Source organism: Eptatretus burgeri, chromosome 18 (assembly GCF_056783735.1).
Source record: "Eptatretus burgeri isolate ZD-2024b chromosome 18, Ebu_testis_v1, whole genome shotgun sequence".
Taxonomy (NCBI): domain Eukaryota; kingdom Metazoa; phylum Chordata; class Myxini; order Myxiniformes; family Myxinidae; genus Eptatretus; species Eptatretus burgeri.
In genome coordinates this window covers 25,031,400-25,092,347 of record NC_140978.1, presented here as the reverse complement: position 1 = coordinate 25,092,347, position 60,948 = coordinate 25,031,400, and the positions used below count along the sequence as shown (strand labels likewise).

The following is a 60,948-nucleotide window of genomic DNA, read 5'->3' as shown; positions in this document are numbered from 1 at the left end:
GCAGGAATCCCAGGTTCAAATGCCATATCCTCTGTTCATTTGCCTTTTATCAACTGGTGTTCTTGGAATTCTTGCGTTTTGTACTCACTGAAGTCGGGTTGACATATTCGTGTTCCCATTTGAACCTCTGTCTGGCTCATGTCATGAACTCAAGTTAAAAAAACATACACCACATGTGTTTGTCCATTGTCTACTAACAGTATTATAATTCATGTAAAAGTACACTGATGTCTCCTCATGTCTTTGTCCGTGACTCTCAGAATAGTCCAGAAGCGAGAAGTAGGCGAACGCGCCACTGTGCTGTCTAACTTCGATTCGAATCTCTTGGATCAGCTGTAAACTGTCACCCTGGTGTTTGGAATTCAGGGTGAGGAGGAATCAATGTGTATACATGCGCCGTCCATCAAAGGGACATGAACTGGACAAGCCGTTTGCTCGCACTACTTTGCTCGAAAAGTGTGGTTAAACAATTGGTCGTGCACGTGGTACAGAGAACGTATTGTTGCGGAAATGGGCCCTGAGTGGGTTACTAAATATAGGATTAGCCCAGATCCCAACTTAAATGCATGCTTAGCGAGGTTGTTTGGTAATCGGATGTCACATGTGTGTCGGGAGGTGTAGCAGGCTGTCCAGTGTTCATGCAGTGGTGGTGTACCAAGAGGCACCGTTCTTCTTCTTCCTTCCCCCCTCCGAACCAGCACCCGTCCAGCGCTCTGACAGAATCAGTCGACGAGACGTGTCAGCAACCCATTGGCGGAGAGCGGCTGCGGGCTCAAGGGATGGACCAATCGCGTGTCCCCGGAGGCGGTCCAGAGGAGCGAGCCCCAAGAAGGCAGGGGAGAAACTGCTAGTGTCGAGTCTGCGATTTGCTGTAAAAGGAACTGGCTGCTTTGTCGGTCTGGGAACGGCTTGTGTGAGTCGGTGATCGGCTTTGTGAAGAGTGGTTTGGCCAGCTGTTCCTCCTCGGTTATGGATCCAGCCTGAGGTCATCCACAGGTTGATCCTGAGTCCAGTCACGGAGCCTCTGAATCTCCTTACTCACTGCACGGCTCGACACGTCTTGTGATCCCATCGATCTGCCTGCGGAGCCCAACACCCTGATTTTGCCTAGTCTGGTGAGCAGGCCAGGCCTGGATTTGTATACTGGACCTTGTGAGAAACCAGCTGGAGCAAACCATAGATCTTTCTCTCTTGAGCCGTCGACCTTACAGGGGCTGGACGCGCCGCGGCATGCGCGAGCGGTGCCGGGAAAAGGAGTACGAGCGCCATCTTGCCACGCGGCATGCTCGAGCTTGGGAGCTTGAATCCGTTGACATCGGCTTCTCATGAGCCGCATTCATGCCTTCGACACTGTTCCTCTCGCCCATGAGGCACTACCAAGTACTCCGTATCTTGTCTGCATGTTGTCTAAGGTTTATCTCGCTAGGGTTCCCTTCGAAACCCGTATCTGTAGCTCCCTAGTTAAGAGCGGGTTATTGGTGAATGATAACGTTCATCAATGCTTTGCTTGTGTTGTGTTTCCCTGATGTGTCCCCAATAAATCTGGCTGATTCATATGAAAGTTGCCACCTTGAGTTTATCCATGCCGTGCTGAGGTACAATCCGCTCGATTTGTATTTAAAACCAAATGGGCTACGGACTGGCAGACTTCGCTTGGTCTCTGACAAACCCAGTCTGTAGCCAGGATCTATTTCCCCAACTGGTACGGCCCAGGTGTACATTGGTATCGTGATCCGAGGCACGTGACCCAAGGCCTGTGCCGAACGAGCCGGCGTTATAACCCCGGAGACGACGGTGCTGTTAAGTGACGCCGAATCTTCAACATTTGGCTGTCAAGAGTAGGGTGCGAATCCCGCCACCGTCGAATCCTCAACAGTATTACGTACGTGTCTGCATTTTGTCAAGAGTGTACATCAAAAACTGTTCACCAGAGGAAATTGAAACTTTACCACGTTACATGACCACTTGATATGTCGCATATTGAGCGTACATCGAAATTTTCATCGATGTATTATTTATACAAAATTTTCATCGATGTATAATTTGTACACATTTGCCTCAGGAAGTGTCAGTAGATGCGATTAAAAAATCCCCGCCAGAAGAGTTGGCTCACACCAAGGACCGCCGAAAGCCAGAATGGGCCTGGGGCAATACGTACTGCAGGGCTCCCTTCCTCTGTGCTGTGGTGTTCTGTGAAACTGAATATGGAAGATAGCCAATCAGCTTTGAGCTGCTTCGACGAACGGGAGAGGGTGTTCCTGGTGACAAAGGCTGGAGACGTGGCCGTGACCTGAGCACATGAATAAAGTGATTTCCATTCAATAAAATAACCTGCCGGGTTTTTCTTTGAGCACACCACCAGCTGTGTGAGCGTTCGTAAAACTCACACCACTACATCTAGCGACGACGGTTCCCATCTTCGAATCGAGCAAAAGAATCTATCTATGTGACGAGTAGTAGACCGCATCTGTGAGCTGACGATGGGATGGTGATTTCACTACCCCACTTCGACAAGTTTCACGTCAGGTCAGGTCAGGTATGGGAGCATGTGCCAGAACAGCACGTCGCTGCGTCCACTTTCCGCCGGTACTCCAGGGGCCTCCGTTTAGCCATCCCCCAGGCAGATGCCAGGCCCATCCCCATCTCCTTGAGATGATGGTTAACCTGTTGCAACCATGAGGCACGTGGTCGACCCACTGGCCTCCTCCACTCATGAGACTCCCTCGCTGAGAGAATCTGGTGAGCAGGATCAGAGTCAGCAAAACGAGCCACATGTCCATACAGCCGCAACTGACGCTCACGGACTATGCAGGTAACAAATCTCATCCGAGTCTCTCTCAGCAACCGCTCGTTGGACACAAAATCCGACCAGCGATAGCCAAGGATTCTCCGAAGAGACCTGGTACCAAAGGAATTAAGACTCCGTCTCAGATCCTTGGTCAGAGTCCAAGTCTCGCACCCATAGAGCAAGACTGGAAGTACCAAGGACCTGAAGACTCGGACTTTCGTCCTCCCGCACAGGTACCGGCAGCGCCACACCCCATGATCCAGTGAATCCATGACTCCCCAGGCCCGACCCAGACGTCTATTGACCTCTGACTCGCAGCCAGCAGAGACATGAATATCACTGCCAAGGTAAGTGAATCTCTCCACGACCTCAACATCCTCACCACAAACAGACACAGACAGGACAGCAGCATCCAAGATGTCACCGAAAGCCTGGATCTTAGTTTTGACCCAAGAAACCCGTAATCCCAACGGCTCCGACTCCTCATTCAGCACCTCGAGGGCCCCCAAGAGGATGTCTAAAGTCTCCGCAAAGATGACTGCATCATCTGCAAAGTCAAGGTCCGAGATCTTGACATTCCCAAATAACGCACCGCAACTTGATCTCTCCGACATCCTCCCTAGAATCCAGTCCATACAAGTGCTGAAAAGTGTGGGGGCAAGTACACATCCCTGACGAACTCCAGTAACAACTGGAAATAAGTCAGAGATGGTACCACCACACTTCACAGCACTCTCAGTACCAGAGTAGAGTTCAGACATCAGATCGATCAGTTTTGGTGGCACCCCACGAAGACCAAGAATCCTCCAGAGGACATCCCGATTCACTGAATCGAACGCTTTACAGAGATCAACATAGGCTGCAAGCAGCCCCTGCCGAAACTCTCGTCTGCGTTCGGTGAGGACACGAAGTGCAAGGATACGGTCAATCGTTGACCTCTTTGGTGTAAAGCCTGACTGCTCTGGACGTTGGTGCTCAAGCAGATGGTGGCGAACCCTATCGAGAATTATCCAAGCAAAGACCTTGCCCGGCACTGAGAGCAGCGTCACCCCTCGGTAGTTGTTGCAGTCTTGGCGATCACCCTTCCCTTTCCAGAGAGGGACAACAAGGCCCCTCTTCCAGTCAGTTGGGATGATGCCTGTGTTCCAGGCAGAGCACAAAACTGCATGCAACGACACGAGTGCAGCATTTCCACCAGCCTTGAGAAGTTCGGTATGGATGCCACAGATCCCTGGAGCTTTGCCCCGTTTCAACTGGTTCACCGCAGCCCGTGTTTCCACAAGCGTAGGTGGACCACAGTTGATTCGAGGGTCAGCAACAGGGATTGTAACACCCTTGACGTCCAACTCGACAGTTGGGGGATCAGCCTGGTACAACCGCTCAAAGTAACCGGCCCAGCAGGCCTTCACTTCAGACTCCTCTGTCAAGAGCCTACCACTCTCTGCTCGAACTGTAGTGCTCCGAGGGATGGGCTTGGATGAACGTAATGCGCGAATTCCCCTGTAAGCGGGACGAGAATCACCTGTCCACAGGTGATGCTCTACCCCCTCACAGATTCCTCACACATAGGCCTCCTTGTCCACCCTCAGTGCACGTACAGTTTTACGCCTCAGCTCCCTAAACAGCTCAGCTCTGCCATTCAGCCTGGCCCTGCGACTCTGGTCAATGGTATCCAGTGTCCCTTGAGAGACAAAATTCTTCTTTGCCCTGCGGTGAGCTCCAAGGCATCCACCGGCAACATCAAGGACGGTGGTCTTGAAGGCGCTCCACAACTCTTCAGGACCCCCCAAGGCACCCAGACCCCCCAAGTGTCCACTCAGCCTGTTCGCAAACTCCTCAGCTACTCTCTCATCCCTGAGCTTGCCAACATCCAGCCTCGGCTGGGATGGTACCATTCTCCAGGATTTAAGGTGCAGCTTTAGAGTTGCTACAACAAGCCTGTGGTCAGTATTGAGGAACTGAGCACTCCGGTAGACCCTGCAGTTCTGGATCATCCTCCAACGACCGTCAATGAGGACATGGTCAATCTCCTTTGCCACACCGCCAGCGTTGGAATACCAAGTCCAGCGATGAGCTTGTGGGTGCTGAAACCATGAACCAGCCACCCTAAGTCCATGACTTCTTGCAAAGTCAAGGAACTTAGTGCCATTCTGGTTCATAGTTCCTGACCCATGGGGACCAACACACACCTCATAACCGTCCCTATCAGTTCCAGTCGATGCATTGAAATCCCCCAAGACTAGAAGTGTATCTCGTCTGGGGCACTGATCAACCACAGACTCGAGTGTGGCATAGAATGCATCCTTCACGGTGAGATCACTCGCCTCAGTCGGAGCATAAACAGAGACCAGGGAAATGACACCTAAGGAGTGACGAATCCTTAATCTCATAATACGCTCGTTGACCGGTGTTACCTCAATTATCATTGGGGTCAGCTTATTGGACACAGCTACAGCAACTCCTTGGGTATGGTAACCATCAGAGCGACCAGACCAATAGTAGGTGTAACCACCCACCATTATCTCGCCGCAATCCGGTCTCCGAACCTCAGAGAGAGCTGCAATCCCGATGTCCAAACGCTTGAGCTCAGATGATAACAGAGACAGGTGATCATCCTCTCTTAGGGATAGGACATTCCAGGCACCCACCCGAAGGGACCACCTCAGGTTAACCCAAGGAGACCGCCGTCTGGTGGACGACACCTCAGCACCACTCTGACACACTCTCCCGCAATCTGTCCCAGGGATGTTTCACGTCTACAACGACGAAAGTGGAAGACGTGGCATGCCAGGTTTGAAAATCTGATGGCTGGACTGAACAATACTTGTAAGAAAACTCCGTTTCTGCACTATGCAGGTGAAGAGGTATATGGTAATTGATATGTACGACTCCTTACCAGCAGGTAAGCAAGGTGATGCAGCAGCATACCACAAGGTTTGTCGTAGCTCTCACAAACCACTTGAGGCCTGGCGTTAGCTTAGGCCTAAGTCACATTTGCTCTACAGCAAGGATACGGCAGCCGTACGCCCTCTGAATTGACAGAAACGTGCGGCAGAGTTTCTGTGGTGGCCTCAGGGTGGCCCTACGCCGTTTGGCTATATTTTACAAGCCATAGGGGTCGCCGTGGAATTATAGCGCGGAGTTATAACTTTTTTCATTTTTACATTCGCCGTAACAATTCGACAAGCCAAAACAAAAGAACTGGTTAAAAAAAAAGAACCCACTCGTTAGTCCGTCTGGCCGCACGTTCGCCTTAGGGCCCCCCTGCGGTCACCTTGCGTCTGCCTTGAAAATTCTATGGCCGCCGCAGGAACGCCCTAAGGTCACCGTGCGACATCAAATCAAAGACCGTATGGCACCCCCACATTTTCGGTCTCTACAATTTATAAATACGCCGTGCGGCTCCCCGAAAAATAAAAACATATGTGAATGCTACATTGTGTGACCGTGGAAATACTGCAGCCACCCTATAATTGCTAGTGGCCGTAGATTTTGTAGACCCCACGGCCGCCGTGGCAAATGTGACTTAGGCCTTAGCGGTTGGGGTGGTGGCTTGGGATCCTGGGGTCCTGAGATTGAGCCCCATTGGCCGTTAAATTAACAGGAGTTTGAAACTAAATTAACAGTTTGATGGGTTGACTCGGCCTGCCATCTTTCTGAGGTCGGTGAATGAGCAGCAGAGTACAGGTAAGAGGGGTACTGCATCAACGGCATAGCTGTGCCCCTCACCAATGATGCAACCATCCATTCATTGGGACCATACTCTGTGCAGAGCGTTGGTGCTGTCTAAGCAGTCTCCTTGGCTATTGGGGGACCATACTCTGTGCAGAGCGTTGGTGCTGCCAAAGCAGTCTCCTTGGCTAGTGGGCACAATCCTGGACGGGTCGCCACTCTGATACAGGATACCAGCAAGCTGGCACTCATTTTGTCGACCTCAGAAGGATGACAGGCAGAGTCAACCCCACCTGGTATTCATTCAACGGTAGACGGGCTTGTACTCGAGGCCGTAAGATCTTAAGCCAGCCACGTTAACCGTTAAGCCAACACCAGGCTTTCATTACTTGGTGAAAGTTAAGTATTCCATAGTACGCGTTGAGTTATCACCGGCATCCTGAATAAATTACAAAATCTTGCCTGAATCGCTGTAAGTCAAATATCCTGTTATCGATTGGTGACCTGTCTAGGTTGAGTTCTAACCCCGAAGCGTTTCTCGACTCCATTCGTTATATCAACCATAGCTCTGTCAACAGGATGGGCCTGAATTGTTTTCATAAATTATGATCAATGCATATGTCCTGTATGTGATATGTGTACAAGCACTTCCATTTGCCTTGATCACACTAAGTGTGTGTGTGTGTGTGTGTGTGTGTGTGTGTGTGTGTGTGTGTGTGTGTGTGTGTGTGTGTGTGTGTGTGTGTGTGTGTGTGTGTGTGTGTGTCGATTGTTATCTCCATAATTTGGGTTTCAGAAGGTGGAACAGAGCCCTCCCAGGATGTGAAGTATCCACCTTCGTTTTGGTGAACGATCGTGTTTCACGGAATAAGTTGTATTGTTCTCAGAGTTTTGTTCCGAGGGTTCTTTTCAGAATCGTCACTGAGCCCCAGACAACCTCAGCTTAGTTTGTTTGCGGTAATGTTTTCAGGGAAAGTTTGTAGGATCTTTATGAGGTTTGTCTTTATCATTCTTGTTGCTCCAATTATCACTGGTAGAATTTCAACACTCTTCAGCTTCCAGGATATTTTCACCTCATTCTTGAGCTCTTGATATTTGGTCATTTTCTTGATTTCTGTGTTATTTAAACCAAAATCCTGGTACTGAAACTTCAATTAACAATACCTTCGTTTCCTTTTTGTATCTGAGTACGATGTCTGGTTGCAGTGCTTTTGTTTATATGTTCACACTCGATGGGATCAGCAGGTCATACGTGAGCATTATGTCCTTGTTGTCAATAACTGTTTTTGGTTTGTGTTTCCATGAGTTTTGTGGAACTGGGATATTAAAATTTTGACAGATGTGCCAGTGGATTACTCTACATACCTTGTTGTGCCTTGGTGTGTACAGCTGTTCTGACATGAGTTATTTACAACCCAATAGGAGGTGGCTCATGCTTCATGTTTCTACCGAGCAGAACTTACACTTGTCCGATTGGCTTTGTCCTTCCATCTTCTTCAAGCCATTCATGCAGTGTCCTTGGGCTTGGGCATTTATAATGATTTGCTCTCCATCCCAATTGAGCTGACCTCTTCTTCACCATTCCAGTGATCCTTCTTTGTCTATCCCAATCAGTCCAACCATATATACTGTATATATGTGTGTATATATATATATATATATATATATATATATATATATATATATATTATATATGCATATGTTTTTTCCTGCTCTTTTGTCTTTCTCCCAGTTGTCATGAGATCATCTGTTGGTACCTTTTTTGACTTGTGTTCATGCTTGTATACAAGTTGTAATCGGTAGTCTGTTGAAATTTTCACATACTCTGCTAATCCTACAGTCATCACTATGTGCACTTGAATGAGTTTCATTAGGCTGCCACCACCTCCTTTCCTAAGCAGGTACATTCTTGGGATGCATTAATTTTTGTAGAACATTTTGTGGATGGTGAGTTTCCTTGTTTTGATATCTAGTTTTCTTATTTCTGCTCGTGGCCAGTTTACTATTCCACAGCTGCATTGGGACACTGGTACTGCTAGTCTCCATTCGATCTTCTGGGCTCGACAGTGAAATGTGCAGTAGTTATCAAAGATAAATTCCCTGATCTAGTTTCATTTATTCAAACTGCCAAATAAATCATGAGAAAGGCCAATGAGTTCTCCTTAACAAAGTCACAGTTTCATCATCTTAGGAAATTCATTAGGAGAGCCGGTCTTAAGATTTCACAACACCCAACCAAACCCTTTGAATGAAGAAAATCACCTTTTCTACCTTTAATATTAATGGTGGAGGTGCAAACCACAACCGCCAAGCTCAAGTGAAAAGTTTATTGAGATGGAAGAACATCGACATACTTCTATTACAGGAAATACATGTCACTCAGAACGTAGAGTATGATTGGTGTCGTCTTTTTGGGGGACAGTGCTTTTGTAGTAATCTGTCCTCTCTTTCGGCGGGTGTTTCTTTCATACTGAGACCTGGGTTTACACCTGAGTCATGTCTCTTCCGGGAGATTGTTAAAGGCTGGTTTATCTCTTTGGAACTAGTCATTAACAATTTCCATTTCATTTTATTCAATGTGGATGCACCTAGTGACAGTGCAGAACGGAGAGCTTTCTTTGTTTCTGTGATCAAGCACTTACAGGCGGTTGATTTAAGTCGCTGTGTTTTCATTGGGGGTGGTTTTAACTGTACCTTTGAACCCGGAATGGACAGGAATATGCCAGAACATCATCCCGAATCTTGCAGTGATTTATCGCTTTTTTTCCTCGGGTTGGTTTGTGAGATGTATGGAGGGTACTTTACCCCAATTAATCCCAGTTTACATGGAGCCATCTTTCTAGAGGGAGGTTTTCCTTTGCCAGACTCGACCGATGGTATATAAACTCACGATTTAGGAACATTGTGGTCTCTCCAGATTTTTCTCCATCTATATTCTCAGATCATCACTTAGTAACCATGGGGCTTTTATCCCTCAGTCAATACGTCGAAGTACATATTGGAAATTTAATAACAGTCTTCTAGAAGATGGTCTATTTAAAGAAGCTTTCCAAGTCTTCTGGGCTAACCAAATCCTAAGAAAACCCTCTTTTTCTTTGAACAGTGAATTTATGGTGGGATAATACAAAAACCCAGATTAGGGTGTTTTGTTAGCAGTTCAGAGCAAACGTTACAAATGTTAAGAATGTAACAATGGCTTGTTTAGAAGCTGACATTGTACAGCTGGAAGGTAAACTGGCTAGAAGTAATAATGCAGGCGGTTATCAATTATTAACTAGAAAAGAAGACAGTTTAGAGAGTTAATCCAAGAGAAAGCAACTGGGTTGTTACTCAGACTAAGGGTTGAAAACTTAAAGGTATTAGAAACCCCTAGTCAATCATTTTTTAGTTTAGACTCCTCCAGTAAATCACCAAATATTATATTTCTGTTTATGACCCTAACGAAGTTGTTGTCGTTAATCCCAGAGACATAAGGTTGTGTGTAAAGGATTTCTTCTCCAATCGATTTATAAAACAAACTGTTTGTGATGAAATTATGAATCAATTATCCTCACCTCTCCTCTTGAACTGAGCCTCAGCATCATGACTTGGACTCAACAATTATGCTGGAGGAGTTAACCCAAGCCTTAGCTGGAATGGACTCGAGAAGTGCTCTGGGAATTGATGGCCTACCGGCTGAATTTTATGTGGAATTTTGGGACCTGTTCGGCCCAGAACTGATGCATGTCTTGGAATCATCTTTGTTGCATGGAGAACTGCCTCTAAGCTTGAGAAGAGCGGTAATGTCCCTTCCTCCAAAGGCTGGTGACTTGTGACACATGAAGAATATTGGAGACCTGTTTCTTTGTTCCGCACTGATTATGAAAATTTTTTCCAAAGCCTTGGCTAATCGACTAAAAAATGTAATTGGTGAACTGGTTCATCCTGATCAGAGGTATTGTATCCCAGGCAGATCTATATATGATAAGATTTTTTGCATAAGAGATTTGATAGATGGTAACTGTGTACAGAATGACTTTGATATATTTTTTCTTGATTTAGAAATGGCTTTTGACAGCATAGATCATTCTGTATCATGTGTTGGAAGCTTATGGATTTGGGGTTAATTTCAGGACTTGCATTGCTTTATTATATAACAATATATTCAGTCGAGTTAAGGTAAACAATGAGATTGTTTCCCCCATGCAGGTACAGAGGGGGGTAAGGCAAGGCTGCCTGGTCTCTGGCTTATTAATATTATTCACCCTTGTGTTAGAACCACTTCTAATGTTGCTGAGGAAGAACGTTTCTGGAGTGGCTATATCCCCTGAGTACCCTTCAGTTATCTTATCAGCACATGCTGATGATGTCTGGGTGGTTGTTAAAGATAATAATGATATTGCTGCTCTTGTGAAGTGCTTAGATTTGTTTTGTTTAGCTTCATCTCTGAAGTGTAACTGGGGGAAAAAGCAAAGTTTTATGGGTTCCCTGTGTGAGAAGCAATTCACCTGGAATGGCACGAGTCCCACCAGTACATCTGGTTTAATTTTGTGTCACAAATAATGAATGTGTTCTCGTTTGTTTCCTTTATTTTTAGTTTCCATGCCAAGCCTAATAAGGTAAACATGCTTATGAGGTTTCTTGTAGCGATAGCCAAACTGGCAATATATCTCTCAAGAAAAGAGAAATTAAATGGAAAACCCATCGGGCAATGTAATGTCATGTTCTTTTTGAACGCTCTTGTGTTAGCGAGAACGAAACATGAATTTTGCTTCTCCCACGACATGAAAAAGCTTGATGAGTTCACCAATACTTGGTGTCATGAAGGAATGTGTGAGGTTCGTGAGAGCCAACTGGTAATACTCTTGTAGTGTGCTGTAGGCATTGTATAAAGTTAATGATTTCTTCTTTTCTTTATTTATTTTATTCTTTTTTTTCCTGTTTGTTGAATTGTATTTTAGTGTTTTTCTGCAGCTTGTTTTGCTTCATTGCATTTATGTACCAATGGTTGGTGTAATTATATAATTCTTTTTTAGTATCTTGTGATAATAAAAGGACTTCAAAAAGTCTCGCTCTCTCGTTCTGTCTCTCTCTCCATTCGTTAATTGTAGGCTACCAGCTCTTCCATAACCCTTCACTCTGTACACAATTTTTTTTTTTAAAGGGTGTGAGATCAGTAATCCTTTTTTGTCCCCCCCCCCAACCCCCTCTATGACCCTGGGGCAGGATCAAAAGGTCAAATACCAAAAAACAAAAGTATTCAAGGGAAAATTTAAAAATGAAACTGGATATGCAATCAACAATGGGGGGCACATTAAATATGTAATTTTGGGGGGGATTTGCCCCCCCATGTTCATGCCCCAGGGGGCAGGGATAGGGGCACAGGGGGGAAAACAAGATTTTTTTAACTCAACATTTGATATTGGATAATTCCTGGTGGAACTTTTTGTCATCATTCAACTCTATTTAAGGTGGGGATTTGGGATGACGTGCCATCGACCTCACTCTAGTCGTACGTATTTAATATGGGATTATCAAGGATACTCGTGTTGAAATCCATGAAAAAGCAGCAATTGCTTTTTACAAACATCTCAGGCTCATGGAGGAGTTTGTACATTCAATTGGAAACGCCAGTAGACTTGAACACTAATTAGAAGTACATTTGTAGACAGACAAACCAACAGCTGGGATATCATTTGGGATGCCACCATCCTCAACCGTGGTCCACGGGTTCACGTGGAAACGCGAAAAAGGTAAGCTTTCGTACCTGGTTTCCCCTGCCTTTTTATATTTCAGGATCTGGATCTATAGGTGAGCAAGAACGACACCTGGAGACAGCATTCATGTTTCCAAATACTGTAAAAGAGAAGCGAACGTTCGCAAACATGACACTAATGTTGAGGATGCTTCTTTGGGACCATGATTGCTTCTGAATTTTTTGTTTGTTTGTTTGAGTTCCAGTCAAATCAGATTGGAGAATAAAGATCAGCAGGGGTGCGTTCCGTTAGAAAGCAGCTTGCTATCCACTTTTCAAGTCAATCGTTCCATATCAACTGCTTTGCAAGTCGTTGAGCAAGTGATTGAGAGGTGCTTCGCTATGTTAGCAAAAATGGCCACTGTAGTCGGATTCAAAACGATACTACAACCAATGAAATATTCATGCTCATAATATTATTTAAATGTGAATTTCATACTTTAATTTTGCTCGACTTTTCATCCTCATTCTTCAAACCCCTCCCCAAAATTCAAAATGGTAGGGTGCATAGATACGCTTGGCAGGGGGACCTCCTACTGACTTCTCATTGAGTACCCTCGGCTAAGGAGTGGGTATTGCATTTGGGTCCGTTTGTTACTTGGTGAAATCTTCGATTTTGTCAAGTATGTTGGTCTGTTCCGTTTGTTGGTTTGTTTGTTTGTCCGGTCGTCTACAGCCCAAACGGCTGGACCAGTCGTTCTTAATTTTTTACACCTGATAGGCAATCCACCTGAGACGGTCCCCGTCCAAGCCCCGTCTTAATCGGACTAAACGTCGCGATGTGACGTCACACAACGTGAAAACCCATTTTTGGACATAACTCAGTGACTGGAAGTCGTAGCGACTTCCTGTTGACGCCAAAACAAACTTCAATGGAATATCTAAATGTTTTAAAATGCATGTTAGTACAAATTATGCACAGTTTTCGCAAGCGTATGACGTCAAAGTTTTTAGCTATTGGCGTGTTTTAAAAAAAATTCTATTCGTTCTACAGGTCACAATTCTTAACCGATTTGGATGAAATTTTAACAGCTGATAGAAATCCACAGTGCAAAAAGATATGTGACTTTTGGTGATGTTCAAGATCAGGATCTAGATTCTGCATCACTTTATATTATCACCCATTATAAACCAATGGGGAATTTTGTGAATTACACATGGCTATTTCTCAAACAGTTTTGCACTTATTATATTTAAACTTATACTGTCTATTTATGCATGTAATATTAACATGTGTACAAAGTTTGATCGAAATTGACCCAAGGTCAAGGTCAGGGTCACCCAAAACATGAAAAACACACATATAAAATACATAATTTTGTTTTACAACATATTTCAAACCTGATAACAGGATCGTAAAGCTGGTTGAAAAGCAATGTTCCTAGGTATTTTCAAATATTTTCTACGATCAGAATGAAGGCAACAAGCACCGATGATAAGTTGTTGAATGTCACATGGTGGCTTTAAATGAGTTGTGAAAATTTTCAATCTGTTGCCGTTACCATGACAACGCGCGCCTGATAATTGTTATTTGTGACGCCGCGTCATTTTATTAATGTATGAACAAATAAACACCACACATTCCATGACATTACAGCTTGGACCACCACACGGAAAATTCGCCAAGTGTCGTGCTAAGCACGATTTTTCATTATCTTGCCAAAACGAAGTTTTTGCAAGATATGTTAGTCAGCTTGTATGTTTTTTTTGTTTTGTTTTGTTTTTTTGTTTGTCTGTAATCACGTATAAAAAATTCTGCAGAGCACAGTTATCATCGGAAATTTTTGTAACTTCGCATATCAGAGGCCTATAGAGGTCCCTTTCAGTGCACAACATTTTGAAGGTCAAGGTCAAAGGACAAGGTCACTTTGGCGCAAATCAGGGGAGTCGACGAAACCCTTATTTTTTGAGTAATTTTGATCGGATCGTCTTCAAACTTCATGGAAATATAGTTCATGGTCTGGCGCTCAGCTGATTAATTTTTGTTGACGATCGGCATTGACCTTCATGGTTAGCGCTGGAGGTCGAAAGTTTTGACCCCAAGGTCAAATTTTCAAATCTTAGGTACCATATCGTGTAATACCTCAAATTGAACACCTTGATGAGTGCTTTCTAGATATGTCAAGCTTGAGACATTATGACGTCATTTGGTGATGTTATGAGGCAAACACATATTTTTCATGGTTACTCTGTAGAACGATTCTCATCGGAATCTCTTGTAGGCAGATATTCCTCAAGGAGTTGCTCCTGATGGATAGCAGCATCGTTCACCTCAGTGTGACCTTAAAGAAGTCACACGTGGTCACCTTTTGGCAAGATACGGGTCACCCTGCGGGTGGCTGGTTTATTTGTTTGTTTGTTTGTTTGTGAACAGTATTACGGAAAAACTCCTCAACGGATTTCGACGAAACTTGGTGGGGGGGGGGGGTTAGGTATGGTCCAAGGATCATGCCATTACATTTTGGACTTGGTCCCCCCCCCCCCCAAAAAAAAATTGTTACAGAATTTTTTTTTTTTTTTGCATTTCTGCATGTTTTAAGTGATTTCCAACCCCCCCCCCCCCAAAAAAAATCAGTCAGGTCAGGTTCGATCATCAGTCAGGTTCAATCAGTCAGGTCAGGTTCATGTCAGGTCAGGTTCGATCTGTGACCTGCTACAGGTACCATGTAAACCTGTACTAACTTGTTCCATGGTCGGGTTGTCGGCGACTAAACCGTCTCCCCCACCAGGTTTTCTGGTGAGGGGGGTGTTTGGATATGGACACCCAGCAGGATTAAAAACAAAACCTGTCAAAGGGCGGAGGAGCTCCTTGTTAGCCAACGGCCATCCATATCTAGTGCCCAACTGTGTCTGCGGACGTCCTCCTGCAGTTGGGTTACTTCTTATTAGGAGGTTGGTGGCAGGATTTGCACTCCGGCCACCGTAAAACCCTTCATTCCGCAAAACACAAAAACGCCAAAAAATCTGAAAACCCACTCCGTGGGAGTACCTCCTGTGCAGCTTCCCTTCGCAGGGCAGCTCAGCGGATGACGGGATTGGGGCAAAGCCTTCGGGACCCCCAATCTTTGATAGGAGGGAAACCACGGGGTAACATCCCTGGGTCAGATTGCGGGAGAGTGTGTCGGAGTGGTGCTGAGGTGTCGTCCACCAGACGGCGGTCTCCTTGGGTTAACCTGAGGCGGTCCCTTCGGGTGGGTGCCTGGAATGTCCTATCCCTAAGAGAGGATGATCACCTGTCTCTGTTATCATCTGAGCTCAAGCGTTTGGACATCGGGATTGCAGCTCTCTCTGAGGTTCGGAGACCGGATTGCGGTGAGATAATGGTGGGTGGTTACACCTACTATTGGTCTGGTCGCTCTGATGGTTACCATACCCAAGGAGTTGCTGTAGCTGTGTCCAATAAGCTGACCCCAATGATAATTGAGGTAACACCGGTCAACGAGCGTATTATGAGATTAAGGATTCGTCACTCCTTAGGTGTCATTTCCCTGGTCTCTGTTTATGCTCCGACTGAGGCGAGTGATCTCACCGTGAAGGATGCATTCTACGCCACACTTGAGTCTGTGGTTGATCAGTGCCCCAGACGAGATACACTTCTAGTCTTGGGGCATTTCAATGCATCGACTGGAACTGATAGGGATCGTTATGAGGTGTGTGTTGGTCCCCATGGGTCAGGAACTATGAACCAGAATAGCATTAAGTTCCTTGACTTTGCAAGAAGTCATGGACTTAGGGTGGCTGGTTCATTGTTTCAGCGCCCACAAGCTCATCGCTGGACTTGGTATTCCAATGCTGGCGGTGTGGCAAAGGAGATTGACCATGTCCTCATTGACAGTCGTTGGAGGATGATCCAGAACTGCAGGGTCTACTGGAGTGCTCAGTTCCTCAATACTGACCACAGGCTTGTTGTAGCAACTCTAAAGCTGCACCTTAAATCCTGGAGAATGGTACCATCCCAGCCTAGGCTGGATGTTGCCAAGCTCAGGGATGAGAGAGTAGCTGAGGAGTTTGCGAACAGGCTGAGTGGACACTTGGGGGGTCTGGGTGCTTTGGGGGGTCCTGAAGAGTTGTGGAGCGCCTTCAAGACCACCGTCCTTGATGTTGCCGGTGGATGTCTTGGAACTCACCGCAGGGCAAAGAAGAATTTTGTCTCTCAAGGGACACTGGATACCATTGATCAGAGTCGCAGGGCCAGGCTGAATGGCAGAGCTGAGCTGTTCAGGGAGCTGAGGCGTCAAACTGTATGTGCACTGAGGGTGGACAAGGAGGCCTATGTGCGAGGAATCTGTGAGGGGGTAGAGCATCACCTGTGGACAGGTGATTCCCGTCCCGCTTATAGGGGAATTCGCGCATTACGTTCATCCAAGCCCATCCCTCGGAGCACTGCAGTTCGAGCAGAGAGTGGTAGGCTCTTGACAGAGGAGTCTGAAGTGAAGGCCCGCTGGGCCGGTCACTTTGAGCGGTTGTACCAGGCTGATCCCCCAGCTGTCGAATTGGACGTCAAGGGTGTTACAATCCCTGTTGCTGACCCTCGAATCAACTGTGGTCCACCTTCGCTTGTGGAAACACGGGCTGCGGTGAACCAGTTGAAACGGGGCAAAGCTCCAGGGATCTGTGGCATCCATGCCGAACTTCTCAAGGCTGGTGGAAGTGCTGCACTCGTGTCGTTGCATGCAGTTTTGTGCTCTGCCTGGAACACAGGCATCATCCCAACTGATTGGAAGAGGGGCCTTGTTGTCCCTCTCTGGAAAGGGAAGGGTGATCGCCAAGACTGTAACAACTACCGAGGGGTGACGCTGCTCTCAGTGCCGGGCAAGGTCTTTGCTCGGATAATTCTTGATAGGGTTCGCCACCATCTGCTTGAGCACCAGCGTCCAGAGCAGTCAGGCTTTACACCAAAGAGGTCAACGATTGACCGTATCCTTGCCCTTCGTGTCCTCACCGAACGCAGACGAGAGTTTCGGCAGGGGCTGCTTGCAGCCTATGTTGATCTCTGTAAAGCGTTCGATTCAGTGAATCGGGATGTCCTCTGGAGGATTCTAGGTCTTCGTGGGGTGCCACCAAAACTGATCGATCTGATGTCTGAACTCTACTCTGGTACTGAGAGTGCTGTGAAGTGTGGTGGTACCACCTCTGACTTATTTCCAGTTGTTACTGGAGTTCGTCAGGGATGTGTACTTGCCCCCACACTTTTCAGCACTTGTATGGACTGGATTTTAGGGAGGATGTCGGAGAGATCAAGTTGCGGTGCATCGTTTGGGAATGTCAAGATCTCGGACCTTGATTTCGCAGACGATGCAGTCATCTTTGCGGAGACTTTAGACATCCTTTTGGGGGCCCTCGAGGTGCTGAATGAGGAGTCGGAGCCGCTGGGATTACGGGTTTCTTGGGTCAAAACTAAGATCCAGGCTTTCGGTGACATCTTGGATGCTGCTGTCCTGTCTGTGTCTGTTTGTGGTGAGGATGTTGAGGTCGTGGAGAGATTCACTTACCTTGGCAGTGATATTCATGTCTCTGCTGGCTGCGAGTCAGAGGTCAATAGATGTCTGGGTCGGGCCTGGGGAGTCATGGATTCACTGGATCATGGGGTGTGGTGCTGCCGGTACCTGTGCGGGAGGACGAAAGTCCGAGTCTTCAGGTCCTTGGTACTTCCAGTCTTGCTCTATGGGTGCGAGACTTGGACTCTGACCAAGGATCTGAGACGGAGACTTAATTCCTTCGCTACCAGGTGTCTTCGGAGAATCCTTGGCTATCGCTGGTCGGATTTTGTGTCCAACGAGCGGTTGCTGAGAGAGACTCGGATGAGATTTGTTACCTGCATAGTCCGTGAGCGTCAGTTGCGGCTGTATGGACATGTGGCTCGTTTTCCTGACTCTGATCCTGCTCACCAGATTCTCTCAGCGAGGGAGTCTCATGAGTGGAGGAGGCCAGTGGGCCGACCACGTGCCTCATGGTTGCAGCAGGTTGACCATCATCTCAAGGAGATGGGGATGGGCCTGGCATCTGTCTGGGGGATGGCCAGACGGAGGCCCCTGGAGTACCGGCGGAAAGTGGACGCAGCGACGCGCTGTTCTGGCACATGCTCCCATACCTGACCTGACCTGACCCCAAATAATTTAGAGGAAAAAAATATTTTTTTTGCATTTCTACATGTTTTAAGTGATTTCCAACCCCCCCCAAAAAAATTGTTAGAAATTTTTTTTTTTTTGCATTTCTATGTTTTAAGTGATTTCCAACCCCCTCCCCCAAAAAATTGTTGGAGAAAAAAAAATGTTTTTTTGCATTTCTACATGTTTTAAGTGATTTCCAACCCCCACCAAAAAAAATTGTTCGAGAAAAATTTTTTTTTTGCATTTATACATGTTTTAAGTGATTTCCACCCCCCCCCCCAAAAAAAAATTGTTAGAGAAAAAAAATTTTTGCAACTTTTTTTTCAACAAAATTTCGATTTCTTTTTTTTGCATTTCTTCATGTTTTAAGTGATTTCCAACCCCCCCCCCCCAAAAAAAAATGTTGGAGAAAAGAACTATAACTGTCAGCACTGTCGACATCATATTTAATGAATAAGATATAAGGTTCACTTGAGTGACCCAGCAGTATTGGCGGCGGAGGTTTTGCACTCTCCCGAGTGCTTCCCCTCTAGTTTCCTTTCTGTAAGGCTCACTTGGCTGTGCCTGGATGGGTTTGTGGGTAGGGGAGTCGCAGCTGAAATGTGAATCCTATCCAGGTTCCTCCTGATGACTTCATCTTTGCTTTTTGCTTGTGATGCAGTACTGTACCTATTTGGTCTTCCATTTGATCTGAAATGAATTTATTTAAATCCCATTCTAAATTCAATTGAATAATAATAATAAGTTCCATGTGTCAGGGTCAGGTGTCCAATCAAAGGGGGACGTCTTGGTACCCGGGTGGTCATCACTGCCAGCATTTATAAAGTGGCAGTTCTAATTATGTCTCATGAATTACGTAAAACACCACACAACCCACCAAGCAAAACAAGTCCTGGCGAGGGTCTGTGATCTCTGATTGCTCTTTTTCTTGTTTATCTTTGTTTCCCTCTTCCTTATATACTGAAGCCCCTATTAACACAATATATTTGTTTGGGGAAGTTATCATAATAGGAATGAGTAAAACTGAAAACGATGGCCCAGACAGCATTTTTTTTTACCCTTTGGGGTCCTCCACCCCACAAGGTTTAAGCGCCGCTCGCGTTCTCTCAGTTCTTGTGTCCAGTTCATTTGAACATCTATTTCTCCATTATTCGTGAACAGAATTCGATGAAAATTGACAGGCATATACTAGACACATATGTGCAGGCATTAACTGAGCCCAACATGCGATTGCGGCCCTTCGGGCCGAGGAACGGCCCAATTTGGCCCATTTCTTAAAATTGTTATTTCTCGGTTGTTAGTGGATGGAACCAAACCAAACTTGACAGGTATATTCCAGAGACCATTCCCCAGGCATTAACTGAGCCGGAAGCGCGATTCCGGCGCTTTGGGCAGAGAAACGGCCCGTTCAGCCCATTTTCTTAAAATTGTTATTAAAAATTGTGTTTTTAATGCGCTGGGCGATGCCCAACGCAAAATTAAGTCACACTTGATGATATGAAACTAGCCTCAATCTTGTGAGGTGTTCGAGTTTCTTTCTCTGATGCGATGAAAATCTTACCAGATTTCAAAACTATCTGTCGCTCGTGCTATCGCTCACCTGAGAGTTGTACGAATGAACTCCCACGGGGTATGTTCGCAATTCGAACTTCTTTTTGTTGTAAATACTGTCGAGGCTCGTATGAGAGCTAACACACAGAACGCACAACAAGGGGAGCAGGAGACAAGAGGGGCAGGAGAGGGAAGGAAAGTAGTGTGGAACAGAGACTTGGAGGGAAGAATGGAATTGAAGAGAGTGTGGGAGTTTGTTCCAAAGGCGGCAAAAAAAAGAGAGAAATGAAATAGTGAAGGTGAGCAGTGATTCGTGATTTTGGTATTTGCTCACAATTTGATTTTGGTATAAACACACAAACGTTTGCTCGAGTACCACGACCGCATTGTTTCCATGGAAACCGTCATGTTGTTAAGCTGTGCTGAGCGCTCCGTTCTGTTGGATTGCTTGCTTGAGTCTTCTTCTTCTTCTTCTTTCGGCTGCTCCCGTTAGGGGTCACCACAGCGGATCATCAATATCATCCGCATAGTGATTTGGCACATGTTTTACACCGGATGCCCTTCCTGACGCAACCCTGGTCACCTCCTGCGACACAGAGATCTGGTACACCTATTTTAACCGGGGTATACACCGGCCCAGTACACTGGTACTCATTTCGCCGACCTCGGAAGGATGACAGGCTGAGTCAACCCCCTGGTGTATTAATTCAGTGGCCCAACGGGGCTTGAACTCAGGACCTTTTGGATCCCAAGCCGCTGCCCTAACCACTGCGCCAACACCAGGCGTGGATTGCTGGCTTGAGTGATTTGAATTAAGCAAGCAGCTTGGCAAGCAATAGCGAGCCGCTTGCTGGTGGAACACACCCTTGGTGCAGTGCGAGGATGGTCCTCCACATGCATACTTAAATGAGAGTACGAGGTAGAATTGACACTTCATTAATGGTCACAATTATTCCCACCCTTTCTGGGTTGGCTGGAGGAAACTTGGCCCAAGTCTTTCACGAACCAACTGATGGGGTCTCACGTTTGACTGGAGTTAGTTTGGGCAGGAATTTTTGTTCAGGATGCTGGCGATGGGGTCCACCAGCTCGTCGTGAAAGAGTTGATTCATCGAGAGAGATGGGGGAGTTAGGGTTAGATACAGTAAGAGGGTTAGTTTTCTTCCCACAACCCACCCCCTATTATTTATACATACCCGCCCTATCGGTGCTTGCTCCAAGCATGCAACATGTTCTTCTGACACGTACCTTTATTTGGGCAGTGTATAGGCAATTTACAGCTGCCTCAATCGCTGACGTATCTCCTATATGGTCTCGTGGACCGCTGACGTATCTCGGATGTCCGTCATTTGGGGCTACCACGGACTCTCTGCGGGACGCCACTGGTTGCTCAAGTAGGTCCCGGGATCGTATTCGTCACTCGTCCACCACGCTGCCAAATCCTCCATGGGGGCACTGGAGGGCGCTACAGCAATTCACGGGATCATATTCTGTACTCCTGAATGACGTGGCGAGGAAGAGGGTGGACAAGCGTGCACGGACTCGGATGATATTTTGTGGACAGGTTGGGTGTGTGACAAGGCCGAACTGATTAGATTTTGAAGATCCGGATGAGAGAGAGAGAGAGAGAGAGAGAGAGAGAGAGAGAGAGAGAGAGAGAGAGAGAGAGAGAGAGAGAGAGAGAGAGAGAGAGAGAGAGAGAGAGAGAGAGAGAGAGAGAGAGAGAGAGAGAGAGAGAGAGAGAGAGAGAGAGAGAGAGAGAGAGAGAGAGAGAGAGAGAGAGAGAGAGAGAGAGAGAGAGAGAGAGAGAGAGAGAGAGAGAGAGAGAGAGAGAGAGAGAGAGAGAGAGAGAGAGAGAGAGAGAGAGAGAGAGAGAGAGAGAGAGAGAGAGAGAGAGAGAGAGAGAGAGAGAGAGAGAGAGAGAGAGAGAGAGAGAGAGAGAGAGAGAGAGAGAGAGAGAGAGAGAGAGAGAGAGAGAGAGAGAGAGAGAGAGAGAGAGAGAGAGAGAGAGAGAGAGAGAGAGAGAGAGAGAGAGAGAGAGAGAGAGAGAGAGAGAGAGAGAGAGAGAGAGAGAGAGAGAGAGAGAGAGAGAGAGAGAGAGAGAGAGAGAGAGAGAGAGAGAGAGAGAATGAATTTATAGCGCGATATCTCAAAAATATATTGGGCCTGATATGTTCTCGTGGATCAGGCATTGCATGGCGGAGGTGTGCGCTCTCCCGAGTGCCCTTCTAGTTCGAACTATGTTGCACCAACAGAATTGAAGGAATGATCATGGGAAATGGCATCACATTGAGCGATTGCTGCGACAGCATTTTGTCAACGTCACGTGTAATCCATCTCGCTCTCTCTCTGATGATGATTTACGTGATGACGTCTCCCGATAACTTTGGTAACTCGCTCTGCCTTGACTGTCATCTTGGTAAGTTTCTCCTTATTCGATATTTTTCTTGATCACTTCACTCCGACAACTCAAACACACATGCTGCACCAACGAGTCCTCAAAGGGGTTTCGCCGTTTCGGGTTTATTATCCCCAACTTGTGCTGGTATAAAGTGGAGAGATTTGAGGGGGAGGGACCTTTGAGATGGGGGTAAAAGTTGGGGGGTCCAAAGAGGAAAACGAGTTCTTACGACGCTATTTGTTATTTTTGTTGATAACTTCAGCTCCGTTCTCGAACTTGACATAAAATGAATATTAGCTTCGATCACGCACAGTCAGAGCTCGAGTGACTCGAGAACACCACCACCAACATCAACAATATCAAGCAGGTACCCACGGACATTGCACATAATGTAAAATGTGATATCAATTCCTCAACCCACCCACCCCTTTCAACTCCGGGTCCTTAGCCCTCTCCCAACCCCAAGGCTTTAACTCACCCCAATTCCTTTCCTCAACCTACACCCACCTGTCTCCTTTCAACCCCCCCCCAACTCTGTCCTCTCTCTGCCTCCCGCCCCAACTCTGTTTTCACCCCCCCCCCACCCTTCATCTCGTTCTTCAAAGCAAGAGGGCATTCTTGCATCATCGATTACTGGTCCAATGCAGGACGTTCAAAATGATGTAATAATAAGGGCATAACCGTCCCATAAGGTAAGTGCGCATGCACAGAAACCTCTAGCATTGAGGTTAATTGGGGTGGCCGAACGTATATCACGCATGCCAGATAAGGATTTTAACATCAAATGGCTCACAAAGCTTCTAAAATAAGCTAAAAACACTTGAAAGTGTACCTGCGAGAAAGGGGTGTGTGTGTCTGCACAACAAAAGATTTGGAAAACTTACTGATCAACTCACGCAAAAGTTGATATCTTGTATCACGTACTACAAAACTCCCGACAATGTGGGCTCGTGCAAGGCCTGTGGATGGCGCGTTCTACTCGACCTCACCGATCATCCCAGACTGTGAGTGGACTTTGAACCTTGCGGAATTACCTCGTGTGAACATGACAGGCTTGGTGATTTATTTAATGGACGTCTCCAATCAGAAAGATTGTGCCGTCATTACCAACATTCAGCTTGACTTCCCAGAGGGAGACACCACATCTGCTTTGGGTGCCTCTTAATACCAATGAAAAGGTCATATCTGGGAGTTGTGAATACACGGTAAGTTTTAAATTGTGATATTTACTATTAATCATGTTTGGGAAGGGGAGGGAGAATGGGAGCTATATGAGCTGTGATTCAATGATGTGTTTTTCCGCAGTATGGTTCGAGCCAACGGACGAGGATAAGGCCACCAGTCCACTACTTCTGCCCAGTCCTTGTCCCATAGATGTGAGCTTTGCCTCTTCAAACATGGCAGAACTCCAGGTTGAGTAATCACCACCCAATAAAGTTTTCATAATACAACTACCACCATTTATTTTTACTGTGAAATTGAGGCTCATGGAAGACAGAGAGGGCACAGAGGAAAAAGGAAATGCACTGACATGGGGGCAGCTCAGGAGGCACAAGGAGGGGAATATACGAACATGAAAAGAGGAAGAGGAGGAAACACAGCAACATGCTCGAACGAGGTCAACACGACAAGGACACATGAACCCAACACAACAGAAACACACATGAGGGTACTCCACAATCCACGAGATGTACAAATAAATCATGACATCAACAAACTAACACAAACTGTTGAACAAGAAAAAGAGCAATCAGATTACAGACCCTCCCCATGACTTGTTTTGTGTGGTGTATTTTGTGTGGTGTTTGTGTACTGATGTGTTACATAATTAATTTATCTATAATTCCAGCAATCTCTGTGTGTGTGTGTGTGTGTGTGTGTGTGTGTGTGTGTGTGTGTGTGTGTGTGTGTGTGTGTGTGTGTGTGTGTGTGTGTGTGTGTGTGTGTGTGTGTGTGTGTCTGTTTGTCTGTTTGTCTGCGACCGCCGTTTCTCGACGACCACCGGTCCGATCTGATTGAAACTTGCCAGGAATATTGCTGGGGACCCGCGGATGTGCCGTTTTGAGGTTTGATATTAATCGGACGAGCGGTTCCCAAGTTATGGCCATTTATCTGTCAACCAATATCTGCGAGAGAGGGGGACGGGAGAGGGGGATGAGAGTGGGGGCGAGAGAGGAGGGGGAGAGAGGAAGGGTGAGACTAGGGGGCAAGAGAGGGGGGCAAGAGAGGGGGAGATAGAGGGGGGCGAGAGAGGGGGCGAGAGAGTGGGGGCGAGAGGGGGGGATGAGAGTGGGGGGGCGAGAGAGGGGGGCGAGAGAGGGCTGCACATACTGGCACTCACCTACGGGCACGCACCTACGGGCTCGCACCTACGGACCCGCACCTATGGGCACGTACTAGTAATAAACAAAACTAGAACTGTCACTGTATAACTGCTGGCAATGATGACCGGGTACCAAGACATCCCACTTTGAATGGACACTTGACCCTGATCCATGACTTTTATTATTAGTCAATTTAATTCAGAAAGGGATGAAAATAAATTAAATTAAAATCAAATGGAAGACCAAATAGGAACAGTCCTGCATTGGAGTCATCAGAAGGAACCCAAACAAGAAAAAGCAAAGATGAAGTCATTAGGAGGAACCTGGATAGGATTCACATTTCAGCTGCAACTCCTCTACCATCAAACCCATCCAGGCACAACCAAGTGAGCCTTACAGAAAAAATAACCAGAGTTGGTGTCAAAGCCACCCAATGCTCGCCTGTTTATACATTTATCATTTTTAAAAGACTCGTCTAATAATTAATATTTTTTATAAAGCATTGCAGTGAAGTCTGATCCAAATAATTTTAAAGCAATATATGTATTTGTATATTGTACTCAGTAATAAGAGCGCAAGTGAGCACAATATACGCCCGAACAAGAATGTATATACAGAATTGTGCTACTACGTGGAAAACAGCATCCTGGTTGCCATGGCAACGACTTTAGATGACGAACGTATGTCAGGACCCACCGTCTCCAGTCTGTACCAATGTACCAAATATGAAACGTGAAAGTTTAAAACTTTGGGAGTTAGAGTGTGGACAGGAACGGATGGACGGACAGACAGACGGACGGACGGATGACACATAATACGCCCCGATATATATATATATATATATATATATATATATATATATATATATATATATATATATATATATATATTTATATATATATCGGGCGTATAAAAAATAGTGTGGTAGATAAAAACATTAGAAAGGAAAAAATAACTTGCACCAAAAATTTTAACATTTTCACGCTCACGCTGACGCTCACGCTCACGCCGGGGGTATCGCTGGAGCTCTCTGTTCTTCGAACAGACAAGCTGAAAATGAAAAAACCTAGATAAAAAAATTAAATAATTCTGGCTGCCATACCATACATCCGATCAGGTTAAAATTTTAAACATCTATTCCCTATCATTCCAAGATCATAATGGTGAAGTTTCATGTCGATCGATGAAGTGGTTCAAGATTAAAAAAAATTTTTTAAAAGATATCCGCTCAATCCAATATGACTGCCAGACCATGTGACATCAATTATTCGTGAATACTCTGGTATCCCCAAGGCTTGGGGAACATTTATGTGAAGTTTCCCAAATCGATCTGTCCAGCTGTTCTGGAGATGATTTTTTTTCATAGGTTTTTGGGTAAATCCAATATGGCTACCAAACCATGTGACCTATGATGTCATAATTATTCGAACATTCTCCATGAGTAGTTGCTCCCATGGTGAAAATTTTGTCTCGATCCAACAAGCAGTTGCAGAGACATTCGCGGACACGGCCCGGAGATATAAAAACGAGCAAAAGATACATTCTGAAGAGGAAAACGTCAGGAGAAAAGCGTGAGGAGAGAAAAGCGTGAGGAGAGAAAAGCGTGAGGAGAGAAAAGCGTGAGGAGAGAAAAGCGTGAGGAGAGAAAAGCGTGAGGAGAGAAAAGCGTGAGGAGAAAAAAGCGTGAGGAGAGAAAAGCGTGAGGAGAGAAAAGCGTGAGGAGAAAAAAGCGTGAGGAGAGAAAAGCGTGAGGAGAGAAAAGCGTGAGGAGAGAAAAGCGTGAGGAGAAAAAAGCGTGAGGAGAGAAAAGCGAAAGAGGAAAAAGAAAAAGCAAAAGGAGAGAGAGGAAAAAGCAAAGGGCGAGAGAAGCGAGCAAGAAGCGGGTGTCTGACCAGTGCCGACGAGACACTTCGTCCTTCCCAATGCTTTGGCAAGCGAGTGTGTGGGTGTGAGCAGCGCCGCCAACAAGTGAGGCACGGGTCGGTCAACAACAACACCAGGGTCGAAACCCGCGACGGACGATCTCGGTGACACGCACGCATTTCAGGACGTTTTCACTTCACGGACGACTTTCTGGTGGGCGAGACGATTCTCCCCCCCCCCTGAATTACACTGAACAACAAATTTCAAAATTTTTTTTTTACTGGAGATGTGTAAAGTGTTTAAGACTAATTTGGGTACGCTGATTTCAAAAATCATAACCGTTTTGCTGTATCACGTCAGGATTTTCAGGAACAGAAATATTCCCATTGCCTAGAAGTCAGGATTTCAATGAAATTTACATATGTCTTTAACATGTCTATTTCGTACAATTGTTGTTAACTTGTGTTATATTTCTTTCTTTCAGATAAAGATGAGTAGGCGTTCCTGTACCAATCATCCTGACAACTTCTGTTATGTCTGTGGTCGGTATACCAAAAAAGATCAACAGCGAAGTATATCTACAGCAGTGAAAATGAAGGCCGCCTACTTTCACTACTTCGGGTGTAAGGTGGGGGACCAAGAACAGAGCTGGGCACCACACATCTGCTGCACAAGCTGTCACACAACCTTGACTCAGTGGTTGGTGGGCAAGCGCGCGAGCATGCCATTTGCGGTGCCCATGATATGGCGTGAGCCGCAGAATCATCATGATGATTGTTATTTCTGCTGCACAAGCATCGCCGGCTTCAACAAGAAGACTAAAGGTCACATCAAGTACGCTGACTGCGTCTCTGCTGGTAAACCTGTGCCTCATGATGACGAGAACCCCGTTCCAACACCTCCAGCTGATCAGAACATAGCTGTAAGCAGTGGTGATGAAGGATGGTGATGATGAACCTTTTGAACCCGACACTCAAGAATCACACCTTATGAACCAGGGAGACTTAAATGATCTTGTAAGAGATCTCTCGCTGTCAAAGGCGAAGGCAGAGCTGCTTGGATCAAGGCTGCAGCAGTGGAATCTACTTGAACCTAACACCAAGATATCCTTGTTCAGAGCACGTCACAGAGACATGGCTGAGTTCTTTGAGATGGAAGACACGATGACATTCTGCAGTGACATCAACGGTCTGTTGAAAGAACTTGGGTGTGATCACGATCCTGCAGACTGGCGCCTCTTCATCGACTCGGGGAAGAACAGCTTGAAGGCTGTTTTGCTCCACAATGGCAACGAGAAACCATCAGTCCCACTGGCTCATGCGTTCGGCATGACAGAGACCTATGAGACTATGCGGCAGCTGCTTGATTCCATCAAGTACAATGACTTCAACTGGCACATCTGCGGAGACTTGAAAGTGGTGGCGCTTTTGTTAGGGCTGCAGTCAGGCTACACGAAATACATGTGCTTCCTTTGTCTCTGGGATAGCAGAGACGACAAGAATCACTGGACGAAGAAAGATTGGGAAGAGCGAAAAGAGCATGTACCTGGTCGACACAACGTGAAGCATGTCGCCCTTGTCGACCCAGCCAAGGTTTTCCTTCCACCACTCCACATAAAGCTCGGCTTGATGAAAAGTTTTGTACGGGCAATGGATCTGAATGGGCGTGGGTTTTTATACCTCAAGGAAAAGTTTGGCAACACCTTGTCGGAGGCCAAGATCAAGGCTGGTGTCTTTGTTGGACCGCAAATCCGACAGATTATGAAGGACGAAACTTTTCCGACAACTCTAAACCCCAAAGAGCTGGCAGCGTGGAGGAGCTTCAAAGCTGTGACGGACAACTTCTTGGGAACGAGCGCGCGGACAACTATGAAGAAATAGTGCAGCAGCTGCTGGAGTCCTTCAGGAAACTTGGCTCCAGGATGTCCCTGAAAATCCATTTCCTGCACCAGCACCTGAACTTCTTCCCTGACAACTTGGGAGCAGTCTCGGACGAGCACGGCGAGCGATTCCACCAAGAGATTTCACTCATGGAGACGCGTTACCAAGGGCGGCACAACCCGAACATGATGGGCGATTTCTGCTGGTTCCTGCATCGTGAAACTGACACAGAGCAGCACAAACGCAAAGCCAAATGCCTAAAGCATTTTTAATTCCATTCTAGTGGAGTTTTTCTGTAATTTCTATAATTTTGAAGCATTCATGATGAAATAAATGAATAAATGAATTTTTGTAAATTTCATTGAAATCCTGACTTCTAGGCAATGGGAATATTTCTGTTACTGAAAATCCTGACGTGATACAGCAAAACGGTTATGATTTTTGAAATCAGCGTACCCAAATTAGTCTAAATCACGTTACACATCTCCAGTAAAAAAATTTTTGTTGTTCAGTGTTATCCGTTGAGTGCCCATGTCTGTGTTTATCTGTAATTAAGTCGACCCCCCGATAAGCATCTGCTCTTTGTCTCTTTCCTGGCATTTTGATTGATTTTGCTTTGAAATTCATTATTTACCTCAGCAATTAAAAAGTTCTTTTTATTTATTTATTTTATTGTTAATAAATTATTTGTCGATTTCCAACCTGTCCGTGTTTGTCCTTTCCCTCCATTGGTCTCGCATTGTCCGAACCGAGATAGACTGGGAGGTAATTACCACAGATTTGACCAAAAATCGTCGGCACGCACCAGCGGTTAAAACCAAAGATCGTAAAGCGGAGCAAGATAGCCCACTCGTGCGCAACCGCGTTCGATTCGGTGAAGTACTCAACGGAGCAGAACGGCGCCCATTTTAGCGAGCGAGCTGCTTTCTTGGTTGTAGTTCGACCGCTGTATCGAGAGTCCCTTTATAGAGAGAGTAGCGACATAGAGGGTCTGGAAAAATCTAGTCACGTGATTGCGTGGAGCCATTTTGAGTCCATCGCGGACAGGATCGGACGCATATCGGTCAGCGTTTTAACGCTCCCGCTGTACGCAGCGTTCTCATTCGTGTTTTACATCGATTTTACGACAAAATGACAGATTGTTGCAGCTTTGGGTGCACAAATAGAATGGAGAAGGGATTCAAGATGTATAGATTTCCATCAGATGCTAAAAGACGGAAAATCTGGGAGAACAGTGTCATTCGTGTTGGATGGAAAGCAACTTCTTCGTCAGTTCTCTGGCAGGTCAGTGTGATGGTGGTAATGGTCCCAGATGCGTATATTTGTGTGCTGCGAGTGAGACTGGCCTTTGCTTTGGCTTTCCAGGCTTGCTATCCATTGCTCGTGGATTAATTAGCACTTGAAGAGGAAGGCATCTTTATTTAAAATTAAGTTTGAGTTAGAGTCTTCGAGCTGGATCAATTAATATAGGGTCTAGATCATGTCTCCAAAGTCAGACTCAGACTCAAAGTCAAAACAAAGACGAATGAACGGAAAACGGATCCGGGCTAACACGGCCCACCCTTCAAAGGCAGGGTTAGGGTCAACACTAACCCTAATTCTGACCGTAACCCTAACCCTAACCCTAAACCTGACCCTAAACCTAAATCTAACCCTAACCCTAACTTTTAAGAGTAGGTTATAGCAAAGATTTAAAATCTATTGGTGTGGGTGTAAACTGCCAGATCTCAGGATACGAAACAGGTCGACACCCCATAGAAGCATAGAAGGGTGCCCATCTAACTTCGGAGTGTAGAATGGTCAGGACTGGCTTTTACCTTCAGGGAATGAGGAAAACATGAGAGAAGCATAAGGGAAATGAGGGAAACAGGGAATGAGGGGGCCGGATGGGGTGGGCTACTCTATTTTTGGTGGGATTAATATATGATCGGCAACATGCAGCAAAGTTTAGATTAATAATTTAAATATGAAAATTAAACAAACACAAATATATACCCACACACGATAAACAAGGTGAAACAACTGCAGAAATACAAAGATAACTCTTAACATTGTATTGTACATTGTAGATGTACAAGCAGGGAGGTGAGAGTTCGAGTGTCGCTCTCACCTCCCTGAAATTAAAATGAGGCTGAAATAAGCAGCACGTGTACTTGTCTAGTTCATTCCTTCTGTCATGATTTTAAATGTCTGTGACTGTTAGATCACAACCAGCTCTGTGAATTTCTTCTTTATCATATGGCTCTTAGTTGTCATAAATCTTCTATTTTGTCATCTTCACATAATTTGTCCATTATCAAAATGGAAAAGACCATTCCCATCTCTCATACATAGAGAACATAATGGAATACACGGTTCAATGCACTAGCGCCGTTCGGCGGCTCCGCACGTGCACCGCACTGAATGGACTCAAAATGGCGTCAAATCGTAAGTTGTCGCTACTCTCTCTATAAAGGGACTCGAGCTGTATCGATCGCGGAGTAGGAGGCAGGAGAGGGGCGGGAAAGAGAGTAAGGCGATGATACATTAGCCATGTACAAGACAGTTTCTTTTTATCACAAGTGAAATTACACAAAATAAGAAGAGATGAGATAGAAGAAAGGGAGAGAAAGAAAGAAATTAGGATGGAGAAATAGAGAAGAAGAGAAGCTAACAGCTAATAAAAGAAAAGGAGAATTGAGAGAGGAAAGGATAAAAATCAAAGCCCAGACACACGCAGAAAGTATATTATTCTTTCCTGGAGATATATATATATATATATATATATATATATATATATATATATATATATATATATATATATATATATATATATATATATATATATATATATATATTGTTACGGCTGTGGAAATTCGCAAACCACCATTCAGGACCCGTAGGTGAGATATCTCTAAGTACATGTGTAGTTAGCCCAAATCCGTTATATAGAGGAAATTTATGTGATTCATCTGGGCTGCGACGCTTTGAGTTAGCCATTTTTTCTGTTCTATCTTTATTTTGAACCAACCACGTCTCAACTGCCATCACACAACAACCACGCCACCGCCACCATCTACGCTCCCACATCATCGCACCACCACCAATCCCAAACGGCACCATAAAAATCAAACCACCACCGAAAACCCTCCACCACCTTCACCTCTCTCCTTCTACGGCCATTCCCGCACCACCTGTGAACACCACCTGTGAACACTGTGAACCAGACGAATCTGAATGTCACAGCATGCATTCTTTGTTCGTCTCAAGTGGTCATGGTCCTTGGTGAAGCTGCCATATCCGTCAAAGACCACTGTTATCCGGAGGCGATGGCTCCCCATGGACTTCACAAACCGGAGGTAGCTCTCGGCAACATCCTTCCAAGTAAGGCTAACCTCCCACTTGACATTGTGCAGAAGCCACCCACCATCAACCACAAGGCTTGTGCAGGGGGGTTGTTCGACAGGTTCCACACATGCCTTCAGGGTCCTTGCTGGGGCAGCCTTGTCTGGCTTTCACAACTTTTGATTTTTGTCAAACAGAGACATCGGTTTTGGCGTCAACTCAAAGTGCAGAGCTTCTTTGGTCTTGACTTCACGCTCACTGATGACAATGAGGCGGTTGAATAGCTTCAGTGAGTCAATGACCAGCTTCTCGCCATTGACTTTGGGTCCAGATCTGAGGCTTGCAAGCGATTTGACCTTGTGTTTGGTTACCATTGCATCCACAACAGTTTTCCCATCCATCTTAGCCTGTATGGCTCTGCCAACTTCTTCTGCTTGATCAGCGTTGACTTGGTCTTCGGGAGTGCTGCTGTACCCAGTTGAGAAGGACACCAGAGTCTTCTTGTCCCGTGTGGCATCGAAAGGGTTGACTTCCTCCAACCACCCAACTATGGTGTTGACAGCATCGTTATCTCTCTTCATTTGGGCTCTTTTAACGTTGGTGTGGACAGGTACCCCACATTTGACCATGCTTCTTTCTAGCTCTTGGTGAATGAACGAGAAGTGGTTCAGAGTCTGAACCCAAGACGTATGAGAAGACTCATTCCGAAAGTGGCCTCTGTTTAGACCACCAGAGGATTTTGCCTCACGCATGAGTGTGGTTTCTATCGTGATGTCGGTCCATGTGCCGGGCCATTCATGGTCTGAGAACCTGACTACATGGTTGCCGTACAAAGTGAACTTGGATAGTTTCCTGGAACGTGGGACTCACCTGTCGCTGATGCATCAGCTGTACATACAGCCTTGCTCCCTTTGTGTACTGATGGTGGCCCACTGCTGCAAAAGTATTGAGTATTCCAATGATGCAGCTGAGATGACCTGTGTGGTCTGGGACACACTCACTCCTGATGAATACCTTGATGAGGTCGATTCTGCCATAGTACCAGACCCAGAGTGCTGGTGTCCTTCCTCCTTCAGCTAAGGTCTTCAATCTCTCTGCCATCCTCTCCTCGACACAGCTTGCTTTGCTAAAATTTTGCTTTTTTTGCTAAAATTGCTTTGCTAAAATTAAAAAGAAAAATTTTTTTGCTTAAAATTTTGCTAAAAATTACAATTTGCTAAAATTCCCTATCAGCCAACTCTCGCCCTTTGCCAGTCATAGTCCCAACATTCAGAGTTCCAACTGTCACCTCCACACTTCTACCCTTCCCCCTCTCCCACTGCCTCTGGACATGCCTTCCTCGTCTCCTTCTCCTCCTTCACCCAGCAGTAACACAATTTCCACCGGTACCCCGCTGACCAACAGTTCCGGTGGCGGTCGTTGGTAACCCGGGCCTCGACCGATCCGGTATGGAAATCCGTTTTATTGTCCGCATAATGATTTGGCATAGGTTTTATGCCGGATGCCCTTCCTGACGCAACCCTGGTCGCCTCATATGACACAAAGGGATATGGTACACCTATTCTAACCGGGGCATACACTGGGCCCAGTACACTGGTACTCATTTGGCCGACCTCGGAAGGATGACAGGCTGGGTCAACCCCCTGGTATATTAATTCAGTGGCCCAATGGGGCTTGAACTCAGGACCTTTTGGATCCCAAGCCGCTGCCCTAACCACTACGCCAACACCAGGAGCACCTATAGACGGGAGGACCTTAGGTCACGTGGTTGAGTTATTGGCGTCCACGGTCAGTTAAGCGACCTGCCGCGTCACGGAATTATCCGTGTGCGATGGCCTACAATTCCGGGGAGTCTGGTGGGAATCGACATAGCTTTCCCCCTGTCATCCCACATAGGAATCTGTCATCCCACAGATGAAGATCGGTTTAAAATTGTGACCTGTAGGCAATTAAAGGGGAGCGGAGAGACAAACAAACTTGTAAAAAAACAAATTTTCCCTGCCAAGTAACAAACTGGCCGAAATGCAATACCCTCTCCTCTGGCTGGGGTAACAAGCCAAAATTCCAGAACAGGTAAACTCAGCTTTTGAACGAGATGCCATTCATAGTACACAACCATTAACTTCACATTATATGCCAAATCACCACCAATCCAAAACACTCCAGCACAACCACCACCAATATTCACATACACCAGGAAACACCAATTGAGCTGAATCGATTAACAATGGTACATGACCATTCGTGACATTGTAACGCCCGTCGTTCCTTTCAACCTGAGCTGTGTGAAAAGGAAGCTCTGGCTTTGTCTTCCATTCTTGTTCATCACATACAGTGTGTCATCATCTCATGGCGTGCTGCTGGCATCATGCGGTTTCCCACCAACACAGATGTTCACCCTCGACCGTAGAAATTCCGATGAACCAAACCATAACACCGTCTGTGCTTAATACCACCCTACAACACCATCTCTCCACCCTCCAATACTTGCCAATATCATCAGCACATCTGCGAACATTTAAACAAACAATGTATGTTTCAAGAGGTGATGAGTCGAATGGTCTTCTCAAAGCACCTTAAACAACTGTTTACGTTTGTTTACTCACAGAAGAAGAGTTGCCAGGGTAAAAGGTACTGTGCCCTTCCCCAGCGCTGGACAAACTCTGTGGATGGGATCCCACCAGCTTCTCTCAGGGTCTGCAAAGGGGTCCTGGCCTCCTAAGCAGGCTCCACAGATGGGATCCCACCCTTTACTGAGGTTCCCAAGAACATCCCAAGTTCTACTTATTGAGGCATCTTCAACCATTGACCAAAGGACAATATTTTCATCTTCAAGACCTGTGTATCTGCTCCACCTGTAGCACCACTTGTTTTGCTCTTTTTCAGGTCTTTCTTAGGTGGATGTCTGCCTTCCATCATCAAAATTTGGAAACATGGTCCACATTCACAACAAGAGAGCCAAGCCATCTCCTGAAACACAGAACGGTTCTCTTAATGGAGTCCATGTTATTGCTGCCGGCCTCAAGTCCTGCCTCTTCTCCAACTGTTTAATCCCATATGAGCAGTTTGGTTTCTGTCCTGCCACTCCACTCGAGGACATCCTTATTGCACTTTCTCAGGACAAGATCAATATTCTGAATGTTAAACAAGATGTTAGGGAAATGTCGCATCACCAATCACCCAAGCATTTGATACTGTTCGGCACCCGTACCAGCTAACTCAGCTGTCAATGACATTCAGGACCATTTCCTTTTTTGCTCCAATGAGGAGTTAACGCCTAAAACATCCGCCTCTCCTTGCTTCTCACAGTGGTTATAGTACTGCAGCATAGCAAACCAATTGTTCGACTTTTCATAAAAGTACCAAAATTGGTACATATGTTGACTAATGTATTCTGAAGAATTCTAGATATGGAGCCACTCGAGATTTTGCCTTGGTCAGCTTTGGCGGCCATTTTCCAAGATTGCTACTGCAGGAACCGCTGACTCCTTTCTTCAGGCCTCTCATGTCACACGCACAAGAAGGGCACACCAGCTCACAGCGGCTACCTTGTACATACTCCAACGACGTGCATACGATCAGCACAGCGCCAGTGCAGAAGATGACCAGCCTCCCGAGGACTTTGAAGACTGGTGCCATGAGAAAGAGAACAGCTCTCCCCAGTTTTTGTACTGGGCAACAGTCCTGGATCTGGAGCTCTCCATCCTAATCTACATGCGATCTCTGAGAGAGGGAGATTTCATCATTTACCTGGATGCTCTCATTGAGATAGTCCCATGGTTCTTCGTGCTGGACCATATAAACTATGCCCGGTGGATACCGGTCCATCTGCGTGACATGGCACATCTTCCACAACAGCACCCAGAGATCTACAATGAGTTCAAGGCAGGCCACTTCACAGTGCAAAATACCAAGAGGGCATTCTCAGCAATTCCTCTTGACCAAGCGCATGAACAAAACAATGCCCGTGTCAAGGGTGACGGAGGTGCCGTTGGCCTGACGGACAATCCCAGTGCTCTGAGGCGCTGGATGGTCGCCGGACCCGAGGTGGCCAGAGTGATCATGGAGTTTGAGGAGGCGAACGTGCATCCAAATGCCAATGAGGAGACACGTCACCATGAAGAAACACCGCGTGCACAGGAAGCATTTGCCAAAGATGTAAATCACTTGTGGCTGTCATTGAAGAGCTGGGGAATCCCTTTGAGGAGGATAGTCCAGATTTGCTGGTCCTGGACACCAAGGAGATTGCCGATCCTGCAGTGATTGAAACAGTTCGCACTGCCAAGCAGATTGGACAAGAACAGTTTCAGGCATACTCAAAGGATTGCCTCATCGACAGAACCAAGACTATTGACGAACCCATAAAGAGGAACAAACTCCCCCTCTTCGGAAGAGATAGAAGACCAAAAGCACCCAAAGGAAAGGAAGCATCTGTGAAGAATGATATGGCCTTATTTGCAAGGCTCTACATAGGCTGCCAGAACCGCGATGGGAACCTGGACGAGTTCTTCCATCATGAAAATCAAGCATGCCCTCCCGCGTTATCTGATGCAGGTAAGCTACACCTGGGTAGCAAAAGCGACTTGCTGGTGTGCCTTGAAGGCATTGCTGAAGCTCAGTCTGATGCACCTGCTGTCACTTCTGTTGTCCTTGACAGCGCCGTCATCGTGCAGATGTTGAAGCCTGGCACTGCCAAGACATTTGAAGAATATGCCCACTAAATAAGAACAGAGTTCAATTTGTTCGACCACTTTATTAGCGTGGAACGACAATAATCAAACAAGTATTGAACAGGTTGAAACGCCCACAACATCCCTGGCTCCGGCTCAGGCTGCGCATGCGCACTGGCACAGGGGACCGTCGATATGTAGAAGTACCGTAAAGTACAATGTTCTCTATCTTCCTCCGAGTCTTTATTATGTTAATAGATAAAGGCTGAGAAAATATTAAGTTTAATGAATGAACAAAAGTTTATATCGCCCATCGTGTGACTATTCCATGGAGTAGTCCTTGTGCCAGGCAGGCACGCTGGTCGCTCTGGTGGATCGGCGTTGACCTATCGCTGGTGCTGGTGGTGTCACATCGGGCCCCAGTGGGGATGGGGCTCTCGGGGTTTCAGGGGCCGATGGTGGCGTCTGAAGGATCGCACGCCTCGGTGTGCCTCGTCCTGGTGCTGCTGGCGTGTCTGAAACGGGTGTCGTCTTGCGCCGGGGTGTGCATACTGACGTCAGTGCAGGCGTGGGCCCCGTTGGCGTCGCAGATGTCACGGGTTCGCTGTCGAGGTCAGGCAGTTGCGGTGTTACAACAGGTGCAGGTACAGTGATGCGGGTTGCTAGATCATCATAGATAGACCGGGGTGGCAGCTGGTCATTGCGAATTGGGCTAAACTTGCGCAGGAATTTCCTGTTCTGAAGTGTGACTCTGCCCGAGCCGTCGATCTTGATCACGTATTGGTCATGTTGGCGTACCTCCACTATACTGCCTGTCTTGTCCCATTTTTTTGGGTGGAATCCTGTCTGGTTCTGTACGCGGACTAGGTCCCCGACAGCAAGTGGCGGAAGGCGTTTGGTGTGTTCTGCCCAGGTGTCGGCTGTGCGGATATGACGTTTGCGAAGGGCCTCCTCCCTCGCTTTCAGGGTCTCATGCCAAGTGTCGTGTGGTCTGTACCTCCCGGGGATAATTGGGATGAAATCGCGTATCGGGCGGCCGAAGACACACATTGCCGGGGAGATCTTCGTGTCAGGGTCAGGCGTGTTACGATATTGTAGTATCGCTCTCTGCACAGCGTCAGTGTCAAGTTCTCCCTGCGGGCTGGTATTGTCCGTGATAAGTCGTTTCATTGTCTTAACTCCAATCTCCGCGCGACAGTTGCTGTGAGGGAAGGCCACCGATGACAAGCGGTGGTGTATGCCCCATCTGTGCAGGAATGACCTGGTCTCGGTGGAGGTGAACTCCGGTCCCCCATCCGATGCGAGCTCTTTTGGTGTCCCGTACATCACGAAGGCGCGACGTAAGTGGTTTATGAGTCCGGCGGCGCCACCCGTCGACTTTGAGATGATCGGCCAGTTCGAGTATCTGTCCACCATCACAAGGTAGTGTGCACCCCTGTGTACAAAGAAGTCCGAGCACACTGCCTGAAAGGGGTAAACGACCGGGATAGGTGGAGTTGGTGGCGCTCCAGGCTGTGATGGTGCCATCCGGTGGCAGTGTTCGCAGTTTTTCCGAGTGGCGCTGATGTCGGCCGACATGCCTGGCCAGAATACAGAGGATTCTGCGCGGGCGGTCATCATTGATATGCCCTGGTGGGCAGTGTGTAGGGTGCTCAGCACATCGCCGCAGAGTGAGGGTGGTATGACTACTCGGTCCTTGTATAGGATCACTCCATCTGTCGATGTAATGTTCTCGCGGTACTGGTGATAGTCGCGAATTGTCTCTGGCATCTCGATTTTTGAGTCGGGGATGCCGTTCATTGTCATTCCCTTCAATATGTGCATATTGCCATCACTGCTGGTGACTTCCATGACGCGATCCCATGTTACTGATCACAATGATTCGAGGCCCGCGGCGCACCATGCCAGGTTGTCCTCCTCGACCTCGTCGTCATACTCCGGCTCAGTTTGGCGTAGGAGAGACAGGACGTCGGTGTGCGTGCTTGGTTGGAGGTGGGTCGCTATGGTGGCATTGTCATCTGGAAGGTTCTTGAGTGGAGGTCGCGTGGTGCCGACCGGCCTGCGCGACATGGCATCTGCCGCCTTGTTCTTCATGCCCGGGATATGCATGATGCGGAAGCGATAACGCAGGGTCTTCTCCTTGAGGTTCCTGAGGCGGGGGTTGGGTATGTCGTCAAGTGCTCTGTCCGAAAGGAGTTTCAGCAGTGGTTTGTAGTCTACCGCAACGATCAGGTTCTCGCAGCCCAGTACGAAGTAGCGCGCCTTGTCCAAGGCGTCCGCGACTGCGAGAGCCTCGCCCTCTATGGGCGCGTATCTGGATTTTGCCGCGTGTGTAAATCTGCTGCCGACCAGGGTTATTTTACATCCATCAGTGCAGCAGAATGGTCTAACTGGCATGCATCGGCAGTGCTTTTGAAGCAACCAGAATCCGATTCCCTCCTTCGACCAGTCCGTGGCGATGCATGTTGGCTTAGTTTTGTCAAATATGCGGACACCGTGTTCGATTTCTTGTACAATCACGTCTTTCGACTCGCGGAATATGTCCTCTAACTCCATGGACCACTGGAAGCGTTCTCCACTTTTCAGGAACTTCCGGAATGGCTGCATTCGTTCGGCCATACTAAAGGCGTATGCCACCTGGTTGACAAGCCCGAACCACGATCTGACGTCGGTGATGTTACGCGGTTGTGGGAAATCGTGGATTGCTTCCAGGTAGCGGCTGCACGGTCGCACGTCGGTCATGGTGATGGTGAAGCCCGCGAAGTCCACCGTGGGTGCGCTGAAGACAAACTTCTCCGGGTTGAGGATGATTCCATTCCGGCCGCATATATCCAGCCATTGGACCGCCTGGAAGTAGCTCCCCTCAATCGTGTCTGACCATAGTAGCGTGTCATCTACGCACTTGGTCTTGTTACCAATGTCCGCGACGATCTCATCGTATCGTCGTGAGTAACCGTCCCCCGATGCCATATACCCTTGTGGGGCAGATAGGTACCGGTAGCGCCCCCATGGAGTGATGAAGGTCGTCTTGTGGCGGTCGTCCTCGTGTAGGCGGATGCTATGGTAACCGTTCCATGCTTCGAATACTGTCTTGCGCTTCCCGTTAGGTACGCGTCTCGCCTGGTGGAACGGGGATTGGGTGTGGTGGGTCTCGCGGAACGCATGCTTGTTCAAGGCCTGAAAGTCGACGGTGCGTCGCGGCTTGCCATTCTTTTCGCGCAAATTACCATGCGGTGACACCATGTCACCGGCGTGCCGACGGGTACTTCCTCCAACACGCCGAGCCGAACGTCCTGGTCGAGGCCTGCTTTTACCTCATCTTGCCAATGTATGGCCACGGAGATGGGAGTGTGATGGGCAACCGGTGTCGCGTTCTCACTGAGCATAAGACGTAGTGGCGGGCCGGTCATTCTCGGTAGTGGCTGGTGTGGGCACGTGTTGAATGTGCTCTGAGCATACATCCTGAGTAAATGTGACTGTAGTGCCTCTCTGTTGGCCTCGGTCGCTGGCATGGGGAGTGCGGTCGGCATGGTCGGCGGCTCTGCGCGTCGTGGGCAGTCGCACAATTCCGAGGTCGTCAGATTCACCTCTCCGAGTGTCGGGAATCTGTCCGAGATCATTCCCAGGTCCATGCAGGCCGCGCGGGAGAGGAATATGCGGTCTGAAGAGTCCATCACGTACGGGATTTGGCGCGTCTCCATTCTCCGAGCGTCGTCACTGTTACCGGCGAATCTGACTGCCACGGCTCCGAGGATACGAATTCCTCTGTTGTTTGCGGCCTTCATGGTCATGGATACAGGTATGAGGTCCTCAGTACTCAGGCCCATTTGTTGGACGACTTTAATGCCGATCAGGCAGCTCTGGCACCCCGTGTCTGCCATAGCGGGTAGGGTTACCGCGCGGGTGTGTTTCAGGAGGTTAAAACCCAGCGCTTTGTAATCCTCGCGCTTGTTGGTGAGAGTGAGGTTGACGTATGGCTGCGGGTCGGATATGCGTTTCATCCACTTATCGCACATATCATCGTACAGGTGGTGAGCGAGGGGAAGCGCGCGGATTTCGTCCTCTGTGCTGGCCATGGTGACCGTGCATAGCTCGACGAAGGCTGCCGTCTGCTCGTCGTACATCCCGTCGGTCTCCTTAGATGGGGGTCTTGCCGATCGGCCGCCCAGGCACGCCTTGTCGAGGTGATTCTGGCGGTCACACTTCCGGCACTTTTTACCATATCCGGGGCACTCGGCGCGTCTGGCACGCCATTGAGGCGTTTTGCCGTGGCCCACCTCGCCGCAGTAGATGCATACTCCTTCGGGCTTGGCCTTCCGTTTTTCCGGCCTGGCTCCTACTCTGGCGCGGACGTCCTGTTGCTTTCCCCGCCGATACGAACTACTGATCGCGTCCGTGCTCTGAGTGTCAAGCAGGCGCGATGCCGAGCGTTTTCCAGACTCTTTGGCCTCGATATACTCTATCATGTCCTTTAATGGCATGTCCTGGTTCTTCTCACCGAGTAGGTCAAGTTGTATTGCTTGGTCCGCGATGCCACGGGCAACCACGTTGCGCAATATCTCTTCGGTGAAGTCGTTGACCTGATCGCACCCCGCCTTGGTGCACTTCATTTCATACTTGCACGTGTCCGCCTGCCCCTTGATGCGGGCGTGGAACGACCGGACGGGCTCCTCGTGTCCCTGCCGCATGTTAGACAAGGCCACTCGAGCTACCATCGTGTTCTCCGTCCGGACGGCGAGCGCCTTCATGGCGGCGAGGACGTCTTCTTCATCGCTGCCCACGAGGCTCCGACCCGCCGCGCGAGTGAGGTCCTTTCTCAGCGCCTCCTCACAGCACTCCAGGAGCTGCGTGACTATGTCGGGTCCGACAAGCTTAGTACCTGTTTTGTATTCGCCCCAGCGGGTTATGAAGTACGACCAGGCCTCGCCCGTTCCGGCCAGTGCTATGGAGGGACGCTTGAGTTTCTCCATCTTGGCATTCGAGCTCGCCGCCCTGGGGGCGGCGACGTGCACAGTGCCGTGTATACTCAACATGGCGGCCACCACTGCCGCCTCTGCGTGTGTAGCCATATAGTCACAACCCTCGATCGGGCACTCTGTTTCCACCGGCGCCATAGGAACAGTTATTCTGGAGTAAACGTTCTATTTTCGGTGATGCACACGTGTGTACAGTGTCCTGGGGGCGAAGATTGGGTACAGTACCCGAGAAATCCAAACTCACTGTCGACGTTCTCGTGGTCCGTTTTCACCCAGTCGCGTCCTCCTCAGCACCGACGATCTTTACTCGACTGCATCAAGTTGTTTGATTATAAATAAGAACAGAGTTCAATTTGTTCGACCACTTTATTAGCGTGGAACGACAATAATCAAACAAGTATTGAACAGGTTGAAACTCCCACAACATCCCTGGCTCCGGCTCAGGCTGCGCATGCGCACTGGCACAGGGGACCCTAAATATGTAGAAGTACCGTAAAGTACAATGTTCTCTACCCACCAAGTCTTCATCCCATACGTCGAGGGGCAATTGCGTCGTGCTTCACATCTCGATCTCGTTTGGGATAGCTACAAAGATGGCTCCTTGAAGATGGCGACGAGGGGAAACGAGGAAAAGGGATGCGAAGCCACATGGTGAGCACCGCAGCCATACCAGGAAACTGGCAGAGTTTCCTACGTGTCGATGCAAACAAGGTGGAGCTCTTCTCCTTCCTGTCCGATGTGCTGGTGTAGTCCTTCCATGACGAGGCAAAGGAGCTGGTAGTCACTGATGGTGAAGCAGTCATCTGCCTTCCAAGGCAGGAAGATGAAAGCTCTCTGGCTCCATGCGGTCAAGAAGAGGCGGATACTCGCATAATGCTACATGTGGCCCATGCTGCAGAACATGACCACCGTCAGATTCAAGTTCGAACCGTAGACACCGACGTCGTCGTCTTGGCAGTGATGAACTACCATGCGTGGATGAACTCTGGATTGCCTTTGGGATGGGCAAGAACGACCGCTACATCCCTGCCCATGAAATAACTGCCTCCCTCGGTCCACAGAAGGCACGTGCCCTCCGTCTTCCATGCCATGACCGGATGTGACATGGTATCAGCATTCGTCGGACATGGGAAGAAATCTGCCTGAGCCACATGGAACTCGTTTCCAGAACTGACAAATTCTCTTGTGACCCTGACCACCACGCCAGTCAACATCCAGGATGACACAATGCACTGCATTTAAAGGTTTGTGGTGCTCCTCTATGACCGCACCAGTCCATATACGTACGTCAACGAGGCCAGAAAGAAACTTCACCAAGAGGAACTCCGTCCAGCACTTCCCACCTACCTACGATGCTTTGGAACAGCATGTGAAGAGATCAGTCTTCCAAGGTGGCTATGTCTGGGGACAGGTCTTGTTCCCTCAACCCGTGCTTCCATCACCAACAAGCTGTGGCTGGCGGCAAACAGAGGATGGGTCCTACGAACCACTCTGGACCACACTCCCTGAGGCTTCAAAAAGCTGCTTCGAGCTGGTGTCGTGCAGCTGCAAAAAAGGCTGTAGAAACCGCTGCAAATGCAAGAAGGCTAATCTGCAATGCACTGGACTGTGTGCTTGTGAAGGAGAATGCCAGTAGACAGACGCAGTAGACACAGACTGAGATATCGGCCTTGCTTAGAATGTGCAAATGCAAAGTCGCATTGCTTGTAAAAGTGTTGACTTCTTGATCCAGAGCCAGTACACTTGAGCTCACAAACTCTTATTGTACTAGACTGATGTATGCGTGTACCATGTGTCCTGGTAGAATGGTAGTAGACAGTAAACTGTAGCCACTTCAAAGTGAAGTGTGCAATAATTTGACTACATTTTCTGAGTTTGTCATTATCATGATTATCAGTTCCCTTTTCAAAATAGAGTAAAGTATGTAATCTATAATGCAATTTTTGTTGATTTCAAACCCATTGAATGTGATGAATATCATTTGACTCTTGTTCTCCAGGCAATAATGGGTACTTTTCAGCGAAAAGTTTCGGGAGAGCAGCAATTTACAAATCAAATAATGCCCTTTTTACCGAAAATACTGGCTCATAATATTTGAATACGCCTTTTCATGGTCAATTTACTGAATTTTACACTTTCCTTATATCTACCACCAATACAATAAGAAAATAAGAGCATATAGCTAATTTCGCTAAAGTAGAATGGCGGCCATTTTGGAAAATGGTCACCGAAGCAAACCAAGGCACAATTTCGGGTGGCTCCATATCTAGAATTGTTCGGAATACATTATTCTACATGTGTACCAATTTTGGTGGTTTTATGCAAATTTGAACAATTGATCTGAAATATCAGACTACGCTGCAGGACTATTAGCATATGTTCTGTTGATTTCATCCATTGTTTACCTGCTACATGAAAGCAAGCTTCCGCTGTGAACATCTAGGATTTGTAGACGATGGTCAACCACACACAGTCCACCAATGCAGATCGACACCAGCCTTCACCAGCAAGACTAGTTCATCATCCTGTCCTCGTCTGACTGGCACATTTCCTACTTGCTCACATGCAATGTTGTTTTGGATTGCAGGAGCTTGAGGCTCACTGAAAACAGGTTGGTTGCCTCACAGATCTCTATCACCGTTCTGCCAGTCTTGCCATATTCTGTCCTCGTGGAAGCTCCAAATCCCAAACAAGAGCATCGTCGCCCTTTTCTCCTGTTTTTTTTTTGTGACCTCATCTTCCAGAGTCCTTCTTACCAACCTTCATGATGGCAGCCCATCACCATCTCAAGCTTTCTTCCCAACCCAGGTGTGTGATTTTTTTCTGTTCTCGTTAACCCCCTGAATGCTCAGATCCATTTTGAGCTTGAGTAAGGGGTACATTATGGCTCACACACCCGTTTTCAGGGTCATCAAGTCATGTGTTTCAAACACACATTGACATTGTTTTAATGCATACATGATTGTGAATACCCACGATGCGTCTATTAAACCGGTTAAGTTTATTATATCTGGGACCAGCCTCGAGGCATAAATGAACTTGATCATAATCTCCAAACAGATACGATCGTAGTTTTCTCTAAAGCTGATAGGGGAGCGTTTTTAGCGTACACAACCATAAATCATGTATGACAAAGACATCAGTAGACATCAAGGTAGTTTAATAAGAATTTCAAGAACATTTGTAGACGATGGTCAACCTCACATAGTAATACGGCATTTGAACTTTGATTCCATGCCTCGTGAGCCATCGTTTCAGGTGTGAACACAAAACAGGCCGACTCAAGGCCAACATGATAATTCAAAATAGCATAGCCCTTAACTCCTCAGGTCTTGGTACTTTATAGGATGTTTTAGTATAAAAATATCATGTATATCTCCAAGAAATCAGGAGACATTCTTCCCTCGGAGTGCCTCAAGAGTGAGTCTCTGGATATACTGTATAAATTTGAATGTTGAAGTTTGCCTGAATATCAAGAACAGATGCAGCATTGAATTCTGCTCTTAAAACCTACAGAAGCTACAAGTTTCGGTATATGAAGGTCCTGCCCTGTAAGAAAACATCCCATGATGACCAAGTTCACCAGAACTTATCAAACTTACAACCTATTTGCTGCCCTGAAACAAAACATCTTGTGATGACGTCATCAGAAGTCAAAATCTTCATGGATGAATGTTGTGTTTTCACCCCTGTCTGTCTGTCTGTCTGTCTGTAAGCAGGGTATCTCAAAACAGTTAGGGATGGATTCGGATGAAATTTGGTGGACAGGTTAGGTGTTGGACACGGACGAATTGATTCGATTTTGGTGAAGATCCGGCCGATCAGTGGGCTAATAAACCGAAACTGTTCAGCCTGGCGAAAGTATGTGCTCCACCGAGTGTTCTAGTATTTCAAATGCTTCCTTACGTAGTAACAATTTAGAGATGCTCTGAAATGCATTTTGGAGAACTGAAGATTTCAAAAAAAAATTTGGGTGGAGGCGTCAATCTTCTTCTGTCAATCTTCTGAAGTGGACACTTCTGTCAATCCCTTTACAATTGTACACTTTTGTCACTCAAGATGAGGATGGTTAAGAGTGATGCTCCTTCACTTTTACATATATAGATGTCCGACATCCTCCCATGCCTTAAGTGTCTGCTATGGTTTTGTCAACTCACTCTGTCATTTGTATGTCTCCTGTCTGCTTACTCCATTCTACCTCATCACCAGTTAATCAACTTATTTAATCCAGCTCTACCACGAGCATTGATGTCCGTTTCAAAATGAAAACAAATGTTGTTCTGGTGAGGACAAAAACTCCCTGACGATTAATTAACTCTAAACAAAATGTACCACGAACGAGAATTGCTTTGCGATACAGGGTGTTCCAAAAAGACCTGGACAACTTTCGTTGTTAATATCTTCAAACCAGAAATGATACGATATCCTTTCGTTTATACCATACAGAAACTCAAAAAGTTTTGTGCACACCAACAATACATTTCATTGTGACATCAAGGCAGTACACGAGTTCGGCTCAGCATGTTTGCGTCCACCAGCATGCATGTAGCTGTGATCCGAGAACGAAGATCCTGCAGGTTTGCCACCTTGGTGTTGTTTGAGCACAACGTCTTTGACAAACCCCCACAGAAAAAAAAAATCAAGGGAGGTTATGTCTAGAGTACCTATATATAGAGAGTAGCGACATAGGGGGACCAGAATTTGATGGTCACGTGACACATGGGCGCCATTTTGTTTCACACTCTAGCGCCAAGCTACGCATCGAATCCAGATCTTCACCGAGTGAGCTCGGAGAGACCGAGTTTGAAACTGAGTGAAACTTTATTAGTCAAAATGACGGGTTGTTGCGCCTTTGGGTGCAGCAACAAATCTGAGAAGGGGTACAGGATGTATAGGTTTCCAATAGATGCAAAAAGACGGAAGATATGGGAGCAAAAAGTGAGCAGAGTGGGATGGAAGCCTACTTCTTCATCATGTTTGTGCGAGGTAAGAGAAGGGCTGTATCAGTCCCATGTATTAATATCAGCGTATGTATGAAGGAAGTGACTGTGTCTGCGCACCTTATTCATTATAATACTTATAATTTGTAGCATTTCTTTATCGTTCATCATCTTGCAAATTGATGGAACACTGTTGACAGAAATAAAATAGCAAGTCAAACCTACTGCGATTTTTCATGGACTGTTTCTTCACAAGATTGTACCAGTTGAATACTTAACATAAGCATTTTGACATGAACGTGCTTCATAGATTCATCCAATAATTGCATAGCAGGCCTGTGCAATTAACTATTCTTTGCCCATAAAAAAGGGTCATTTCAATTGTTAAGATATTTTTGAAATCTGATACAATCATTTTGGCATAGTCACTTTTTGGTGTGTTTAAGAGCGTGTTGGGTGGTAACTATGATGATAAATTACATGTAGGTGTCGGTGTTTGTTGTTTTTGTTTGTTATGGGTGAGATGATAATGTGGTGAGATGAAAAAAGTAAAGATGGGTGAGGTGGGGAGGGATGGGTAGGGGCAGGTATGGATCAAATTGAGGCCCCAACTTAGGCCTATGGACTCGAGATTTTTATTTGGCTCGACTTCGTCATAAGCCTACACAGGCCGAGTTTCTCCCAAATGTCTCGTTCGCTGGCAAACTTACTCTGAGTTTCCCGTGTAATGAGTACATGCATTTTAACATTTTATCACTTTCAACCCCATTGATTCTATAATCAAGATCTTTGGCCGAGTAAAACATGAGAATAAACATATATATGTCCAGTGATGTATCCCACCCTCCTGATGTATTGCTTCATTCATGCATGCTGCTACGGCGGTAGCGCACGCACCGCGCGTTATCCAGAGTGAAACAAAATGGCGCCTATAGCTGAGTTGTCGCTACTCTCTATATATAGGTACTCTAGTTATGTCGAGTGATCGTGGGGGCCATGTGGTAGGTCAATCTCTGCCAATACAGCAACCGAGAAATTTTTCATTCAGGATGGCTCGAACGACTAAGGCCCAATGAGGGGCCTTAGTCGTTTGAAAAATGATATCGTGTTGAAAAATGATATCGAGTTGCAGGTCTTCAATCTGTGGGAAGGAAAAATCCTTCCAGCATGTTCATGTAAATTATTGAGGTCACTGTATCCTCGGCAAAGAAAAACGGACCAACCAAGCGGTTATGGAGAAGGCCACACCACACATTGACCTTTGTACTGTCACGTATGTGTTCATTGACCACGTGGGGGTTTTCAGAGCTGCAGATCCTCACATTGTGCTGGTTGACCTTCCCCGATACATGAAAGCAAACTTCCTCTGAGAGCATGACCTTATGGAGGTAATCTTCGTGATCCTCTATGTGACTGAGCATTTCCAAGGCAAATGCCTTATGTTTGCGTCTGTCGAATAAATTTTCAATTCCTCCTGTACATTTGAGTCATTTATTACACGCAAAACATAAACAAATACGAACATGAACATATTGATATGGAGAATTCAGAGGAATTAATGAGCCACAGTCTTCCTCTGATCCTGCAGTACATTGAAACTTTGAATTCTTATATAGTATTCAGTGAGACTATGTCTGTTCATCCTCCAGACATGCTGATGCCACAGTTAATGTGTTGAGGGCTCAAGGGAGAGATCACGGACAGCTTTTTGCAGCAGTCATCTGGAGGTCAGCTTAAATTTGAAGGGAAAAGGAATATTTATGACCTGAAGGTTGATAGGAGTTTTTTAATGTAATATTCAGGGATCAGAGGGGGTGAGATCATCCAATGATGTTTTGATCATCCTTGAGAGACTATGGCGCCAAGACTGTAATCCTTTGGGTGCTCGGATGGATCACACATGGCTCCTTGGTCCGGAGATCAGCCTGAATTGAAAAGACTTGGGAACGATTTATAATCTGAATCTGACAAGAGTGCAAAAAGACACCTGGATATCACCTTAAGCAAACAAGCATTCCATTGAAGCAAGAATGGAGCCTCCAACCAGACTTTCAGACACCAATATAATTGTATATATTTCTGAGAATCCCTTAGCTAAACTAGAAGGGCACTCGGTAGGGCACATACCTCCGCCACGCAATGCCTGATCCAGGAGAACATATCTGGCCCGATACATTTTTGAAATATCATGCCATACAGTACTATATCGTTTCTGGCCCCATCTCCCAATGGTGAAGAATCACATGAAGAATTAAATAATTCTCGTATCCAGATTCGGATTCAGATCTTCACCAAAATCGAATAAATTCATTCTTGCCACACACCCAACGTGTCCACCAAGTTTTATCCGACTCCGTCCACAACTTTTTGAGTTATCATGTTATGTATTGGTTGAGCCCTATCTCTTAATGGTGAAGAATCCATATCACTTTCTAAATTACAGAGCCAAACCCCCCCCCCCCCCCCCCCGTCATATGACCATTGTCAACTGTTTATAAAGATTAATACTTATGCACAATTTGCACATCTCACTGATATGTCGATAATGCAATGTTTTCTTTTATAATTTGTCCATTCAGATTCCCCCAAGACAAGGGTGAAAGCTACTTAGAGTTTTTGGGTTGTATACAGTACATACTGTAGTCAGTAATCACACCGACTCCAATCTGCCAATTCCTGAAGAAGTGTCGATATCGGCCAAGCACTAACACTGTGTGTGTGTGTGTGTGTGTGTGTGTGTGTGTGTGTGTGTGTGTGTGTGTGTGTGTGTGTGTGTGTGTGTGTGTGTGTGTGTGTGTGTGTGTGTGTGTGTGTGTGTGTGTGTGTGTGTGTGTGTGTGTGTGTTGTTTATAAAGCACAACACTTTCTGCTGACTGCCCCCCCTCCATCCCCCACATATCTCTATCTTTCCTCTCTACACCCTCCCCCCCCCATCCTTGCTCCGTCCCTGCCCAATAGAGAGCAGCACCTTCCACACGTTTCTCTCTCCCATCTCTGGATGCATCCGGGCGGTGTTTGTCTCTGGGCGGTATTTGTAGTATTACCAGTACAAGATGGATTCCAGACATTATTTTGTTTTCATCTTCACTGTTGTTCTATGCAGAAGCATTTTGATGAGATAGTATGGATGGTAATTAATACTCCACCACACGTCTGCATTCCCTTCCTCTCACCTCTCTCTCTCTCTGCCTTCCCTTCCTCTAGCCCTTCTCACTCTCCCTACTCGCTCCCCCACACCTCCTCACTCGCTCTCCCTCCCGACCCCACCCCTCCTCACTCCCCCACCCTCCTCGCTCCCCTCCTTCCTCACTTCCCTCCCTCCTAACCGCTCCCCTCCCTCCTCCACCCCTCCTCACTTCTCCTCGCTCTTCCACCCCTCCTCACTTCTCCACGCTCTCCCACCCCTCCTCACTTCTCCACGCTCTCCCACCCCTCCTCACTCCCCCACTCCTCCTCGCTCCCCACCCCTCCTCACTCCCCACCCCTCCTCACTCCCCCTCCCCTCCTCGCTCCCCCACCCCTCTTCGCTCCTAACCCTCCCCCACACCTTCCTCGCTTCCTCACGACCTCCTTCCTCGTTCTTTCTTTCTCCCTCTACCTCCTCACTTCCCCCTCTCCCTCCCTCTTCCACACCCCTCTCTCCCTCTCCCCCTCCCCACCCCATTAATGTTCCCGTCAGCAAAACGACAGGTTGTATTTGCTATTATCATAATACAGCCATGTACCAAGTTTTAGGTGAATCTGTTAAAGGTTATGGGGGGGGATGGGGGGAAGTCTGAAAAAAACCACAGGGACGGACAGACAGACAGACAGACGAATGAATGGATGGACAGAGAGTAAAACTGTTATCCCCTCAAGTGAAACCAGTCGGGGACTAATAACAGGACTTCAATTTTTCTAAACATCCAAGCTCACAAATGTATCTTCAATTTCCGAAATGGCTTACTCCCTCTTTACTAAGTTTATCCTTCCAGTTGTGGTCCTGAAAACACTTGGACACATGCATTAGGTCCTATGTTTGTAATTTTTTGCAGTTTATTGTTGGACTGTATCTTGTTAGAAGAGCTCCTGCTTTCTCTCATTAACCTAGTGGCTGGCATTGTGTTTGGCAAGCTCCGAGGCTGGGACATGGACACCTGTATCCGCATGGGGCTAGCTCGCTCCAGCCACCTTTTCCATGCAATCACGTGACTCCGTCCCAGCATACATCTCTCCACGGTGACTGCAGGTGGAATTTGCATCGTTGCTGTGGGAACAACCTGTTTATCTCACTGGTTGTTGCTGTAGAATGACCCACGGGACCCAATTTATATTAAAAGTGAAAGGGCTCATCAGGGCTAGGGCCATCAGCCAGTTAACCCAAGACAATGTCATGTTCCTTGGAATACAAGATTTTATTAACAATTCCAAGCCTCTGGAAGAATTGGGTTTAAGTGGATTAAAGTTCATTTTCACTCTGCTTTCTGTTCTTGTTTTAAGCTCTATCCATTACAGTATAAACTGATTGACAAAATGAAGTCTTTTAAAAAACGATTTGCTTTTGCAATTTTATCATTCATTGCAGAATAATCACTCTCCCCCCTAATACATTCCTACTAATCCCCCACACCCCTTAATACATCCCACAAACCTCCCAACCCCCCCCCCACATCGCCTTATACATCCCAACTAATCCCCCATGTCCCTTAATACATCCCACTCACATCCCAAATAATCTCCCCACCACCCCCCAATAATCCCCCACTCCCCCAAATACATCCCACTCACCTCTCTCCAACACACTCCCTAATAATATCCCCACACCCTCTAATACATTCCACTCACTCCTCCTCTCCCACACACCTCCAAATACATCTCTACTGACCCCCAACACCAACACAACCCTTTAAACATCCCTGCTAACTCCCACACCCTATAATAATACCTACTAACCCCCACACTTTCTAATACACATCACCAACTCTCGACCCCCAGACCCAGGACATATATACTGACCCCCTACACCAACAAAAACCCCAATACATCTCTATTAATCCCCCACGCCCCTAATAATGCCGATTAACCTGACACTTTTGAATATGTCTCACTCAACCCCCCCCCCCGACCCCACAACTCCAAATACATCCCTACTAATCCCCCACGCCAACACAACCCCTAACGACAGCAGCTCTCGATAGAGCGCATACCTCCGTCTGGCTGAACAGTTTACATTTTGTATCCCACCGAGAGGGAGGATCTGGACCTGAATTAACATCTCATCGGCTTGTTCTGGTCATCAACCTATCTCATCCACCAAGTTTCATCTAAATCTGTCCAAAACTTTTTGAGATATCTTGCTCACAGACAGACAGAGAAGGGGTGAATACATCACCTTCGTCCACCTTCGGTGGCGGTGGTAATAAATCCCTACTAATCCCCCACACCACCTCCTACATTAGTCGTGACCCCCCCCCCCAATACATGCCTACTAACCCCCACTTCCCTAAATACTTCAAAACTATTCTCCAATACATTCCTACAAATCCCCACACTCCCCAATAATTCACTAACCCTCACACCAACAAAACCACAAAAACATCCCTACTATCCCCCATTCTCCCCAATACATTATATTCGTAGTAACCCCCTCCCACAACACATCCCTACGAACCTCCACATCACTCCAATAAAGCTATACTAACCCCCACAGCCCCCCAAATATCCCTACTAACCCCCACATCTCCACTCCAATACATTCCTACAAACCCCCCACACCCTCCAATACATCCAAACTAACTGCTATACACTCTGATGCATCATTACCAAGTACGAACTCTCCTACCCCAATCCCCTTTACCCATTCTCCCACTCCACCCCCAACTTCCCAACAGTGCATCCTTCCGTGTATATTTTCATTGCCTCTTAAAACATTGTAAGCTGTGCAAGTTCCGAGCTTGGTAATATTCCTGATGATGCTCCTCCACCACAGGCCCGTCGCTCGGGGCGGGGGGGGGGCATTTGGGTGCAATGTCCCTCCACTTGTATGCCACCCATTTATGCCCTGTTGCACCCTGTGAACAACTTGGTGTTTAAGGACGAGCGCCTACTGTGAACTCCTTGCTATTTAAGAGTTCACCTGTGTGAACTAAAACCCTTATTCCAGATGTTCAACGTGGTGAATAATAAGGCCTTCTTGGATAAACTGTTCTTTAATAATATCCTTCTTTGAATAATAGTCAAGAGATAAGTGTGCATTTCCCAGCGTATCTCCAAAAGCAATTGGCAAGACAATACAGTCCAAGCCCACTAGATAAAAGATAATAACGCAAGCACCAACGCCAGCAGCCAAGACGACAGACAGTCGCAAGACCTCGTGCCGAATGTCGATGTTGTGGGTGGTTATATACATATATATATATATATATATATATATATATATATATATATATATATATATATATATATATATATATATATATATATATTGTGGATCATTTAGTTTTAAGGAATAGCCAATCAGCGTCTTCGATATGGAGGCCCTATTAAGCAGGTTACCTGATTGGTTGTAAGTTCGGTATAAATGTAATATAGTCATAATATTGTGATGTCCACGGGACTTGAACAGTCCCGCCAACGTAGAATGAGCCGAAACGATGGAGGCGGTTTATTTATTTATAACCCAAACATGGCGGTTCTAATCGCTCTACCGCAAACGGGACGAGGAAGGTGGCACGAGTCGCTTTTCACTGAGTTGATGATGTTTATTTGTTTTTATTATTAACCAGAAATAACAAGACTCGGCAAGAAGAGGGATCCGGGGCGATTCGACGGGATGGTGTGGGATCAGGCGTGGGGAAAACACAGACAATTCCAATGAATATACAGATCTAAAACCCTCTAAGGCGCCAAGTACACACACACGCACACACACAAAACGTAGCTACTTCTGGTGGTCAGGCTGGACCGTGGTGTGGACGCAACTGTCCCTGGATCAGCGTCGGACGAGCTGTCCTTGCTCTCATCAGGGGGGGGGGCAGGAGAAACCGTGGTGCTGTCGACCTCCTGGTCCTGGCCCAAGTCCACTCACAACCGCCAGGGAACCAGTTCTGGCGCCAAATTGCAAGCAGGAGAGGGAGGCAGGTCCGCCCGCCGTTCGACCCCGTACTGCGAGTCAGCAGAACCCCAGAGCCAACGAAGGTGAGGCACGAGGCTCAGCAAGGCTCCAAGACACGATGAAGAACACGATCGAATCAGCACAACAACAAGTATGCTTTCCGCGCAACAGCCTCCACACCAAAAAAACACGATCTTTTTGTCCCGATCTTCTTCCTCTTCTTTTTCGACCCCGAACAGAACCTTTTTATCCTCCTGTCCTCGTCACTTCCAATCGAGCCGTTTATTGGCCCACCGCCGTCGCCTTCCGCCAATCGTGATCACGGGGCGGAGCCATCCGCTGCACTGTCCTGTGACGTCACGGCCAGTCTCCAGAGAATACCAAAAGGGGTTTACGCAGACACACTTACCCTATCCCGTGTCCCTATCTAATTACGTGACAATTATCATTTCCCCCTTGAAGAAATGAACATTTACTAGACAACTTATCACCACTGAATTGCTACTTATTACATCGAGATCCTGGTAAACTCGAACAGCATGGCATACCTAATTAAACATCCTAATTACCCTTTGAATGCATACCCCCCCCCTCAAACGTAACACTGCCCCCTCCTCTGGTACCGCAGCTCCTGCAAGGTATATCACAGGCGCTACCGTACCAGCCTTAACACTTACCGACTCACACCTAATTAACCTAACGAAATAAAGTAGGAGGGGCAATGGGCAGCGAGTCGCAGCTAACTTACCTATCCTGCTTAATGTACTACCCCCTTATCGCCTTATCCTCGCCTAAACAATCATTCGTTTTTTTATTTTTATTTTATTTTATCACATGAGAGCACTGAGCGAAGTTGCACTCCATCTTCTGGATCATCGCTCTTGCCCAACACTCTTCCAGTGATCTGGGGAGGGGAAACAAAAGGTTCCACAAAAACACAACACTTATACTTTACATTCCTACTCTAAGCCTTAACGACACTATTCACGGGATATTTACACTTGACCGCCTCCCCCAGTGGATGCTAATAGACCCAGCGTTACCTGGAGAGCCAATTTTCAAATTTGCTTGCCCCAAAATTATGCGGACATCATGCCCTTGCTGCACCTGTCAAGTTGTGTGGGATCGAGTGGGACCCATACATCTTCACAACACTCACACCATGGTCATCATCACATTTCTAGGTCATGGTCCTCATTTTAATCATGCAGGCTGAATCCCGTCGTGGCCGTGGGGTGGGTTACCACAAGATGATGGGGGCATCTCAGGTGCAACCATGCCCACAGGTAAGCTTTAGTCCAACCCGGACGTTTCTCCGCCCCGCTCCCTTTGATTCCCTCCCCCCTGGTAGCCATCAGCTCTAATCCCGTACAACACACTGGAAGGGGTCTCACTGGCTCCTCTGGCCTTCCTGGGTCGCCAAGGTCCTACCCGCCTTGGTCGCCCAACCAGACCCTCTCCCAGTTGGCTCCAGACACTGTCACCATTAGCCACCAGGGGTGAATCTCCTTGAAGGGGGTTGCAATTCCCGCTCACCGTGAGCTTCAGCAATCCCTGTGGACAAGCACATCATCCCCACCCACAAAACCCACATGACTCCCCCACCCCATCGGCCTTACATGTGACACCTGCATTTCTAACACTTCACCGACCATGACCTTCCCTGTTACCACACCATGTCCAATAAAAAATCAATGTGTGCACCATACATTTCACTTCTTCACTTAAAACAACTCACACAGCACTTCTCACCCGATCCACGCACCAGCCATTGGACAGCCACTCGTGCCCGCTTTGTTTCCAATTATCCACTGTCCCGATTGTCACACTAAAACCCAGCAGAACTTACAAACCCATGCCAATTTTCCCACAATTCATTTTTTTTCCACTAAAGGAGGCACTTCGCCACAATCTCACCAGCCGTGCATGGCCCTATATGCTCAGCCCGATCTAGTCTCCCGGACCCCCGACAGTGATCTCCGGACCCGACCTATGAAAGGGCATCTCGGATAGACTTGGCGGTTCAGCAGGAGGATTCACCCTCTCCGAGTCTAAAAGTCTATTGGAGGGTTCCTCCATCGCCGGGTACCGGCAATATCGTTGCATGTGTCCTCTTCGCCCGCACCGGAAACAACTCCCCATAAAAGGCCCCCGTGGGTATCGGTGTAATGTCTCTTCCGGTTCCGGACCCCCTCGGCCATAATCGAATTGCTCTATTGGCTGGGCTGGACCCCGCCGCTTTGGCACACCAACTACCGAATTACCCCTTATCAAACTTAACAGTTTCTGGCAAATTTCCTGAAACATTTGGGTAATGCCAATTTCTCCCAGCCCCCCTCCCTGATCCTGAATCTCTGCCTGTCGGATCGTCACCGATGGCCTCTCGGGCACCCGACCCGGCCGATTCCATGAGGCCAGCCTGGCTGCGCACTCGGCCGCTCGGTGCACGGTGGGTGGATCCTGTAGCTCCACTAGCGCTCGGACCTCAGGGTCAGGAAGAGCAGCTAAAAATTTCTCGAGTGCCAGTCTGTCCCATGCCTCCACTGTAAGGTCCCGATACGCGATCCTGACTGATTGGTAAATGTCCTGTGCCAGCTCCTGCACTGTCTCACCCGACTTTAATCTGTGGTGCTGGAGCTGGGCCCGCACCAGATCACAGTTTGCCGCGAACCCAAACCGACGGCTCAACGCCTCGCAAATGTGGGAGCTGGTCAACATCCCCTCCGCGATCACGTTTAACACATCTGCAGCTGGTCTCCGCAACGTTGCCACCAAATTCCCTGTACGTTCCCGCTCATTCCACCCGTTTAGTCGGGAAATACACTCAAATTGCGTCAGAAAAGCTTCAAGGCTCCCTGACCCGTCAAAATTTACTAGGGGGATCACTTTTACGGTGGCCCGCTTCTCAGTTTCTCCCTTGTCCGAATCCAGCCCAGGGATCAAACACCCTTGTGGCTGCGTATCCAATTTCGGAGCCCACTGTGGCCAAAGATGTTTTGTGGTGAGGGTCTCATGGGTCAATTTTTCCTCCTGTTCCAAACGTTGAATGGACCGATTCACCTCTTCCCGCAGGATCTTCTGGGCCCGCACAACCTCCTGCAAGGCTCCGTCGCGAGTTTGTAGCTGCTCCTCAACCAACCCGGACACTCTACTTACAAAAGACGGCTCTACCAGGCCGTTATCCAAGACTTCATCTTGGCTCATAATTTTATCTTGTTCATCCAAACGAGCCTCCAATCCTTTTACCTCCTCCGCCAAATTCATCCCTTGCTTCCTCAGCTCTCCCCACTCTTCAACTTGCAGCTGCATACGAGCATCCACACAGGCACGATGACGTTCCAGGCTTTCATCCACTTTATCAACCCGAATGTTCGTTGCATCAATTTTATCTACCAATTTTTTCCATATATTTTCCCCCTCCAATGTAATTTCTACCTTTGTTTCCTCCAATCTATCCTCGAATTTACTTTGTATTTCCCCCAATTTAACATCCACACACTCCTGCATCTCAGTTTTCATTTTCTCCATCTTTTCCCCCAATTTATCCCTCATTAAATCAATCCGTGCACCCAACTGTACCCCCATTACCCCCAATTGATCTGTCATTTCTGCCCTATGTGTCACGAATTGATTTTCCATTTGTGCCGTCATTTCTGCCCCCTGTGCCGTCATTTCTGCCCTCTGTGTCACGAATTGATTTTCCATTTGTGCCGTCATTTCTGCCATTTGTGCCCCCTGTGCCGTCATTTTTGACCCTGTGCTGAAATTGCACTCATTAAACGTTCCAACATTGTCCAGATCGTCATCGTGCCGGTTTCCGACGCTGCCGGCCCCGTTACGGGCAATGAAACACGGTCCACGCTCGGAATGGGGGAGGTTCCAACCCGACCCCCATCTCTCCCTTCTTCCCCCGACTCGCTGCCAGACACGTGGCCTTCCTCCTCAAACATCTGCACATCCGCCATGGTGCAGAAGTCCCGTTTGCCGCCAATTAATTTAAATTTGAAAAATCCCGCCAAAATTTTCCCGCGCTCGCGCGCTTTTCTGTAGTAATTTTATATTCCAATTCGTGGCGAGATTTTAATCTTGGTATATTCTCCCGATACCAAATATAATTTAGAGGGGTTCGAACATCCAACACCCTGACACCAATGTGACGTCCACGGGACTTGAACAGTCCCGCCAACGTAGAATGAGCCGAAACGATGGAGGCGGTTTATTTATTTATAACCCAAACATGGCGGTTCTAATCGCTCTACCGCAAACGGGATGAGGAAGGTGGCACGAGTCGCTTTTCACTGAGTTGATGATGTTTATTTGTTTTTATTATTAACCAGAAATAACAAGACTCGGCAAGAAGAGGGATCCGGGGCGATTCAACGGGATGGTGTGGGATCGGGCGTGGGGTAAACACACACAATTCCAATGAATATACAGATCTCAAACCCTCTAAGGCGCCAAGTACACACACACGCACACACACACAAAACGTAGCTACTTCTGGTGGTCAGGCTGGACCGTGGTGTGGACGCAACTGTCCCTGGATCAGCGTCGGACGAGCTGGCCTTGCTCTCATCAGGGGGGGGGGGGCAGGAGAAACCGTGGTGCTGTCGACCTCCTGGTCCTGGCCCAAGTCCGCTCACATCCGCCAGGGAACCAGTTCTGGCGCCAAATTGTGAGCAGGAGAGGGAGGCAGGTCCGCCCGCCGTTCCACCCCGTACTGCGAGTCAGCAGAACCCCAGAGCCAACCAAGGTGAGGCACGAGGTTCAGCAAGGCTCCAAGACACGATGAAGAACACGATCGAATCAGCACAACAACAAGTATGCTTTCCGCGCGACAGCCTCCACACCAAAAAAACACGATCTTTTTGTCCCGATCTTCTTCCTCTTCTTTTCCGACCCCGAACAGAACCTTTTTATCCTCCTGTCCTCGTCACTTCCAATCGAGCCGTTTATTGGCCCACCGCCGTCGCCTTCCGCCAATCGTGATCACGGGGCGGAGCCATCCGCTGCACTGTCCTGTGACGTCACGGCCAGTCTCCAGAGAATACCAAAAGGGGTTTACGCAGACACACTTACCCTATCCCGTGTCCCTATCTAATTACGTGACAATTATCATTTCCCCCTTGAAGAAATGAACATTTACTAGACAACTTATCACCACTGAATTGCTACTTATTACATCGAGATCCTGGTAAACTCGAACAGCATGGCATACCTAATTAAACATCCTAATTACCCTTTGAATGCATACCCCCCCCCCTCAAACGTAACAATATGATAATATGATTAAGGAAAAGACATAAATTTACATAATTAAAGATGAAGTGCACCGCGTGACTTTCACAACCCTCCATCTTACAAAAGTAATTTTCTCATAAAAATTAAAAATATGTGTGTTTGCAATCGTGCTTACATTTGAAATTATGCAGATAAAACCTGTTTTTGGTGCATGCATCATTTAATAAATAAAACCCTCAATCGTCGAATCTGGCGAGTCGTGACATTAGTGACACGAGTCACGAGGGACGAGTCATGGAGACCGCTAGCTAGCAGCAGTAGAAAAGACATGGATATACGAAAATGGCTAAGAAAAGGAAAAAGGTTGCTGTTGTGGTTGTGGTTGTGGTCAGCACCCGCCGTGGTCGGCTGCTTTGTACTTCTGATGTTTAAGTTAAATGTTGTGTTTGGTGCTTTGCATATCCCATATCTAGTGCTTTGTGCATAAACTTACCTCTGTGTGGTATCTTCAGGCTGGTCGTATTTGCTGTTGATAGTTTAACGTGATGATCGCAGGTCATAGCCCACTGTATCTTATTTGAAAGTGCACTGATTCCGGTACCAACCTCCCCCGTTTAGTCATTGTATCTCTGGTATATTAATTTTCTAATTCCAATTCTTGACAACACCTTGTATAAGTGCACCTGAATTTTTGCCATGCCTGGTGTTGGCTTAATTGTTAGGGTGGTGGGCTTGGGATCCTCGGGTCCTGAGTTCAAATCCCGCTCAACTGTTGAATTAATACCAGGTGGGGTTAACTTAGCCTGTCATCCTTCCGTGGTCGGCAAAATGAGTGCCAGCATGTGTCGGAGTGGCAACCCATCCAGGATTGTGCCCAATAGCCAAGGAGACTGCCTAGGCAGCACCAACGCTCTGCACAGAGTATGGTCCCAATGGATGGATGGATGGAATTGGTGCCAATTGTCTAATCATTGAATATCTGCATTGTGAATGTGCCAGTTTGTTGCGGCTCTCCTGCATTCAAATAATTTTGGGCCAAAAACATCAGAACATATTAAATCTAGCTGAGATCAATTTGGTTAGTATGCGACGGCAACCTCAGTATAGATGCGTCAATGTTGCATGAATACAATAGCATTCCGGCTTATCAAAGAATTAAATATTATAATTGTGCCCCCCCCATCCAGTTCATATGCCCCCCTTAATACTGAGCCCTGGCGACGGGCCTGCTCCACCATACGAGCAACAATCTGTAACAACCACTGACCCTCAGTTTGCCATCAAGGCGTTTTGAGCGAGGAAAATGGAGTTTGCAAGGAGCGTGCAGGAGGAGCACAGGCACTTGGCAAGTTTAGAACCACTGCCGTGCAGCACCCACAGTGTCAGTTCTAGCATTGCCAAAGGCCTGCCGCCCTCGGCCTACCTCCGGGATCTTCCAGTCAAACAAGGTCTTCGTGCCGTCCGACTCGCACCAAGATGGCAATTCTGGCTGCCTTGCCTGGCACGTGACATAGCTGCTGAGATTGGCCTTGTTAGCAAGTATGTGCAAGTGCCAAACGAGGTCAGACAGAGGAGAAAAACCACAATATCAACATTAGTTTCACCTGGGGATGTGGTTACAGTTGTCCCGGTTTTTTTGATCCTGTGACTGTGAAACTACCACCCGTTATGAAAGATGACGGTTGCCGCTCTTCAACTTGTCCCCGTACTCACCACTTGAGTGTTCATTTTTATCCGAAAAGATCCAGAACCCTGTTTTTGTTTGTTTTCGCAGATATTGACAGGATTTGGAGGTGGAGGTGAAACTTCTTTAGATCTTTTAAGACTAAAACCATTTTCACTGATAAGTGCAATCCAAGCTTCGTTTGACATCACATATGCACACACATCTCGGCTCAGAGAAGAATGAAGTGACAAGAGGGCAAACATGTAACGCACTGAAAACAGAGCAACTGGTGGATGCAAAAAACAAAGGAATGAACAAACAGGAATGGGCAGAGAGAGGAGTGAAGGAAACACTGTAACCTGCAGGTAAGAGGTTTCAGTCGGAGGGCTTCCGATCCGATGTACCATACTCTGTGAGACGGTGTTGGTTCTACCGAAGCAATTTCTTCACAAGAGTTATCCTGGGTAGTTTGCCATTGTCTTCCCAGTAGTAGCTAGGGCAGTAATTTGTAATTTGCTCAGGGTGCCGGCGATAGCTCACACACACACTGATGGACCACCCTACCGGTGAAACACCAAGGTGACAGTTAATTACTGAGCCAAGATTCAAACCCAGGCGCGAGCTGAGTGTGCATACCTCGAGGCCATCCTGCCAGCCCAGAAAAAGTTATATAATGACTAATGAAGTTAATAAGATTGTGGGGAGGGATGGGGGAT

At 47.1% G+C, this 60,948-nt stretch overlaps 1 pseudogene; it reads right to left on the bottom strand.

Moving 5' to 3' along the window:
* Positions 1–2,109: 2,109 nt before the first annotated feature.
* On the bottom strand, positions 2,110–32,683 carry LOC147008753 (uncharacterized; annotated as a pseudogene).
* Between the last annotated feature and the right edge of the window lie 28,265 nt (positions 32,684–60,948).